The sequence below is a fragment of the Solanum dulcamara genome, chromosome 9 (assembly GCF_947179165.1).
Source record: "Solanum dulcamara chromosome 9, daSolDulc1.2, whole genome shotgun sequence".
NCBI lineage: Eukaryota > Viridiplantae > Streptophyta > Magnoliopsida > Solanales > Solanaceae > Solanum > Solanum dulcamara.
This window is the reverse complement of record NC_077245.1, coordinates 6,403,731-6,475,819: the sequence shown is the minus strand read 5'-3', so window position 1 is coordinate 6,475,819 and position 72,089 is coordinate 6,403,731. Positions and strand designations below refer to the sequence as shown.

General features: G+C 31.6%; 4 protein-coding genes across 5 annotated transcripts; 3 read left to right on the top strand and 1 right to left on the bottom strand.

Moving 5' to 3' along the window:
• Positions 1-1,692: 1,692 nt before the first annotated feature.
• On the bottom strand, positions 1,693-6,067 carry LOC129902488 (uncharacterized; the record flags this gene model as incomplete). The annotated part of the gene is made up of 8 exons (XM_055977749.1): positions 1,693-1,918; positions 2,005-2,579; positions 2,742-2,877; positions 2,960-3,474; positions 3,783-3,893; positions 4,061-4,237; positions 4,361-4,816; positions 5,270-6,067. Coding segments are annotated over 8 exons (2,994 nt in total), but the record flags the coding sequence as incomplete, so codon positions are not given.
• Positions 6,068-15,252: 9,185 nt separating this feature from the next.
• LOC129903459 (protein RESPONSE TO ABA AND SALT 1) lies at positions 15,253-17,309 on the top strand. 2 transcript variants are annotated; one of them, XM_055979018.1, is made up of 2 exons: positions 15,253-15,710; positions 16,875-17,309. In XM_055979018.1, exons 1-2 carry the CDS (start codon positions 15,327-15,329, stop codon positions 17,184-17,186), a joined length of 696 nt encoding a protein of 231 aa, XP_055834993.1. In that variant the 5' UTR covers positions 15,253-15,326; the 3' UTR covers positions 17,187-17,309. The 2 variants fall into 2 exon arrangements, 1 of the variants encoding a protein (XP_055834993.1); XR_008770280.1 differs by lacking the exon at positions 15,253-15,710 and adding an exon at positions 16,697-16,777 and having other exon boundaries at positions 16,875-16,960.
• Positions 17,310-51,344: 34,035 nt separating this feature from the next.
• On the top strand, positions 51,345-55,013 carry LOC129902270 (receptor-like protein kinase 7). The gene is made up of 2 exons (XM_055977422.1): positions 51,345-54,032; positions 54,333-55,013. The coding sequence occupies exons 1-2, from the start codon at positions 51,464-51,466 to the stop codon at positions 54,722-54,724; spliced, it is 2,961 nt and encodes a 986-aa protein (XP_055833397.1). The 5' UTR covers positions 51,345-51,463; the 3' UTR covers positions 54,725-55,013.
• A 6,813-nt stretch (positions 55,014-61,826) lies between these two features.
• LOC129904205 (E3 ubiquitin-protein ligase RSL1-like) lies at positions 61,827-64,860 on the top strand. Its single transcript, XM_055979744.1, has 2 exons — positions 61,827-62,207; positions 63,684-64,860. The coding sequence occupies exons 1-2, from the start codon at positions 61,961-61,963 to the stop codon at positions 64,493-64,495; spliced, it is 1,059 nt and encodes a 352-aa protein (XP_055835719.1). The 5' UTR covers positions 61,827-61,960; the 3' UTR covers positions 64,496-64,860.
• Positions 64,861-72,089: the final 7,229 nt, after the last annotated feature.

Here is a 72,089-nt window from a genome sequence, read left to right as displayed (position 1 = left end):
CATAAGTTCTGATACATATATGTAAAGATTATTTTCCTTCAGTCTGATGATTAATCAGTTATGCATAAATTGTTCTAAATATATACTGATACATCAGTGTAGATACATTATTAGTGTAGATGATACATAAGTACTATTAGATATATGTGAAGTTTATTTATATCAGTTTGTTGCTTCGTCATTCAAGTAAAGCCTGTGCTCATTATACACTGATATATCAATTCGGATACATCAAATGTGTAGTTGATACATAAGTACTGACACATATAAACATAACATGTTTAAAATACATACTGATACATCAGTTCTGATACATTATTTCTGTAATTGATACGTACTTTCTGATACATATATGTGAAATTTATTTCTGGCTGGCTGTTGATTCATCTGATATGTATATCCTGTGATAATTATTACCCTTTAACATCAGTTCCGATACATAGTTGTGTATGTGAGGAAGCAGTACTGATATATAAATTTGAAATATAATTCCTGCAGGTTGTTGCTTCATCAGAGTATCTTTATTCTGTTTACGAATTAGGTATAAGATACACTGTGTGTCTAGAGAGAAAAACATGCACTTGTGGTAGATTTCAACTAGACGAGATACCATGTCCACATGCAATTGCAGTGTTGAAGAGCAAGAACATTACTGACCTGCACCCATATTGTTCTGATTACTATAAACCAGAGGCGTTGGCAAATACTTATGAATTACCAATGGTTCCAATGCCAGATAAGAAAGACTGGACTGCTCCGAAGGAAATTTTGGAAGAAATTGTCTTGCCGCCAATATACAAAAGGATGCCAGGAAGACCAAAGAAAGGGAGAAAAAAGTTCGCTAATGAGAAAATAACAAGTAGCACAAATTCTTGTGGACGTTGTGGCCACGAAGGCCACAACAGAAAGACTTGTAATTTCATTCCTAAATAGATATGATGTTTATGGTATCTCGGTGTACATTCTAATTGAATCATAAAATAACATCTATTATTATATTTTATATTTGAATTTGACACGTGACATAAATATAAAAATCTTATAATGACAATTTTTTTATGTATCAAGATTAGAACATTTTATTGCTACAATTTTTTTTAAAATAAAATACAGGACGTCCATCGGTTCGCCATGACTTGGATTAATGACAAATCTCACATGGTTTATTTTTTGGATCGTTATTTTTCCAAACATAAACATTCTTGTCTTTTCGACAACCATAATTACACAAAAGTTGTTGGTGATACATAAGATCCTATTTGATATAGGTTGTAGATTATCATATGCAGTAAATCTTGATAAATGCGAATCTGATACATAAGCAAGATGTATCATATACTTTAAATCTTGAGACATAGAATTCTTATGCAAAAAATTAATGTATCAAAATCATTAAATATTGAGAAATGAGAATCTGATACATGTGCATGATGTATCATAATAAAAAAAACTTGATTCATGTATCAGAATTCACAAAATGTGACACTTATGAATATTATACTCGATACAAGTTTGATACAGTAGAGTATTAAATATAAACTTTGAATTTATATTCCATTTTGACACCAGAGAAAAACATAATAAATCTGAGGTATAGAAATATTAAAATATACTAAATCTGATACATTACAGTTTATGTATCAGATACATTGGAAGAATCAGAATCTAAAATGTTTACTATCAAAAAAAAAATTATTGGACATCAATCAGTTCTCCTTGGTTTGGAGATATGTCTCTCCTTGGTTTTTTTGGATCGTCGTTATCGCTAACATAACCATCCATGGCCTTCTGACAACCATATCTCCATAAGAGTGCGGCATATCTTGAACGGAAGAATTCAGCGTTTAGTCCGGTACTTGGAATAGAAATTCCATCACTAAGATATTCAGCAAACATGGCCAGGAAAACTCCACAATCCCTGCAAATAAAGGAATACAGGAATTTAAAAAAAGTAAAATTGACATATGAATGATTTAGGTATACATAGCCGATGTTAATACTCACAAGCTGCCACTTCCCTGTTGCACAATTCCTTCAACATACTCAACTGCTAATGGGTGATGTGGTTCAAGCATATTACCGGTTGATTTGTCCTTGTATGAATCAAGAGACGACCAATCAATACGTTCGTTGTTGTCAAAGAAACCACTGTCTTGCAGGTATGTTGGTAGCATTGCTGCTATCTTTTGGATCTCTTGGGAAGGGTTGCTACTTCTTCGTCTAGGCGATGAATCATACACACGTATCAATCTCTCTTTCAACACAACTACCGCAAGAACCCAATGAAAATCCATGTCGCAGTTCACTGGAATGTATACCTCATCTACCAAATGCCAGGGCAAACCGGCTGGTATTGAGAAACCTCTTATTATGTTCTTCACGGATCTCTCTTGATGAGCTGTAACAGTGGCCCTTGCCATATCTTCTTGTGTAGAAATGTTAGGTGGAAGGTGATAGTAGCGTGTGTGTGCATATTCGATGTAATTTTTCAAAATGCAATTTGTCGTTGTGTATCGATACTGATTGCTCAACTGCATCTTCGATTTCTTCCGAAGGTAGTAAAATATTACATCGATGTGCTGCACATTTTAAGAAAGTATTAGTTATATAACAACTAGCATCACATATCAGATTATGTATGTATCAGATACATTTATCTATCTATGTATCAGATACATTAATATGTATGTATCAGGTAGTTAGTATGAGTTGTATCATATTATTTATGATGAAATTTTTACCTCATCGTTCCAGCATCTGTCCGGCTGTGACATTAGGTAGAACCAGTTCTTATCTTTAGGAAATGCCACAACAAAGTCCATTTTTTCAAAGCCGAATGAAGAGCACTTAGATCTGTAATGATCCTCCTTCGAATTCCTGAATGGAAACTTGTAGTTTAATAACATAACAAATATAATACACGACTTGTATGGGTATAAGTTGAATATGTCATACTTACTTGTTGCCATGTGATTTTAGAAGTCCTTTATCTATCCATTGAGAGTAGTCTGTGACAAGCTCGGAAGGGGGTTGATAGCATATACCAAAACCTTCAAAAGGGTGTGTCTGATGCGTAACATCTGACAAATTTTCCTTTCCCTTTTCACTCGACCCAAAGTTTAAAAGATACGGCGACTGTAAGATCTTCGAAGGAATCCTGCTTCTTCGAGATGGTGTCTTCGCATCGTCAAACAATACATTAGCTTTTGATGGAAGAGTGGTTGGTAGTTGGCTATCGCGTAATAGACATTCATCCTGAACTTGCTCATGACTAACAACTGTCAATGGCATGGCTGGTAATGGAAGTCCGTATATTAGAGCATCTATCACATCCAGAGTTTCGGTCGAAAATGGTGCTGAAGTATTGGATTCTGATGTGCTTGGTTTGATTTTTTCTTTTTCAATCTCCTCGACTTGCTCTTCTACTTTGACAGATTTATCATCAGCTACTCTTCCATCTTTCTTTACAGTGTTCTACACGTAATGTATAACGTCATTAAAAAAATTAATAATGTTGATTTTATCTCAGTAAAGAATCTGATACATTACCTGTAATGTATCAGAATCAGCAATAAGCTGATCAGTATCTGCTCTTTATGGTTCCATTTGGTGTGCTGATACATCCTTGACGGATGGTTCATCTTCCTGGAAACATAATAACATTTAATTATGATATATATGTACTAAATGTCTAGATATATATATATATTTAAAGAGGTAGAGCTTATACAAAATATATAAATAGAATCAAATTATTCATCAATTTATTTCTGATACATTACCTTTAATGTATCAGAATAAACTTGTTGATCAAATAATTCAGGAACATCTGCTAAAATGCTTTGTTCCGATATGTTGTCCACCTGATTTATCATGGTGGATGGTTCAGGTCCCTGAAAACATAATAACATTTACAACTGATACATGACAATGAAAATTATCCAGAAGTTTAAAAGCATAAATATCAAATATTACATGATGTATGTACCTTAATATCTTCCTGGACATTAGATTTGTCATTTTTTTGGGGTGGGTCAAATTTATTTGCAAAATTGTGCACCTCCAATCCAGTAGGTGCTTCTTGTTGTTCAACCACATGGAATGATTGATCAAAATCATCTTTTTTAACTTGAGATGATGTGCCAGTCATTCGGTTCGCCATACTGTCGATGGCTTTCAAAAGATCAATGTGATTTGAATCTATTTTGTTCTCCAAACGCTTGAACTTCCGGTCAACCTTGATACAAGTATATGAAAAATCAGAATGTATCACCTAATTAAAAGTATATTGTACGTGATACATCTTAAAGTAATAACTTACGTATCTCTTTAGAGACTTCTTTATGGACTTCTTCAATGCTTTGAATTGCATATGAATAATTCGATCCGAATGACCGGAAGATTCACCTCCTAAAGCTGACTTCGCCCCTGGTACATTGTCAGGAGAAACAGGCTTTTCTGATTCCTTTGGTGACTTTGCCCCCGGTTCATTGTCAGGAGAAACAAGATTTTCTGATTCATTTGGTGGTATGAAATCCTTATGCATGTTGGCTGTTTCTACTTGAATTGGCTTTTTAGCAGGGGAAGTCTTCATTCTCTTGGAAGGAGGTGGAGAAGATGTCTCAGCGACATCCCTGGATCTCTTTAAAAATTCAGTGGGTGGTGTTGTTGAGAAATCCTCAAATCTAGTGACTTCATGAGGTTTTCTGAAATTGACCTTGGCAGCCGATGTTGAATCTTCAGGTTTCTGTTGGCTGTCATGAACGACAATAGATTCCATTTCATGTTGAGATTGGACAATGTTGGAGCATGGATACTGCAAAAAAATTGAATAATTGATACATGTTAATTCTGATACATAAACATGATGTATCAGAAACATTAATCCTTCATACATGCTAAATTGATAGAAAAACAACATTATCTGATACATACATTCAGATGTATCATGAGATGTAATTCTAGATACATTATAATTTGATACATAAGATAGAGTTTTCATGAGTTGTAAATACTGATAAATGAGTTTTCATGAGCTGTAAATACCTTTCTGATACATACCATTATATGTATCAGAAAGGTTATATAAAGTATATGTATAAGATACATTATATCTTGATACATTTATATCCTGATACATAAATATATGAGCTGATACATCTACTTTATGAATCAAATTATACTGTATCAAGGTCATGGATATATAATGTATCTTAGATTTTATGTATAATGAATCAGTGCATAAACGAATAATATTCAAAGCATGTACCTCACTGAAGATGGTAGACATGAATGTCTCAAATTTTGGCTTCACGGCGACAACACGCCAGTTAAGAATTCTGGGAATTTTATTACCCACTCTTACAGCAATTTCAGAGGGAACTTGAGATGCACATTCATATATCCAAACATTCAGAGCGTATGGCATGCCGCCTAGACGATACATTTGTTTGGCATTTGAAAACTCCTGACGCATTCCTTTTATCAATTTTGAATATGCTAATTTCCCCCATGGATATTGCTCATAACTACCATCTTCTACCATCTTGAAATCATCAACTGATATAGGTGCATCACCTAGTTGAGAAAAAACAAAAGTATGGATGAAATAGAGAATGACCATCTGAACGACATCTTCGTTTGTTTTCCATCCTCCAACCAGAAAACGCTCAACGAAACGAGCTTTGTTGACCCCATTTTTGGCACCAGGAAAATATAAAGACAATAATCTACTTGCTTGATCATCAGAATACTTGAAGTCATTCATATTACCGGTGCATCGCAAACCAGTAATGATAGCAAAATCATTTATTGTAAATCGCAGTATATTACCCTGCACATGACGAATGTGCAGTTCTTCTTTGTTTCTTTGGTCTACCTCAAGAAGTAAGAGGCATTTGATGATTTGCCCTTGAAAGTTGCAGTTTGGCATATCTAAGTAGTGACCAAATATAGATTGCCTAAATAACTTTATACCTTCTTCACCTATTGATGATTCAAAATCATCAAGAAAATTAACTCTATATGCCGTTCCGAATCTCAATGGGTGTGACGGGATCTTCTTGATGACGTATTTCATTCCCTGCATTGACATGAAAATGGTTAAATACAACTTGAACTCTATACATGGATACGATGTATCATATGCATTAAGATATCTGAGGCATAAGATGAGATTCTGATACATACAGAAGATGTATCAGAAACAATTATATATTATATTCTGATACATACATGTATATGTATCAGAATCATTAAAATTTGAAACATCAAAAAATGACACTTACACATGGTGTATCAAAAATAGTAAATCCCAAAAAAAATTGCATTTGAAAAATACATTATGAATCTGATACATAAATATATATGTATCAGAATCATTAAAACTTGAAATAACAAATACTGAGGCTTAAAGATGATGAATCAGAATTAGTAATTCTCAAAAAATTTCATATGAAACATACATTATGTATCTGATACATAAATGTAGATGTATCAGATTTATTAAACTTGAAATAACAAAAACTGAGACTTAAACATGATGTATCAGAAATAGTAAATCTCAAATATTTACATTTGAAAAATACATTATGTATCTGATACATAAATATATATGTATCAGAGTCATTAAAAATTAAAACAACAGAAACTAAAACTTAATAATGATGTATCAGAAATATAAAATCTCCAAAAAAAATACATTTGAAAAAGATAATATGTATCTGATACATAAATGTATATGTATCAGAATCATTAAAAATTAAAACAACAGACACTTAAACATGATGTATCGGAAATAAAAAACCTCCAAAAGATTTCCTTTTAAAAAGATATTATGTATCTGATACATAAATGATATGTATTAGAAACATTAAAACCTTCACAAAAAAATCATTCTAAAACAAAAAAACTTAATTGAACACATACCTTTGGGAGATTAGGGTGTGTTGTAACCCCTTCAATCTTTTTGACTATTTCATTGGGTGCATGTTTAACTGTAGCTTTTGACTTCAAATTCTCTCGTAGCTTATTCATCACTGCTGGATCGTTACGATGTTTTGATCTAACTTCGTCGTAACCTTCCCAAGACGAATCAGACCCAGTTGAAACAAGAATTCGTTGATTTTTAGTGGACTGTTTGAGACCATGAACGGAATCCATATGTATAAGCTAAAGTATGAGAAACACAAATAGATAGATTTACAGAAGAAAGCAAATGATAAAAAATTAGAAGATTTATCAAAGATTTTCAGAAGAAATCAAAATATACAAATTTTAGGAGAAATCATATTGAATGAGGATGAATTAAATTTTCATATAAGGAAAGATTGATACATTACCTTATTTGGAACCTGATTAACACTTGAAGGAGCAAATTAGGGCAAGAAAAGAGGGATAGGACGGATGTATCAGTGACTTTTAGAGAGAGAAAGGAAAAGGAGGGAATTTGGAAATTTTTTGGTGTATATGGGAGTAAAAGTAAATATATTAGGGGAAGTTGTGTAAAAAGGTAATTTGCCCTAAGCTTATTGGTCCATTCCTTCGGCCCACAACCCAAATGAACAAATAAAGGAAGAAGCACAAAGTTGGACCTAAAACACCATACAATGATACAAAGTGCTTTAATGATGGAAAAATTACTAGAAAAACACCTTTTAATAAATAATTATTAATTTTAGAGATATTTTTTATTTATTATCATTTATAATAATATATGGCAATATTATGATATAATAGATGTTGAACCTTCTTCGACATTTAAACCTTGTTAATGAAAATGTTGGTTTCGGCACTTCTAACACTTTAGAGAATAACTAAAAGATTTTGAGATAATGAGATGTAAAAATTTGAAATTAAATCGTAAGTCAGGACTTTATATATCGAAGGATATAATTTATTATCGAATTACCTATTGACCTTTTAAAAAAAACTCCAAACCATTATAAAATTAATAACTTGATTAAAAAATCCAAATTATTATCTAAATCAATAACTCATTAGAAATAAATTAATAACATTTTTAAAATTTAATTTATGTCCAAACAAAACTTAAAAGCAAGTCCTAACAAAATACTAAGGCGGCAGCAATAAAGTGAGCAGACTTTAATAAAAGGCTACCTATTAATTCCCACCTGAAATTATGCAATGACCTGAAAATCATTTTTGAAATTTTTGTAAAATGATCATTTTACCCCTTTCTTTAGATGTTTTGAGTTGTTTTTGATTGTTATCGGATGTTGATTTTTAGAAAATTCTACGAAAAGTTAAGTCTTTTGAAATTTTGAGTTTCATAAGCTTTAAGTATTAAAAAGTGGTATTTGAGGTCAATCGGAGCTACAGGTCTTGGAACGGAATTCCGTCTATTCCAGCAGCTCCGAAATGTCGAAGTTGGCTTAGAAAACTTTACGGAATCAGTTTTGGAGTTGTAACGAAGATTTGAGGCCTTGAGTTGAGAATTTGAGAAACTTTAAGCCAAAGTTTGACTTTGGTCAACTTTTAGAGTTTCGATGCTCGGAATGGAATTCCAACGACTCTGTTGGATTCAGGAGATGGTTTTTGGTCTATAAGAAGTGTTGGTTGAATTTTTAGAGGTCCCGAGTCCGTTTTGGTATTTTAAAGGCCTAAGCTGATTTAGTTGCGACTTTTTGAGTTTAGGGTCAACGAGATCTCGAATTTAAATTATGATAGTTCCATCAGTTACAGAATGACCAAATTAGGCTAGTAGCACTGTTGGAATGACTATCGAGGCAATCAATACGAGTTTGGGGCCATTTGGCGCTTTTGACTTTGAAAGTTAGCTTATGGTTGACTTTGATCAACATTCTTAAAAAACGTGCTCGAATGAAAATTTTAACAGCGCGGTTAGTTACAGAATGTCGATTTTGGTCTATAAAGACTCTTCGTTCGCTTTTCGAGGCTTCCGATCTAATCTCGAGGCCCGTTATGGAAGGTGGTTTAAAAGGGCTCTTGGGTGTGGGACTCATTTTTTATTAAAATGGTCTCGTATGGGAATTATGAATGCGCCATTGAGTTCGGAATGTCAAATTTAGTAGGGTAGCATATTTGGTTTATTTTTATCGGAATCCGAATGAATTTCAAGCACCCTATCGGAGATTTTGGATTTCATTTGTCAGCAGCTAGTGCAATCCCTTTTTGAGATATTTTCTCCAACTTTAAAATCTCATAACTTGAGTTATATAGCTCTAAATTGGGTGATTCAAAAGGCAAACTTGTGAGATTTTTCGTGAAAAACACATTGGAGAGGTTGAAAAATGATTTGGAGCATTCGATTCAGGTAAAAATCATGATTTTATTCGCAGCAGTATCCATTTTCGTAATAAATTTTTGAAGAACTTTGACAAGTTATTTCTTGACCTATATAAATCCGATTTGGGTGATTCCAGAGGCTATCTTGCGTGGAATTTTGAGGAGAACATCATGGAGGTTTCAGAATCTGCTTTTGGCACGTCGTTCGAGGTAATAAATTTATTTTTAGCTGCAGATTTAGTATATTTTGGAATAAAATTTTGTTGAATTTGGGAAGAGTGTAACTTGGTCAATATAACTCCGTTTTGAATTAATTTTGAGGCTAGATTGTGGGGTTTTTCGTAAGAAACGTCATTGTATAATTTGTTTTGATTGGGAGATTTTTCATTTTTGAGAAATCGACGCGTAAAAAGGCTGCCTTGTTTGTTTTCTTAGTTGAAAATGTGAGAATTGATTGTTTGATCGTTTTGTGTTATTTTTCCACCCTAAATTGTGTTATAAATATGATTTGTGAGCTTGGAGTGACGTTTAGAACCTATTTTGGGGGTCAAATCCAAAATTTCATATTCGGGTCCACATCTTCCGTTTTAGACTCCGAAATTGGTCTGTCTTCAAAAATTATGAAATTAGTGTCTAAACGACTGTATTGATGTCATGGTTCTGTTTTTGACAGCGTGGTAGCATTCCGAGGTAGTTAGGAAGAGAAAAGCTCAGATACAGTGATTTGGAGCCCGCGTGTTTAGCCTACTGGTAGACTACGATTTTACCTTTCTTTAGATTGAGCTGGAATGTGTGAAAACATGTTGAAATAGTTGGAATTTGGGTTGGGTAGTTTGATTGTATATTTTAGGTGTTAGAAATCATGTTTTAGGCTTGTTATCGGATTTTTCGGATATTTAGAAGCATGTGTATCTTGTCGTTATTTGTTAGTATTATAAGTAGAGTTGAATGAGCATGTTGTTGATACTGTGGGTATGTTGGCCTTAGTATAGGATGTAAACTTGCTTTATATGTTCTGGCGTCGCTCTGGTGAATTTAGATCCTTGTAGAATGGTGTAGTGGGCTAGTGCCTGGTAGTATGCCTTAGTTAGGCGTTACCCTTGCTCTTAAAAATATCCTCATCTATAAATCAATATAATCGTGACTTTCGTGATGCGTTGGCAACACTAGATTTCGTGATCGTTGACTTTGGTTCCAGTTCCAATTTTGGCGGCATATCGATTGACTCATTTGGAAAAAGATTTTTGGTACTGTTGTATTCTAGTTGGGAAGTAGGATGTTTGGCATCATAGGATAAATTATCTGTGAGTATCTAGGTACCAAGTTCCGGCCTCCGTTCTGAATTATCGGAGAGCATCCGGGTACTCAGCCTCGGCCTCTACCGGCTTGCTAGTATGACGAGCATCCGGGTACCTAGTCTCGGCCTCGATCCTACCGATGTATTACGGCGAGCATCCGGATACCCAGTCCCGGCCTCGACCACACTTATGTATTATGGCAAGCTTCCAGGTACCCTGTCCCGGCCTTGGCCACTTTGAACATTCGGGTGAGCATCTAGGTTCCGGTCCCGGCCTCGACCCCTAAGTCACCCTAGATCAATTGACTCTTGGAGATTCTGGGTTTGGAAATGATATAGTACTTCGGTTCCCAACATCACAGATTTTAGATTCCTAGCCTTGGTAGTTATAGCTATTCTGTGTACTCGGCGGACTTATGGGGGTTCGTCCAGATTTTTATTTAATTTGCGCACGAGTGTTCCGACTGGCTTATGGGGGCCCAGTTGGGTATAGTTAGTTGTAGTTCTCATAGGTAGTACTCTTTCCCCCTTTTGATGCTTATGTTGACTCATATTTAGACTATTCTTTTTTTCATATTATTTTTACCTTTTCTGCTCAACCTGCCTATGATGCCTACTGGGTACCTGTTGTCTTGATACTCATACTACACTCTGCATCTACTTTTGTGATGCAGGATCGAGCATCAGCTACCGCCGTAGATAGATCGAGCTTGTTGCAGTCAGCTTCGGAGACTAGGGTGAGTACTTGGTGTTTTTGGATCATTCCTGTCTCCTTCAGTATGGATGACCCGTTTTTTGCCTTTTGAGACTAGCCAGTTGTTATATATATTTTCGGTCCACTTTCGGAATTTGTACTCGTCTTTTATTTTGTAGTAACTCTGTACTTGTGACTTTCAGGTTTTGGGAGGGATCTTTAGTTGTTTATATCATGTTTTGGTTTACTTCCGCTTATTCTTTCTGCTTATCTTTATAATTCGTTACTCTTGTTTAGTTTCTGCCCTCAAACCCATTACTTGAAGTTCTGGGTTGACAGGTTGACTTACCTACTGGTAGGTTATAGTAGATGTAATCATGACCTAAGGAATTGAATCGTGACAAATTATAAATGTGGGGAGAAGATGTGGAATGACGCAAATTCAATATTCGAATTAATTCCTTAATTTTCTTCTTTTACTACAGTACCTTGACTTAACATTTGTTGTAGGAGATTTTTTTTTAACTCCATCCATCTATCGTTACTTATCCATGTTTGATTTGACGTATTTCTTAAGAAATAATTTATAGAGCATAATTTTATTATATTATCCGATTAATTATAAGTTATCTAACTATTGAAAATTAAACAATATTTATTTATTGATTTTATAAACTAGATAAACATTATTGAATATTTCAAAATAGTATAGTAGATAAGTAAAGATTAACGGAGGGAGTATTTTACTTTTGTTTTAATTTGATTAGATATAAATATTTTTTAAAAAAATGAAAAATTATAATTTTGAATTGAAGATATATAATAACAATAACATATTCAATATAATTTTACAAGTAAAGCGAAGTTGAAATGATTTAGGCATGTGAAAATGAGGAATGTATATGTCCCAATGAGGAGGTGTGAACAGTTGATAATAACTTAGAAGAAGTAGAGGCAAACCAAAGAAGTATCGGAGGGAAGTGATTAGATAAGACATAACATATTTTGATTTTATAAAGGACATGCCATTCAATAAGAGAGTTTATGGGCCGCGATCAGGATAAAAGGGTAGTTTGTAGTTGACTGTTCTCTTGCTTCCCTGCGGAATAGACTTGTAGGTCACACTTAGATTTTCCTTCTTACCAGTAGTATTATCACTTTTCTTGTAGTTTTTTAATCTTTTATTTCAACTTTCTTTAATTGGTGTTTTTCATGCTCCAATATTTGCATTATTTTGTTTTTATTACTGTTCTTTTCTTATTATGTTGTTGCCTCTATATATGTATATTCCCCTTTCCAAATTGTTTGGTAGATTTTGTTTGAGTTGAGGTTTTATCGAAAACAACATCTTTATCTCTGCAAAGTAAGAATAAGGTATATACACTCCATCCTCTCTAGATTTCACTTATGCGTTATTGTTGCTTGTATCATTAAAGTACCTAGTTTGCATATATGATTATACTATTCCCTTCCTTTCATTTTACTTGGCCTCTATATTAAAAAATAAATTTATTATTGTTTATCTATTTTAACAAATCAAGAAAGTTTATCATTATTATTATTTTGCTTTTCTTAAATATATTTAACTACATAAATAATAGTCATATTTAGAGTTTCAATGTATCACTAATAATGTTAATTTAGTAAAAAATATAATCATAACAATTTTTTTCTCAAGAATTGTATCAAGTGAACCGAGTCAAGTAATAAAGAAACAAAGAGAGAACAATTTAACAAAGTTATGTACTCTACTAATTAAATACACTAATTAATATGGGTTGTGGTGCAGTGGTGAGACTGCTTCACCCTTCCACAGAGGTCTCGGGTTCGAGCCCTGAGTATGGAAAAAATCCAGTTGGGAGCGCCACCCCTGATTGAGCCCTGCAGTGCGCGATTCGAATTTAATCGGGACTCTACGAACTCCGAACCGAGTGAGATACCAAAAAAAAAATACATTGACATCATGACATGTATATGACCATTGGCGTGAATCCATCCGAATTAAATAAATGATTCATCTATATACAAATTAATACATTCAAATAAGATTTACGAATGATAATATATGTACATGCATGCTGTATAAATTAATTAATTCATCTATGTACAAATTATAATACATTGTTTTTATCGCACCCACAACCCATATATATTTTTTAATAGCAAATCAATTTAGGAATTAAATATATTATGTATATATAGTTAACCCAAAAGATGTGTGTGCAATATTCTCTTCACTGTACTATGTGGCTCTTATCGTCTACCAAGAACTACAAGAGTCCCTATTCCAAATGCAATTTTTAATAGAGTGAATGGTCAACTTTATCAACCCTTAATAAGCAAGTATTAGTGGCAAGTATAATTTATATCTTTTTTTTGCCTTTAATCACGATTTTAATTTTAATTATTTATATTTCAGTTCTTGAGTTTGTTTGTTAATGATTAATGGTCTGAATATATATATAAATGATTAAGATTCATAATAAAGTTTTAATATATATTTATCTAACAAATTCAACAAAAATGACAGTTCACCTGGTTTGAATAGATATGAATGATTAAGATTCGTAATAAAGTTTCAATATTATAAAGATGTTTATCCAACAAATTCTACAAAAATGATAGTTCATCAATTCGTTTCATTCAACACTATCGCTATTACCCACTATTATCGATTAATTTCGCCGTTGTCCACCATTATCAATTACTATCATTTATCACGATCAATCATAATCATCACCCTCAACCACAATTACCATTATTATCAATCACTAAAAATAGCATTTACTATCACTATAATCATCATTTACATTCATCACTGTTGTTGGTGTAATATACCACAATTAGAATAAATTACAGTTGAAAATAAAATGACATAAGTGAATAAAAAAGTATTCAGGTTGAGGCGCGGATATCTCGCTCTCTTTAAGGAGATTGAAGCCCACTGCGGCATAATCTACATCGATCCAGTAGTAATACTCTTGACTTGTCCCCTCCAGGATACAACAACCCAATAAAGTTGTACAACTCAAGCAACTCCGGATTAGTTGAAGAGTCCAAAGCTTCAAAAAAAAGCATCTTCAACATATAATTACTCTCTTTTGTATAGTGAATATAGTTGAAGACTTAGAATAATTTCTTTGTCTCAACTCTCTCTTTAACGACATTAACCTCAATATAAATTTCTCATCTTTTCTTACACTCTTTTCTCTTATTCCTATCTTGTACATAAATCCATCACTATTTATAGGTGATGAATTCTTCCTTGCAATAAATAGGAAGATTATGGGTAGTAAATTGGCTAAATGAATAGCCAAAGGTTACATAAGTTACAAGAATAAAGAGGAAGAATAATGGTGAAATGAAGAGTTGGTAATTACAAAAGTTATTAATAACTAATGACCACATTCTACCAACATTGATGAGAGTAAAGAAACACAAATATAATATCGACCAAATGTATCATAATATATAATGTCACATGTTATATATTTTTATTAATATTAAATATCATACTAATAACCAATTATCGAGTTTGATACCTAAAGAGCATAAATTTCAACTCAACGAACCGAAAGTGCACGCACCAACACTCCAATTTTGGGTGAACTGCAATTTCCCGTTAACGTTAACTCGATGAGTTTGATGAGTCACGAAATGAGTAGATCCGTCGGTGGTTGAAAAATGAAATCCTTGTTTTAAACGTACCCAAAAGGTAGTATTAAGAATTTATTAGCGCCTCCAAGATGTGTTGTGCCCCACAAGGAAACTCCCACGCATACATTAATACTTTCATTTAAATAATTACTTTCATAGAAACTTCAAAAACAATAATAATAATAATAAAAGCAAACCGCCATGAGCAATTAAACATCCTCAAACACATAAAGACTTTGGACATTTTGACAACAAAAATCTTAACAACTAAGACAAAAATAAATAAATAAAAAACTAAACCGATCAAATTAAAAATCGATGCAAAAGAATATATATATATATATAGTATAGAGCCAAACATTTTTTCTTCCACAGTCTAAGGTTGCTATACCACCCTCCAGAAATTCAAACATGGCATCAACTTCCACTTCACAAAGCCCCTCCAAAATTAATCTCTATTATGAGAATTGGGTTATCCAACTCCAAAATTTTCTTGAAAAATTAAATGCAATTTCAGGGTCTGATGAAGAAGAAAATAGTGGTGAATTGGTGATACAAGTCTTGGATCATTACCAAGATTACTATAGAGAATTATTTATGTCAACAAATAGAGATGTATTTCTTCTAGTATCACCACCATGGTACACTTCTTTAGAAAAGACATTTCTATGGATGGCTGGTTTTAAACCTTCTACACTCTTCCCAACTATTAATTACTCAATAGGAACAGAATTGACAAAAGAGCAAGGGGAAAAGTTGAAGAAGCTAAAAGCAGACACAAAAAGAGATGAAAAGGTAAATGTTGATTTTTTAAAAAATATTTTAAATTAAAATGTAGAACTTCTCTGACCAAATTTATTATCAAAAATTTAAAAAAGTTTTAATCTCAAATTTTTATTTTACTACGCCCTCGTGGTTCATATTGAGTGAATTTAAAAGTGTTAATTTCAATATTTTTCTTTTAATATTTAGTTACCAAGTTTTTTAATATGATTTTTTGTAACTTCTTCGAGGGGGGTTGAGCTGCTATACACTATATTTCATTTCCAAGTACTTTGGAATTATTTATTTTATAATTACATGTTTCTGGGAACTTCTTCGATTAGCAAGCCTGTTTTATTTTTTGTTTGAGCTGTTATACACATTAATATTTAATTTCTAATAGGTATTTTTTTTAATTATATGATTCTTGAAACTTCTTCGACTTGCAAGCCTATTTTTTTTTGAGCTGGTACACTAATATTTTTTTTTGTTTTTATGGAGAAATTGGATTAATTAAAATAAATTGATTTAATAAATCAGTAAATCACTATCCTGTCGAGAGATTTGTTTGAATTGAAAATAGATTGAATTAAATAAATTTAATAAATTGATGCCCCTAACAGTTTATTTTTCTTTTAATTATCAAGTAAAATTAAATAATTTTTTTCTTTATTTATAGTTGTGAATGTGGGATTTACACTAATATGATATTTTTCGACACGAATTTCATATTAACATTGCCGCTTCGTTTAAAAAGATTTGTAAAAAATGGAAAAAATCTACATTCATGGTTATGATAATTCTTTATGAAATTTGAATAATTCTTTTCTCTTGAGCCAGAGCTAGGCTTCAAAAACCAATTTTACAGGTGATGTGGGTGTAGTAACGAAGCTAGAATTTTGATTTAGAAGTTCAAAATTTAAAAATATAAATGCATGAATGTATTAAAGTCCGACAATTATTATTTATATATAAAAAATTATTTTTATTTAAATAATATAATTTTTTGCGGAAGTTAGGGGACAATCCTTTTGAACAGTGGCTCCGCCCTTGCGTGGGTTTTAAAAAATGCGGTTAATGAGATATGTTCCTCTTATAAGGTATAGATAATTTATTTATTTATTTGGACTAATTTAGGTTCAAAATCTAACTTTACTATGAAAACATATTTTTAATTATTATATAAATTTGAAACAGGTAATTGAGAAAGGGCTAGCGAAGGTTCAAGAAAGAGTGGCGGCGCCGCCGATATTTGAGCTGATGAAAAGAGGGGGAACGGTGATCGACGGAGTGGCGTCGGATTTGGAAAGTGTAATTGATGAGCTGAAACAGTCGATGATGTTAATGATTGAAACAGCAGAGCATTTAAGAGGATCGACGGTCAGGAAGATTCTAGATATTCTCCGGCATAAACAGGCAGTCAAATTGTTGGCGGCGGTGGCTCAATTTCATCTTCAGGCCAGAAAGTTGGGCTTACAAATGGATATTCAGAGCGCTAAAAGTAAATGAAGATTTTATCCATTAAACAAAATATATGCCTTTTTTTTCTTTCTTTCTTTTTGACTGGGTTTATTACTTAGTTCTAGAATCTTATGGGGAAAATTAGTATTGACTTGACACGTCTTTTAAAATATAATAAATAAAATAATAATTCTATTATATATTTTTTTAAAATATAATAAATTAATATTTTAATAAGTATATTTAGATAAATAAAAATGAAATTTTATTTTTAATATCTTAAACTAGTAAACGTATACAAAATACTTCAAAATATCGTTTGATTTTCCAATTAATATTATACAATTTACTAGGAGTATCATTTAATATGTAGTATTGCAGTTTCTTATCTCTGATTATAAATATAAAAAAGATAATTCAAGAGGATATTTGGCGTAAAACATAAAAGCTAACTTTTGTCACAAGTGACCAATTTGAAAATATAAGGCAATCTTCGGTAGAAAACATCGTTTAATATGTTAAACAATTAAATTGGCAAACGTAGGGGATTTAATGTGAAACCTCTTTGCTTTAGCAAAGTCATTACTTTGGTGTCTAGCGTGGTCGTCATTACATTAGTGATAATAAAAAACCACATATTTTTTTAAAAAAATTATTCGTCCAAGTGTATTAAAACATGTACTTAAAAGATATTATGAAGTTCGAACCGCAATTTTCAACTTCAGTCAATAGGTTTTAATTTGATTATGAAGCAGTTAAATATTAAATACTTTCTAATTTTGACTTTTCATTAAATAGCTGTTGTTATTTGTGCATTACTAGGCCCACCCAACCCAACAAAGAGTTCGTAGCCCAAATGGAGCCCAATCCAGCTATTTCCTTTACGTAATGGGCCAATGGACTATTAGTCCATTACAAGAAAGGCCTCTCGGCCAACTAAGCAATTAAACAATGGGAAAAATACGCGACTAAATAAATATATACTACTTAATTACTTATCATAGCTATTAGGGCTGTACAGGGCAAACCGATAAACCGCACCAAACCGATAAACCGAACCAAACCGGAAAAAAAAACTTATTGTAAAAAATAAAATAAAATAAACATATTGTAAAAAATACATAAAAAAACAGATTTTTAAAAAATAAATTAAAAAGCAGATTTAAAAATAGATAAAAAAACGAAATAGATTTTTTTTTAAAAAAATATTTTTAAAAAATGGTTTTAAAAACAGATTTAAAAAAAATTAAAAAAACATATTTAAAAGGGGAAATAAGTTGACCACTGAGAAACTGACACGTGACATTCTGTTATACTCAAGGGCATATTTGGCCCAAAGTATAACGGTAGGGATATAATTGGCCTAAAGTAGAACGAAGGGCATAAATAAACTATTTTTCAAAGTTTAGGGATAATTTTGGCCCTTTTCCGATTAAACAATGGGAAAAATACGCGACTAAGTAAATATATACTACTTAATTACTTATCATAGCTATCATGTAAACAAATTACCACTCGCCACTACAGTTTAATTCTAGTTGTTAGGGACTCACATTTTGATTAGTATATCAGGCCTAAACTGCCCATCTATTGCCCTTTTCCCCCTTTATTATACAAAATATTCTCTCTCTTATCTTAAACAATTCACTAATTTATCTCCTTAATTCACTCAATCCTAATCAAATTTGAAATTTCAAAGATTTTGTGACTCTCTTGCCATGTTCATAAAGCTATTCTCTCCCACTTTGAAAAGGCAGTAGTCACTAGCAAATATTTTATTTTTTTAATTAAAGAGGGCTCATCAACCCATTTATTAGTCAGTAGCAACTACTATTGATTTGGCAGAAAAAGTGCAAATAGAGAGAAAGCATTAGGCATTGAAGCACAAACGAAAAGCAGAGTACACACGGAATTTCACTTGCTACAAATTGTATTTCCTCAATTTCAATTAACATTCATCTGTTTTCAATTTATTTTTATCTTTTATTTTCATTTGTTTATGTTTATAGTTTTGTTCATTCATTCATAAATTTTCATCCATCATCTTCAATCTTCCAGTAAAATCAAATCTACCATATTTTTTGTGAGTATAACTCAAGATTCGAAAAAAATTGCAAGATTTCTTGCTAAATTTAGAGCTATTGAAGAAATTAGATCTAATAAAGAATATAGATCTATAAATTTGAGGTATTTGTAAATTTTAATTTTGTATATTTTTTTTTGATATGTATTTGTATAAATAAATTCGATATTTTATTGTATATGACTCTTTGAATTTGTTTTGTGAATGTAATTGTATACAGTTTGATTTGTATATTTACATAATTTTTTAACCACATGTGAATTTTTAAGGTTTATATTTATATATTACCAGCAATTCTACACTCTAGAATTATTTGTATAATTTTAGTATTTGTATAGTTTATCTGTTTGTATATTTCAATCCACTGTACACATATACAATTATTTGTATAGCAACTCCTATTGTTGAATAATTGATATAACTATGCATGTTAATGATGTTTTATTTATGGAGTTGAATGTACCGTCAAATGGCTACAATAGACATTGCTGTACACAATTCAATAAGAAGAAAAAAAAACATCAAAAAATGTATAATTGGTCTTCATATATACAAATTCTGAAATACATACACAAATTATGTATTCAATCGATACATATCCACAAATTATGTATCAACCATACATATCATCATAACTCCCAGTAGTCAATTTATACAAATACAAAGCAAACGAGTCTACAATACATATACAAATTATATAATCAATCTATATATATCCATTAACTCCAGTAGTCAATTGATATAATACAAATACAAATCAAAAGAGTTTCTTGATACATATACAAATTATGTAATCAATCAATAAATATTCAGCAATTACAGTAATCAAAAATTCAAATCATCAATCTATGCAAATACAAATCATATATGGTAAGAAATTATAATCAGATACAATAAGCGTGATTTGAGGGATTGTTTTCTGTTTTAATAGCTGAAATTATTGCCTATTTTAATTAATTAAATTGAAGACCAATTTGTATAACTTATTAAATTCGAGCGAGATATACAAACGAAAATTAGTATAACAAATAAAACTATAATTATAAAATGTAATTAATAAACTATATCTAAGAAGGCTCAATTGAATTTCATCAGCAGTGGGCCAAACTACGCAAATTGTGGTCAATATCGTAAGAAAAATACTTTTTCTTCCGACAAAGTTAAATGATTTAAAAAGAAGAGGAAGAAGGAACTTACCTTGACAGTAGAAGAAGGATTTACAGGTGTTCTGCGAAATGAAATTATTTTAAATTAAAAAGGGAACACCAATTAGAAAATGACATGTGGCTTTTTTTAAAGATTTAAATTTAATCTGAATATATCTATTAGTTTGAAGGTTTTGTTTGAGCCCAAAAATGAATCTTAAGGGTATCTTTAAAGGAAAAATTACCTATATACACTATTTTATTTATTTTATCTTCAAATATTTCTTACCATTTCAAAACGTTTCAAAAAACCCTTATTTTACATCCAAAATTCATTTTTTCGGATACATAATTGCTACTCTCTTTTTCTTTTTTAGCTCAACTGATTTGTTAATTAATGTATCCGGATACCACAGAATGTATTCGGATGGACTATTTTTCGAATTAATGTATCCGAATAATTGCTACTCTCTTTTTCTTTTTTTGCTCTACTGATTTGTTAATTAATGTATCCGGATACCACAGGATGTATCTGGATACATAATTCCTTTTTAGCTCAACTAATTTATTAATTAATGTATCCGGATACCACAGGATGTATCTGGATACATAATTCCTTTTTAGCTCAACTAATTTATTAATTAATGTATTCGAATTAATGTATCCTGAATGAACTATTTTTGAAGGGATTTATGTAATATTAAAAAAGGGTAGGCACAAATAGTAATTAGCTCCTTCTATGTGATTCTTAAAATTTTTACATTTTTAAAACCAAAGATCGAAGAAGGGTATTTATAAGTTTTTTCCCCATAGATTAGGTATAGTTATGAGCCTTACTCAAAGATACTCAACTTAACTCATAGGACTTAACTCTAAAAATAGCCCAGCTCAATAAAGCATGCAATATGTGTAAAAGAATGCTTTAAAAGATATGAATAAGTAAATGTAACTCAGTATATAAAAATATAATATTTTACTTCTGGAGAGTTTCTCTAACCGACAACCATCACTTATGAGCTAGTGATGATACAATGAACTGCCGCCGTTGTCACAGCCGCCCGTTACTTTGACAGGGTAAGGGACGCAAACTCAATAGATCCAAAATTTACACAAAGTCCATCGTTTTGGGACTTAGAAGGCGTAGCCTTCATCCTACGCTGGCTACGTAGTTTATGGGCTCACCCTATATTGATGCTCAATACTACTCCCAAAATATTGTATTATGCTCATATACGTCAACTGAGAAAATACTCACAATACATCATTTAGTCCTTTTTTTGGACTTAGCTCAAAACTCAAATCATCTCAACTCATCTCTTCTCTTTAAAATAGGCATAATCTCAACTCAGTGAATGCATTTACAATAAAAATATAATTTAACTTCTCAATTCAATCTCAAAATAGATGTTTTAATATAATAATGTTCAACTTGTTTATATTTAAAAATACCCATACTCAAGATAATAATTAACGAATTTTTTAAATTCATGCTCAAAATAATAATTAAGAGACTTCTCAAACTCAACTCATGCTCAAACTCTTTCTCAATCAAAGATGAAAATAGTTATTCTTGAAACTCAAAATAAAATAATTAATGCAAACCGTTTACAAATCATTCTAAAAAAAAACTCCATTAATGCATAAAATATAAATGAAATCTCAATTAGGGTTCATGTGAATATAAACACGAATCCATACTCTCAACAAGACTCAATTCAAGAAACTCATTAAGAAATATTGTAGTATATACAAGAGCACAATGAAATTTATATGCAAAACTCAATGGGGATTATAATTGATTCAAGAACTCAAAAACTAGGGTTAAAACTCAACTCAATTATTTAACGATAGAATTTAGATAGAGGGCGCGTGGACGAACTCAATCCAACGCTATGATTAGGATTACATATCTGGAAGATTGATATTAGAATCGAAACTCGAAAAATACTAGCTTTTTTGGAGGAAACCTTTGGTCTTGAAATCTTGGTGATTGATCTCGAGAAAATAAACTCTTTTATGGAGTACTTAGAGTGGAAGAACTTGGGAAAACTTTGTATGAAAAATTTCTCTTCGTATCTTGAAATTTTTAACTTGAAAATCTTAGGGTTCTTGATAAAGAAGAGGAACCCTAGGTTAGTTTCGAGAGAGTTTCTTGAGACTATATGATTTAGATTGATGATTATGAGAGAAAAACTGGTTAGTTGGATGATATACTCAGTAAAAATACTCAAAAATGACTTAGAATAGGACTAAAAAGATTGGGAAAGGTCCAAAATAGACCTGGAGGACATGCAGGACTTTTCTAAGGATTTGACTCCCACGACTCGTACAAAACTGTATGGGTCGTAGAGTTGAGTTGTAACTCTTTTGTGTTCTGGCAGTCTCTAGTAAAACGGTCATAACTTTTTACTCCTAACTCGAAATGAGGCAAACTTGGTAGCGTTGGAAATATGATTCAAAGACCTTTGATTTGATAGGTCATGGGACACCTATTTATTTATTTTCTAGAATATATGATCGTTTGAAGTTGACCCAAATAAAATCTTTTACTGAAACACAATTGGTAAAGAGGCTTTCAACTCGACTTTGTGCTAGAGGATCCTTATGACCTTAATTCATTTTCAAATATATTCTCACACTAAAGAATAAACCTTCACACATGCACACAATTATGAATCATTCGGCACAACCCATATACATATGAAGGATGACTCGGTCTTAACTAAAAAAATTCGGAGTGTTACAGTCATTCGCATGAAGACAACGCATAAAATAAAATAAAGAAAATCTGCAATTTTCTCCACATTTATATATTGTCCCACTCTATACAATTATTGACAAAATGAATGAAGCAACTAAAGCAAAGGGGACCCTACAAAATCTCCCAGTCACACCAACTATAAGGAACTAGAAAAGGGAGATGTTTACATTCCTATCCATTACTCTCCACTAAGCTAGAAATATGTTAATGAATGACCACGATAGACGAATCAAATGATATTTCTCATATTTGATGGTCTAAAGTAAGGCTGTTTTTAAATTAAACTGTTGTGTAATATAAAAAGAGAATAATTTGGTGTACGAAATATTCTATGTATTTTAGGTAACAAAAATTGTGATGTAGATTTGTCTATTCAAACATTATGCCACATTCTTTAGATGGTTATGATTATTTTGATTGGAGTAATTTACAAATTGGACAAAGTGAACCAGTCAAACACTCATGTTTCATGGTCCAAGCCATTGGGCTCTCTAGTGCTTGAGTCTTCTGACACTTGAACTTATTTTCAAACAGAATAGTTGTTTGTTCCATTGTGTCCTTCTATCATTTTGCTTATTTTAGTTGCTTAAAAGTTAATTATTCAAGATTTCTTGGTACCCACAATTTTATCCATTTCGTAAGATAATTTATGGCTTTGTGGTCCATTTAAAAAGAGTTAGGTTTTTAATTGTTTAATGAAATTACCATTTTATGTTCGACTTTTAAGCAACATTTATATGGTGGATTATTACCTTTTTGTCAAGTGTAGAGTCTAGAAAGTAATTGGATCATCAGCAGTCAGTTACCCTTTTTAGTGGAATATTAAAAATAAAAACTGATATCTACATCACTACATATGGGAATAATCCACATCCACTCTGGCCATTTCGTAAATTGTGATATGCTACCATGTAATATTACTCGGTAATTAATTCGATTTATTGATTTTCGATTTTTAAATATGTTAAATTAATAAAATATTTTTTATCAGTTTTGATTTATCTTTAATGATTCGATTTTTTGTTTAACCAATAAAAAATACTCATAAAATAAATATATGACTTTTCCAACAATTTAATGTAACTTTACATATTGCTTATAAAATAGAAACAATAGTAACTAACATGATTTTTTTTATACAAGTGCAACACAAATAAAAGAATTATGACAATAATGTGAATATTGAAAGCTAAAGGTCAAAGATAGTAATCAGTAAGGTACTGATATTAATAATAAATATTTATGTAGGATTAAAATAGTAAATTACTACAATCTTAATGAGTTATCAGTTTACCAATAACCTAATATTAAAAACCAAAACCGAAACCGATAAATTGAGAATTTTTTTTATACAACCATTAAAAATTTGTTAAACCAATAACCCAATAACAATAAATTAATAGTATTTTTTTGATTCAATTTATTGATCGATTCGATTTTCGCACGCTCTTACTTATTACATATTGATGTAGCCTGTGCAAATACTAATATTAATTAAAATAAATAGAACAGTTTTATTACTCTTTCTATTATTTTTATTTGTCAATTTTAAATTTTGCACGCCCCTTAAAAATAATAATTCATATATGTAGTTTACTACAATATTCATATTAATTACTGTATATTCTTAAATTAGGAGAAATGATTATGAAAAGTAGAAAAAAATAATTTTTTTTTTTTAATATATTAAAAAAATATCTATTTTTAAAATAATAGACAAAAGCAAAATGAATCGGGGGATGAAGAAGCAGTTAAAGAGGTAAAAAAAACCTATCATTTGTTAGTTGTCTCACATTGGTTGAATAAGAGTTTCAAAAAAAAATTACAACTCCATTGTGTTAGTTTTTGGTATTTTATTCGTCAAAGTCTTATTGAATGATTTTATATAGTATTTTCTTCGTTCCTTTTTAGTTGTTAGGATAAGATTTTGCGTAATTATTAAGAAAAAATTAATCAAAAATGCAGTTTGACTAATATATTTCTTCTCAATTTTGTAATTTTTATTTATTTACATGCCGCTTAATTCTAGAATAATTAATGCTAAGAACAAAATTGAAAAAAATAAATTCTCTTAATTATTTAAATTCACAACTATTTTAAAATAAATATTTTTAATATATATAACAACTAAAAAGAAACAAAGGCTATATTTGTACATGTTTCTCTTCTTCTTCTACTCTGTTATTCTAGATTAGCTTTTCTCGTTTTTTTCTAATTTATTTATGTCTATTTTCTCACTTGTAATCCATATATCTCTATACAAATAAATAAAAATATATTTAATATAATTTTAGTTTTATAAGTGGAGTTTGGAAAAGATGATGAGTACGTTATAGATCTTATTCCTATCTTATGAGGTTAAATAAATTATTTTTGAAAAATTCTCAATAAAACATATCAAAATCAAATTTAAAAGGAAAAGGAAAACTTCATCCAAAAATAATTTATCAAAAATATTTAAAAATTTATAGTCAAACGCTAGCGAATAAGCCATGTTGTTGACTTTGTCAATAAATGAAAGTAGGTGAAATAAAATAAATTTTGGTGCAGATAGCAATATTGTATGGTGGCCCTTTGATGATTTCTTGGCACTAAATGCTACTCTTTTTGACTAAATTCGTTTCATCTATAAAGATATATAGGAAAAATATTTCATATTCCAGAAGCTCAATTAATAATGGCTTGTTGATAAGTGCAAATAATTGCCATGCTATTCAACATTCAACAACACAGGAACTGTCTATATTTTATGAACAGTAAATTTGACTGGAAAAAAAAAGTTAGTATAAAGGGCTCCATATACAAGGGGGGGAAAAAGTAACAAGTTGAAGCCAGTTATAAGACAGAACTATGGTTGAATTATTATTATTTTTTTAAAAAACATTGAGGCCAGGGGAAGAAAAAATGGGAAGGGAATTAAAACATGGTAAATCGAATTATCACCAACAAATAAAAATTCATAACCAACCAACCAATTAAGCTACTAAAAATCTCTTTGATATTTTCAATTTTCTGTTTCACAATTATTTTTTATTTCCTTCCCTGATCGCAAGAAATGTGGGTAGAGTGTGATAATGCTTATCACTTCGACACACATGACACCCCTCCCCCCGCAATTTTGGTTAAACATATTTAACTTAATATTTAATTAATTGCTACAAATTATTAAGTGTAAAGCCATTTAATTATAGAGGTATTGTGTTACATTTTAGACGTTACTCCATATTTAAGAGTAAAAATATAATTGTTAAAGTAGTCTAATATCATGCCTTTCCTATTTAAAGGAACTTAAAGTTTGAGTAAAGGTTAAATATGCTTAGCTAAAAATTATAAGGACCAAAAGTAGAATTCATCAAATAACAGAGGGACCAAATATGCAGAGGATCCCAAAAGGAATCCGAGACAAAGCTGATTAGGAAGGATGGGTTTGGTGTGAAGGAAAATGTTTTTCTCAAAAGTGGGTGGGTTTGTTATTTAATTACTTTTTATGTGTTATGTAAGTAAAAAAAAATTATCATAAAGTATGTGAATATAATTTAAATATATGTGGTGTGGAGATAGGGACGTGGGTGGTGGAGATGAGGGCTAGTGAGGTGGGGCTGGTACGTCGGAGGTTGGGGAGAACACGAGTCACACAAACAATAAGAAATGACACTTGTGATCAGATTTGTTTTTTCTATTTTCACATCAAATCATTTTCCTCATTTTCAGAAAATATTTTCAATTCTTTATAAATCAATTAAACATGAAAAAAGTTTATTTTTTTCTTCATAATTATGTACTTCGTTATTTGAGAGAAAAGCTTGGTTGGGGGCATTGGGGGGACTCGATTATTTTCAATTGTTTTGTTTTTATCAAGTCATAGTAAGAAGCCAATTACTACCCTTTTTCTTTAATTATTCCATTAGATTGTGACAAAATAAATAAAACTAGTTGCCATTAATATTACACTAGAACCTATAATACTAAAAATTGCCTTGATTATTAGTTTATTATTATATTAATGAAATAGACATCTTAGGTTCCATATTTGTCAGACCGACCAAAAATAGGGTAGATGTGATTTCTCTTTCAATAATAATGCAAACTTCAGTTTATGGAATTGAAAGGCAAGAGAAGATTGAATGAAAATAATTGTTTTGTCTGTTTTAATTAGTGATAGAAAGTTTTAAATATTAATTAGTACATGCTGGACATTGCTGTTTTTTTTGTATGACTGTGAAATTATTACTATATATTGTCTCTTTTTCAGTTATTCCATATTTAAATTAATTCCTCTAATTAAATAAGTGGAAGGCAGGAAGTTTGATACACCAACCAAATTTATAACTTGTCTGGTTGGCAAACAGAAAAGTTGATGCGCAACTTCAATATATAAATGATAGTATTTCATTTTATAATATGGATACAACATTAATTAGAAATCTTTTACGACCCTTTTTAAAAAAAATTAAAAGGAAAATTTGCAATATTGTAATTTTTGTTTGAGTATGGAACAAAATATAAGATGTATAGATAATCTTAGTGGTCCGAGGCTTTTGAGAAAAAAATATGCAAGTTCGGACTTACAAAGCAAATAATATCATATTATAAAAGAGTATATTGAGTTGTTTTAGCCCAAAAACAAATATCAGAATATATGATTTTTGACAAAATGAGTATGATGATGGTGCGGGCTCCGACTTTGTGCTTTTTATGTGTCTACAAGCCATTTTTTTTTAGTAGTTTTGAAGATGTATATAAGAAAAAGTCAGTGAACTTGAATCACTTGATGACCATAAATACTCGGTTGAACGGAGTTGGCACACATTTAATCCAAATTAGTACGTAAGAGGTTATGGGTCATGCGGAAACTTAATTTGGGGGAGAGATTATTGAGTGGACAAACAAATTAATTTATATTTATAGCTGGAAAAAGAAAAGGTAAGAAACTTAATATAAGACATAACCATGATACTCTAAATGATGCGAGATGAAACGATCAAAGAAATATTTCTTAAATATTTTTATGTTAAGCGCACAATACATAATATTCTGTGTTTGTGTCATAGTGTGCAAGAAAGAAGACATGCAAAAGCACAATCAGAAACTAATATAAGGGAATTCGAAAAATATATACTAGAACGTTATATATACTCAAGACTTGAATTTGTGATCTTAAGTAAAATTTGAATTCCTTTTATGACTACATTAGTTTTTAGCTTATTTGAACAAAATGAATTAATTTTCACGAATGGGATTATATTCAATTGAATTTCCTTTTCACAAAATTCATGTTTGACACATATTTACTCATTACCTAGTCACCTTGTATGGTGTAAAGTTGAGATTCTCAACTTTAATACAAACATTTTTTTATGCGTATTAAAGGTCTCAATAAATTCATCTCCCCTGGCAATAGAGTCCTTGATTTATGTCTCACCACATTAAATTGAGAATCTAAATCTTCAAAAAAATAAAAATTATGCTTATTATCATTGGTCTTAATAGTTGCAACTCACCTAACAACAAAGTCCCTTTAATTTCTTTGATGTCTTTTTCGTTTGTTTGTTCGTTTTCAAATAAGGTGAATAACGCTCAAGTCTGATCCATGCATTAGTCATTTCGAATAATATTTACATGCACTTGAAAAAGACAAATGAAAAGGCAAAAATCCTGACCCCATGCATTGTCTGCAATCATTTTTACCTTATCACACTTTAAGATTTATTTAAAAGTTAACGGTCAAAAATATATGTGAACTATTATTTTTTGGTGAATTTTATATTTTAATTATCAATTGTTTTCTTATCCTATTTGAAATCACTATTTATGTATATATGCCTTAACTATCTATTATTACTTTTTTTTTACATGAATTATCACCACCATTCAAATAGAAAGATGAAATACATGATAGTTGAGATGAGTTTTATTAAATTGTAATAGATCAGGTAGAAAAAAATAATTGATAGTTAAGAGGTGAAGCCCACGAAAAAATAATTATTTAGATGTATTTTCGACAATTATCTCTTAATTTAATTGCATGCAAATTGAATATGATAGTTTTAATGTGTGTTTTCGTACGAACACAAATGTTTTTCATGAAAAGTATTTTTTCTAGAACATATTTTTTGAAAAATAAATAGGATGTTTTTTTAACCTTATTTTTTAGTATTTGATAAATAAGCCAATTTTTTTTATTTCAATTAAGACTTTTTATGTATAATCTAGAAAATTACAATGTAAATGGATGGGTGGAGTTTGGGGGTAGGATGGTCAAAGGGTCAGGGGTGTTGTGGGTGAGGACAAAAGAGGAGACAATGAATTTGCAAATGTTATTTATAAAATTTATTTTTTTACTTTCAGTAGAAAAGTCATATTCTTTATTTTTAATAGTTATTTTATAAAAAAATTATTTTATCAACTAAACCTGTATTTTTTATTTTTTTTAGAAATATAACAGCAAATTTAAGTGTAACAAATGGAGGAGCCCACCCCGGCCCAAAGGGAACAAAATATTCCCCCAAGGATATGCAATGAGAAACTTCATTATAAATTTGTTTGTTGTTATATTGGCATGTCGATATACATACATACATAAACAAATATATATGCTTAAAAAATTATGCAGATAAATAAATATATATTAGTTAATTAGTTTCATATATAGCTACAGTTTAATTAAATTACCATTCGCCACTAACTTGCAATTATAATTACGTGGTCAACGTCCATAATTTGTATAATTCGGTTTCTAATTATATAAATCCAGAATTTTCCTAATTGTATAAATCAAAAAATTATATATGCTTACCCTAACTTGTATATAGTTATCATGTTGATACATTTGATTTGTATAAGTTTTGAAAAATTCCTAAATGTATAAATGTAGAAATTGTTATACTTACACTATTTGTATATTGCCAGCGAATTATACAAAAGAAAATACTCAAAGCAAATGAAACTATAACTATGAAGCGTAATTAGATAAATGTAGATAAGGAGCATAATTAAGATCCTTATAGTAGCTATTTGTGAAATTTCCTCATATAATAATTCATGAAGTCAAACCGTCCTAATCCATATGAGCTACGACATTGATACTTGATATATTACTCTATTATTCTTCGCACTATTATTATTATTTTTGCGTCCTAAAGAAATAATATATTTTTTATTTATACCAAATCAAATTGTATCGAACAAATTAGAAGAAGGGAGTATACATATAGTTTTCTTTTATTTCAATGATCACTTGCTTTATGAATAAGGAAATGAAACATTTTTTCCAATCTTATTGCCTCGTTGAATTTGTGAGCACCTCACACTTAACACCATAGAGATAGTGCCACTAAATTTTTCACATGCAAAGAGGTACAAACAAAGATGAAATACATGTTTATTGCGATGCTGTGGTTAATATCACACTTGGGATTATTTTAAGACTCTAGTTACTTCATTGAATTAAAACCCTATTTTTTAGTTGAAAGTTTATTAGAAACATTTTTATTTATTTCACACAAAATAAAAGTTTGTTATAGTACATTCTACTATTTTTGAACTCTATAATTTACATCGAATATATTATTTTTGAACCTTATAATCACATTAAATATATTGTAGTAACAACCAAAATTACTCATTCAATTAATTAAATATTAAATATGCTAGGCACAATATCACAAACAGTAAAATAATTTTTTTAAAAAATATAATTGAGGAACTAAAAAAGTGCTATATTATTATCTCCCAAAAACTGTGAAAAAAATTGAAGCATAGATGGCGGACGGATAATGAAGTCGACGTTTTTAGTACAAGCCTACAAAAAGTCAACGTCTGCGGCTTCATTTATTTGTATTCTCTCTCCTTTTCGAATTATATATTACAAATGTATTTTGTTAAATTAATTTTATTAGTGATATTGTGTAATCTTAAATTTGACTATTCATATCAAACTTAGTATAAAAAATTAAACACTTCTAATTTATTTTCAGAAAATCACAAAGCAAAAAACGAAAAGCATGGGAGTAAGACAATTCGCTTTAAACTTTACAATATTACATTTGAAAATTCAAGTCGATTGAGGATAATACTTACAAAATCATTTATTTATGAATTATATATGTAGATGTTACGTTTTGGCTGGAATAATATTTGTCCTGTGTTTTTATGATGGGTAGATGGAAGTTGTTTGATGTGTAGTTCCCTCTCTTTTATGTTTTCTGGCCTTTTTCTCTATATATCTATATTTAGCAAAATTTTGTTCATTTAATTTCATCTGGTTCAAGTTATTTTTGTGAGCTCATATGACTTTGATCTATATGAGTAATGGGACAACAAATTATTTTGTTGGCTCTTCTGTTATAACGATCCGAACTGTCGTTACTAAGGGAGATGGATAACCATAAAATTTTGCCATTTGGATTCGCATCATTCCGCAAGAGCGGACATATTTTGCTATGGCGCCGCCACTCTAGCGGGATGTGAGCCGCCAAAGAGGGATGGTCGGGGTAGAACTAAATGTCGCGAATTCTTATTTTCTCCTCTTGTCCCTAAGTGCCAAAAAGAGGGGAGGGTTACCCCAGAAACCCTTCGAAGGTTGTTCTAGGCTTGGGAAAGGAGGGAGAAGGAGATTTCAGCACAGGTATCACGACCCAAGCCTAGGGCTTAAACGTGACACGGCGAATGAGAAATCCGAAAGTGCCTCAAACAAGTCTCTTAGCATTCTTTTAGCCTTTCATAGGTAGTGACAATAAATAAACAAGCGAAAATCATAATAGTAAATTTTCAACTCACATATGTCCAACAATACCTCTAGCTTTTAGATTTAATGGGGTTAAGACAAGTCCCTAACTCACCCTCAATCATAATAGAAATAAATGCCATAGTAAGTGTCTAAAGGTCTCTACATATCATAAGCTAGAAAGATAAAAGAGTATTGTTCTCGGATAATGGAAACTCACCAAAAGTAGTCTTCAAACGAAATCTCAACTAGCCACGTGGAAGAGAATGAGGAGGAACACCGGTACCTACATGGTGATATCATGTAGGCAAAAGAGTATGCGTTAGTACTTTGAATGTACTAAGTATGTAGGCATGCATTTCAAAGTAAAACATTTAGAACATTTATAAGGTAAAGTACATAAATGAGTGTATGCATAAGAAATCAAGTAGATAACATTTAAATCATACATATATGGATATATACATGCATGATTAATCATGTAAATAGCATTTGAAACGTTCGTTTGTGGGGAGTTGACTATAACCGACATTAAGACCATGTGAGCTATTACATGGATCCAACATAACCCCCTACGTTGGCCGAAGAGTCTACTTGCCTAGGATAGAACTCCGTCAACTTTATATTCATTCTTTAACTTTAACTTTAAGGGCTTTCATGAATCCATTAGCCTAAGCCTACAAGGGCTCCTATGTTGGCACATAGTTAATGAGACAAGGGGTTGCTACTAGAATTTCCTTATCGAATCCCACCTCAATGCCCCATTCGGTTCTAAGTCAATCACACAATAATTTAATACTTCAAAATAGTCATTGCATATAACTTGAGAATTCAAAACATCGCATTCGGTGGAATAGCTCATTAAAACCTTTAGTGATTCAAATATGCAAGAATTGTCCTTATATAAAGAATCCATCATTCATAGCATTTCATCATTCTTTTATTTTATAAGACTCCCTTTTTATCATAGACATTGCTTTCATAAATATTTATTTGGAGTCAAAACTTTTAAGTCAAACTTCATTGAAAATATAGTAAAACTAGGTGGGTTTAAATCACTTCAACTTTCAAACATGTTTGTAGATGAAATTATGCATAAATACTTTGAAATCCATTAATTAAAAATCATGCTTTAAATAATCCACCATGAATTTCAAGAACCTTTAAAGAGATAAATAGAGAAATTACTTGCAACCATCAATTCATACATATGAAATCATTTTGCATCAAAATAGACCAATAATTATTAGTTTAACCATAATTCATGCTATTAAGTAGAAATAAGAATTACCAATAAGAAAATCTTACTTGAAATCAAGAGATTTAGTTGAAAGAGTTTGAACTACATGGGTGAAAAAAAATCTATGGATAAACACCCACATATCTTAGAGTAAAGTTTGAAAAGAATTGGGTAAATAAATATAATTTATCATATAATCAAAATACGTTAGGCATGAGAGTGGAAGGAATACTCTCATGAAGCCTTACATACTTGGAATCTGAAACTTTACTCAGAATCAAAGGACTTAATGAACACTCTTTAATCCTATCATTTTTTCCTCGTCGGAGTATTTTGTGTACTATCCTAAGTATATGAATCAGCAGAACAGTATTTCTACACTACTAAGAACTAAAACTATATTTTTGAGAATGAGTAAAGAAGTGCATAGAGAGAAGAGTTGCTTGAGAAAGCTTGATGAATAAAATAATGAAATAAGGTGGGTATTTATAGGTGTGAAGGGGGGACCTAACAATAATTAAAATAATTATAAAGAAAAATCTAAAAATTTAATGGAGAATTGTGATGGCATGGGTGATGTCAAATGGAGGACTATTGATGCCATGAGTGATTTCAGATGAATCTAGATCTTCTATTGTTGGTGAGATGATTTTTTTGTTGCGGAAAACTCTTTTTCGAAGCTACGTTTGAACAAGATAACTTCCTAATTAGGATTTAGTGTCTCATATAAATTGTAGATATAAAAGTCTCGTTTCATGTCGTTCAAGAATCAACTGAATGAGATCATCCTACAGTGAGATATAATTTTTCTTCTACAAACACTCTATTTCATCATAACACCAAATCTAGGAAAGATTAATTTATTTGACCTACTTAGCCTCCAAATCTTAAGCTATGGTATTAGTGCAAGATAAATCATAAAAAAATGATTGAATCTTCGGCACAAAAGTTGTAAGTAATGATGTTGGAGTTATTCAGAAATTTGAATCACCTAATTTAGACCATCCTATAAAAAGTTATGCCCAAAATACAGAAGCCGTATCATTTTCGTCGAGAATTGAAATACCATATACAATATTTTTAGGGGGTGTTACATTATGAAAGGTTTCAATCGGCGAATTTCATGCCCACTTTCACCATATCATTGTCTGGAAGCTAGAATTAAAGACACAATGCCTCTCTACAGTTGCTTGGCGCCCAAGTAGGCTAGGTTTCTCTAATAGATTAGTTGTAGATTTATTCCCATGCATTCTATATTGTAGTTGATAGGAGATTTTATGTCTAGGCCTTCGGGCATGGAGTTTGGATGGCTTAATGTATTGTATTTGTTGTTTAGGGTAGGAATGTACCATGTGGGTATGATTATCCTGTGACTTATGATGATAGTCCAGTTCTTTCTTGATAACTGCAATACTACCTGTTGATATGATTGATGGTCTTTGTAAAGATTAAGGTGAAAAAAATTATCGAGTTCGAGTGAGATCCTAAGACTTGTGATAATCGAGTGGGGGAGGGGTCCATATCAATATAGGAGACATATACATCATATGTAAGTTCATATTGATAGTTCTATGTGAAATATCTGAGTAATGTGAATCATGAAATAAAGGACGAATGAAAATAACTTATTTGATAGTCTCTTGCCATAAATCTATTTGATTACATGTGGCTATAGGTTATGATTTAGTCTATGTTATAAAGAGACTCCTAATAGTATTCGAGTAATGTTGTGATGTTTACCATGGTTTTAATGATTGTGGTTAAGTGATTGATATGTGGTTGTGATCAGTCTACAAGTTCAATATCGTGAAATCTATAATCTTGAACTTGCTCTACTAAAAATGATGCCTTGAATAAAGAAGACTTGATGAAGTATTGTAGATGAAGGGAAAGATAGAACGAAACCAATGAAATAACTAATTATGAACAACTGCATGCAATGAACTTATTACTTGATTGTACAAGTATGTAAATTATTCATTATGGACTGTGATTGTGGTTGGGATTATGATATTGAATCGGGTGTCATGTTCCGACACATATATTGGATCGAGTGTCAGGTTCTGACACGTATATTGAATTTGGTGTCACGTTCTGATACATATATATGATCGGGTGTCACATTCTGACACATATATTAAATCAGACATCATGTTTCAACGCATATATAGCTTGGGTACGGGTTGATATGTGGTTGTGATCAGTCTACAAGTTCAATATCGTGAAATCTATAATCTTGAACTTGCTCTACTAAAAATGATGCCTTTAATAAAGAAGACTTGATGAAGTATTGTAGATGAAGGGAAAGATAGAACGAAACCAATGAAATAACTAATTATGAACAACTGCATGCAATGAACCTATTACTTGATTGTACAAGTAAGTAAATTATTCATTATGGACTATGATTGTGGTTGGGATTATGATATTGAATCGGGTGTCATGTTCCGACACATATATTGGATCGAGTGTCAGGTTTTGACACGTATATTGAATTTGGTGTCACGTTCTGATACATATATATGATCGGGTGTCACGTTCTGACACATATATTAAATCAGACATCATGTTTCAACGCATATATAGCTTGGGTATGGGTTGCATGAGAGAACCATTGTGTGACTATCATTTGTGATTTGATCTGGACTATGTGGGTGATGATAGAGAAACTGTCCCAGTTATAATCGAGCAAGTCTATCTTGTTTAATAATTGATATGAAAGGACCGAAGGTCCAAGTGTTGCCATGTTGACTGTTGTAACTGAGATTTACCTTGTGAAACTGTTTATTGCTCTTGAAATGGTAAAATGATAATGTGTTCATGTATGTGCCTGTTCGGATTATGTTATGGGTGCTAGATGCATCCGCATAGCAGGTATGATGTTGTGGGTAAATAAATGGGAAACAGTCAATGCCTCTGTTAAGGGAGATTAATGACTTAAAGTCAGGTATTGTAGATGTTTTGTGGATACATGAGTTAAAAGGGGGATTGGGAGATTATTCGGAGTTTTTGTCTCTAGGTAGGCCATCCGGGCGGGAGGAATCCCGCTGTGGCGAGGCCGCCAGAGCAGGATAGGTCCCGCTATGGCGGGCCATTATGGTTATGGGAAGGGCTTTTGTTCACCAAATGTTTTCCTCTTCCAAGTGAGATGTTAATTATCCTAAGTGCTTGCAATGGTGTGAAACTAAATACAGTAGACGGGTTAGACGGAGTTAGTACTGGCCCGTAATTGAAAACTTCTCCATGTGATAGAAGGGCTAGGCCTTGATATGTGTTAGAGTTGGCAGCGGACCAACTAGAAGATATGAGAGTTAGGCTTGAACGAATTTAATGAGGTTATCGTGAATGGTAAGAGTTGTGAATAAAGGTTTGGCGGTGTATTTCCTTAAGAGCATGCTTTCTTCTTGTTGATTTCTTTATATTATGTGGTGGGTATGGGGTTGACCGATGATGTCTACCAGTACGTGTTGCTTGTACTGATACTATTCTTACTATGCCACTTGGCATAGTCTGGTTGCAGGGTCAGTAATGTTTCATAGGTGAAGACGAAGATGAATCTCCAACAACTTCTACTCTTCATTCCTTATGGTGGGAGCTGTGTCATATTTTTGTTTATACTCTGTATCTTTAGAAGCTCTTGTACCTGTTTAGACTAGTATTCTTGGGGTGTTAAAGTGTTTTTCTTGTAATCAAACTTGGAGTCAAAATTTTATTTACGGTATTTTCACTACTCTTTTTGGCTTTTTGTCAAACTTCCGAATGTATTTTTGTAAGGATTCTCCTCTCTAGATGTTAGAATAGGCGTCCGCACGGCCCAGCGGATTGGATCGTGACAATTACACCTTTCATCTACTAATACATAAAGACAATAATATTTCTGTTCTTTTTGAAAAATGAATATGAAAGTTGTTTACAGCTTGCTGGCTCAAAATTTTCTTAACAAGGACAAATTATAGGGTTCCAGAAGCATTTGAATTTTCTCAATTTATAAATAACAAAAAAAACGATTGGCTTCCAGAAGAATTAATTTATTAATGAGCCGTTGGTTTAAGTTTAACAACTTACTAACTTAGCTACCATGCATGTTGATTAATAAGTCATTTGGTATTTAAATAAATTCTCCAATTATATTAATTTATTCGCAAAATGTTACCAAATTGATATACTTTCATATATAACTTTAGTACACACTCTTTATTCTCTTTATCTTGATTGTGACTTTGATTGTTTGTTGTTATATTTGGATGTAGAACATGACAATGAATAGAGCCAAACCGTCCATGAGTCATAATGTTGAGGCTTTTCTTTTTTATAATTAGGGAATTATTATTAATTAATTAGTGGAATGTGTAATATTTCTTTCTTTTTTACAATCACTAGATTGATTAATCACGAAATAAATAAAATATAATATATAAATATGTCTTTTAATTTGATTTTAGCTTATATTTATATCTTTTAATTTTGAATGTACACAAGTAGTTAGACACTTAAACTTGTATAAAATTAAATAAGTAGACACATGCATTTTACTTGACAATTCATGTGAAATACGTACACTTAGTAAGAACATAAATATCAATTAATGTCAAGTTAACTGGCACGTTTATGTATTATGTCAATAAATAATTTTCCTAGAGAATTTGTCTGTCTTAGTCGACCGTCAATGTTTACTTCGGCCTTTATCACTTGATTTGCTTTGGCAGTTTGCACTGTGTCATAATAAAGGCAAACATACATAGGCTGTCCAACACACACATCATTTCATACTACTTGTTGGAATATTTATACTTTATAGTTCTCTTATATTTTACTTGCTTCACCATTTTTCTTTCACATGAAAAATTTGAATATTTCACTGGCAAAGGTATATTATCAAATGTAAAACTCGCAGTTTTAAAATATTGTATATTATCAAATGCAATTTAACTGGTTAAATTATAATAAGTGCTCACTTTATTCAGCAAATTACCATATTGGATTTGATATAAAAGGTTATGTATCATTTCAAGATGGTACAAAATTTTTGTCGTTATTAATATATAAAACTTAAATTCTACAACGATCATGTAGCAAGAATCAAACTTATAGGCTTTACAGCTCTAATTTGTGATGAGCTAAATATTTCATCGTTAATCTATCGCTAATTAAAATAACTTGTACTATTTATCTAGATAATATGTGAATCACTAATTTTTTTAATAGGTGGTACGTCCACAACTTCAAATTATTAGCACCTGTTTGGATAATAACAAATTAAACAAAAATAAAATAATTTGAAATACAATATTGAGATTATAGTTAGTTGTAGTTAGTTATTTTATCAGTGTCAAGTTGTATGTCAGCTGTATATATGCAGTACACATGAGTTGGTTAGGATATTTTTCCTTCCAATTGTATAAATAGGTAGCTTGTAATTATTTTCTTAATCATCAAGTCATAATATGAAAATCTGAGGTATTCTTCCTCTTCTCCTAGTTTCTATTTCAGTTCTTCTTGCACTGAGCACCATTAATGGTGATTGGAGAGCTCTAATTCGAGTTCAAATTGTTGAGTTTAACATGGTATCAGAGCCTTAAAGGCTTTCTTTCATCTCAATTTCATTTGCTTCAGTCTTTTTTCTTCTTCTTCATTGCATTTTTCTTGGTGATTCTCTGATTCGTCTAAATTCAATTCTCTGATTACATTCAATTCTTGCATCTGTTGAACTATCACCGTGGTAGAAATTGTAGCCCAAACTGTTGGTGCATCTAATTCAACTCCCACAACTTATGATGTGGGAAATCCATTATACATCCATCCTTCTGATAGCGTAGGTGTAGTGTTGGTTCCTATACCATTCGATGGAGTTGGATTTCGTTCATGGAAGAAAGGTGTACTACAATCACTCTCAGTGAAGAACAAATTGGGCTTTATCAATGGAGTATGTACTCCCTTTAACATCTCCTGATTGCAGACAATGGAAAAGTTGTGATGATATGGTAACCTTTTGGATATTGAATTCTCTGAGCAAAGATATTGCAAACAGTGTAGAATATGTGTTCGATTCATTGGAATTGTGGAGTGAGATACAGGATCGTTATGATCAAATAAATGGAGCTAAATTGTATGTCTCGGTCAAGGAACTCTAGATATTACATCTTTCTATACACAAATAAAGAAACTCTAGGAGAAACTTACTACTTTGAGTGTGGAAAGTCATTGTAGTTGTGTTTGTACATGTGATGCTAAGGACACCATGCATAAAACAGAACAAGACAAAAGGCTTATTCAATTTTTTATGGGGCTAAATGAAGTCTACACCATTATTCGAGAAAGCATACTCTTGATGAATCCACTGCCCTCTATGAGTCTGGCTTTTGCTCTCCTTGTTCAGAAAAAAAAACAAAAATAATTCAAGCCTACTAATCAATACTTTGTAGAGCCTTCTTCTCTCAATGTTAGTTCATCAGGTGGATACTCAAGGGGCTCTAGAGGTCCTTCAAGAGGACAAGATTTTTAAACCAACAATACACAGAACAGTGGGGTGAGAGGAAGACCTTTCTGTGATTACTGTAAGAAGTTGGGACACACTAAAGATAAGTGCTTCAAGCTACATGGCTATCCCAACAAGCCATATGTTAATAGCCAATCTAACAACAATCAACCTCAGAAAAACCAATCAAACCATAACTTTAATCCAAACTACAAAGGATACAAAGGCAAGGGTGTTGCAGCAAATGTTCATGAAGACTTGCAAAGTGAAAGGTGTGAAACTGGTACTTAGAGTGGACCAACAAATCTCTTGTCTAAGGAACAATATAGTTATCTGATAAGTATGTTGCAACAATTCCAAGTTGAAAACATGGAAAGTAGTTCTACTAAACCATTATCTACTTTTGGAGCTGTCAATTTTGCAGGTGTAATTGCTTGTAACTCTTCTATTGATTTCGATAAACTCTCATGCGGATACTTCAAAGCTAAAACTGACCTATGGATCCTAGACTCGGGAGATACACACCAAATCACCTTTGAAAAGAATCATCTAACTAAACTCATAACTATACTTGTTAGACTACCAAATGGCTATAGAGTTAAGATAACACAAATAGGAGAAGTGACATTGGCTCCTCATATTACATTGTCTAATGTCCTCTTCATTCCTACCTTCAAATATAATCTTATTTCTAAAAGTTCTTTGGCAAAACATCTCAAATTTATTGCCTCTTTTACTGAATCTTTTTGTCTACTATAGGCCCCTTCGCTGAAGAGGCCTCTGAAAATTAGTAGTGTACATGATGGTTTATACTTTCTCTACTCGCAATGTCTGCAAAAGACCAATTTCATGTCTCATAAGAGGAATAGTTTTTCATGTCTTTCTTCTCATGTACTCAATGTAAATAAAGTAAACTGTCATTGTCATTCCCATTTTCGTTCTCCTCAGTCTGATGTACAAAGTCCAATTCCAGTTGTTGCTAATAAAGACAGTGTTTTTATTCATGCACCTGTTATATCTCCTATGAATAATACAGATTTATTGTGGCATTATAAAATTAGTCATGTTCCCTTTGTGAAGATGTGAGGCTTAACTTCCATACCAGAAAAATTTTTCAACAGACAACCATATTTTTATCCAATTTGTCCTATGATCAAATAATCTAGACTACCTTTTTCGACCAACACAACCTTTTCTACTGCATGCTTTGAACTATTACACACAAACCTATGGGGTCCTTATCACATCAAAACATATAACAACTTTAGATACTTCATTACACTAGTTGATGATCACAGTAGAGCCATCTGGACATATTTACTGAGTGCTAAAAGTAATGCTCTACATGTAATCCAAACTTTTATATCCATGGTTGAAAACCAATTCCACACCATAATAAAGGTCATCAGATCAGACAATGGGTTAAAGTTCTCCAGTAGTGAAGCTAAATCTCTTTTCCAGTCTAAAGGTATCATCCATCAGAAAACTTATCCACACATACCACAACAAAATGGTGTGGTGGAAAAAAAATACAAATACCTTTTTGAAACAGATAGAGAAATTCTTTCATAAATAGACTGCAACCTATTTCATAAATAGACTCCTCCCACACATCCTGAACAACAAGTGTCCAATTGAGGTTCTCTACCAACACAAATCATTTTACTCTCACATGAGAATCTTTGGTTGTTTATGTTATCCCACCATACCTAAAGTACATAGAACAAATTTGATCCCAAGACTAGTCCTCATATATTCATAGGATATCCTCCTAAAACAAAGAGGTACAAGGTATTAAGTCTTGCTACTAGAAAGATTCATATTTCCAGGGATGTTATCTTTCATGAAACAATATTCCTTTTTTCCTTAACTCAGGATGCTGCTACTTTTCCTGTATTTTCTTTCTATTACTCTGATATTGGTCCTTTCTCTTCTCTGCATCTTGATACTACAACTCATGTGTCTACTTCTGCTGATACTACAACTCCTACCTCTATCTCTGAAAACTTATTTGAAAGACAATGTAATCAAAGGGATAATTGTGTAACCTCCTCATCCATGCCAGTTAATTATGCTAGGATAATGAATCATTTACCTATAAGTCCTGCACACCAGACAATTTCAACACCGTATCTTTCTCTAATACCACCTTCCTTCTTTTACACCTTCTTGCAAAGTCATTATCATCTACACAATCCACAAATCCAACACTTAAAGAATCCACTAGGATACATAAGACACCCTCTTACCTCAAGGACTATATTCATAATGTACCAAAACCTGCCTCACTTTCCCTCAGTATTTTTGTCCAGCACAACAACCAAATTGATCCTGAGGATTTGATGCATTCTAGTCAGTCTTTAGTACTGAATATTTCTCATGATTGTGAACCATCATCTTATGAAGAGGCAACTATGCATTCTTTTTGGCAGACAACTATGACTCAGGAGTTCAAAGCTTTGCATGACAATCACACATGGGATCTAGTTACTTTACCACCTAATAAGAAATCCATTGGGTGCAAATAGGTGTACAAAATCAAACATAAGGCAGATGGTGGTATAGAAAGGCTGAAGGCTACATTAGTTGTCAAGGGATCTCCGGTTGTCAAAATGACAACTGTTAGAGCTTTGCTTGCTACAAAAGTTAAGAAACACTGGGATATCTTCCAATTGGACATTAACAATGCATTTCTTCATGAGGAATTGCATGAAGAAGTTTACATGAGTGTACCATAAGGATTGGATTCTAGATCTTCTGGCCTTTTATGCAAGCTAAACAAATCATTAGATGGACTCAAACAGGCCAGTAGACAATGATATGCAAGGTTGACTGATGCACTCAATTCCAGAGGTTATACGCACTCCCTTAATGACTACTCTTTATTTTATAGAAAGTTAGTCCTTTTATTGTATTTGTGGTTGTTTATGTGGATGATGTATTGCTCACTAAGATTGCTTCAATTGAGATTCACAATCTGAAAAGCTTTCCACATGAGACCTTCAAAATAAAGGACCTTGGGAAGTTGCATTACTTTCGTAGCTTAGAGGTACTGTATAAGAAAGATGGCATCTTCATTTCCCAGAGAAATTTTGCTCTTGACTTATTGAAGGAGTACAATTGTAATAGGTACACTTTATTATCTTCACCTCTTGATCCTTTGGTCAAACTTAGAGCTGAGGAAGGTCAACTTCTCTCAGACCCTCGGTACTACAGAAAACTTGTTGGTAAGCTTAATTTTCTTACAAACACTAGGCTTGACTTTACTTATGGTGTTTAACACTCAAGTCAATTCATACATGCACCTAGAGAGCCTCATCTACAAGCAACTTTTCACATGCTGAGGTACCTCATACATTATCCTTCTATGGGCATTTTCATGTCCAACACCGATGACTACACAGTAAGATTCTATTGTGACTCAGACTAGGCTTCTTGCCCTGATTCTAGAAAATCTGTAACTGGTTATATTGTTCTACTTGGTGACAGTCCTATTAGTTGAAAATCTAAGAAGCAAGAAACCATTTTCTTAGCCTCAGCTGAGGCAGAGTACATGTCCCTCCAGAAATTAATTGGTGAGTTGGTGTGGTTGCAGAGGTTGTTCGATGAATTAACAGTCCCCACAACTGGTCCATTTCATGTATTTTGTGATAGCTAGAAAGCATTACACATTGCTCGAAATTCTGTCTTTCATAAATGCACTAAACACATCAAAATTGATTGCCATTTTGTTCGAACCAAGTTCCAAGAAGGTCTTATCACACTCCATCATGTCAGTACTAATCATCAGCTAGCTGATATTCTTACTAAGGCCCTTACTGGCATTAAACACTCCACTGTTTTATCCAAGTTGGCAGTCATTGCATCACCTCCAACTTGAGGGGGGAGGTGTATTGAGATTATAGTTAGTTGTAGTTAGTTATTTTATCAGTGCCAAGTTGTATGTCAGTTGTATATATGCAGTACACATGAGTTGGTTATGAATGTGAGTTGATTAGGATATTTTCCCTTCCAATTGTATAAATAGGTAGCTTGTAATCATTTTCTTAATCATCAAGTCATAATATGAAAATTTGAGATATTCTTCCTCTTCTCCTAATTTCTATTTCAATTCTTCTTGCAATGACCACCATTAATGGTGATTGCAGAGCTCTCATTTGAGTTCAAATTGTTGAGTTTAACATACAGTTTAAATACTGTTCATGTTGTCTTATTTTCAGTTATATATATTTCTAATGAATCTAGAAGTAAATTATTTGGAATATTAAAAAGTGATTAAAATATTCATCTGAAGTTCAAATTTCTTCGTCCAAACCGGATAAGCATTATTGGTGCAAGTTAATTATTTCATAACTTTATGACCATGCTTGGTGCAGATTATCAATAATTACGCATTACTTATAATCAATTAGTATTAAATATTGGCGCACTCAATAAATGTGAACATTTTTTAAAATAGTAAGTAAAGAATTAGTGGTGAAATAGAAGGACAAATTGACTCTTAAATTTTAAATTAATTGTTGGATCATCAATATAGTTCCCTAAATGTATAAATTATTCTGTAGGTCCCAAATTGATGTTATAAATTATCATTTAGTCATCAATTTTTTTTAATTTTTTTTAAAAATTTATGCAAGTAATTGCTTAAGCATTTCATCCAGTAGCCCTTTCGTTTTAAACTTACATGATTATAAATCAAAGTAGGCCACGTAATTGAAGTTAAGAGATGGTTTATCTTTTAGTTCTTTTAATTCAAACCTAAATTTATCGAATAAATTAACATGTAGTATTCTTTTAATCGAATAAACTAACATGTAAATAAATTAAGTGAAAAGACAGTGAATCTTAATCATAGAATATATGTTGATTGAGTTCTATGAAATCACTGAAAATTTCGCAACAACTCCCCAAAAAGAACTAATCATTTCACACGCTCGATCTTGCAATTGATGATTTGCTAATATTTAATATGTATATAATTTGCTAATCTTTTTTCAAATTGAAAAAACAAAAAAAATATTCTATTACAAATTATGATGAAATAGTTATTATTTGTTTACTTTTAATTAAGTATCTTGAATTTGCATTGCGAATCAAAAACATTATGTTAAAATATCACTCCAAAAATGAATTTTATAAAAAATTAAATTTAATCAAATTTTAATATAATAATATATATGTGACAAACTAGTTACTATTTTTTCTCTTAAAAAAAAACATTAGAAGAAGAGGGGATGAAAGTCCACGTGGTGGCTATGGTCAATATAGGCGGCTTGGAAGTTTCCATGAAACAGTCGATTTGTCTATATACAGACACTTTCAGAAATAAAAATATAAACAAAAAAGAATTAAAACAAAAAGTGAAAGTGAAAGCAAGTGGAAATATGAAGTGCACTACTTTTGCTGTTTTATAATTTCAATCCAGACAAAAATCATATGCAGTCTTCTATCTCTTGCCTCCTCTCTATTTCCCTCTATAATAATAATAATACTACTCTATCCATTTCATATTAATTTATCATTATATTAAAAATAATTATTACATATTAATTATCTATTTTACTAAATCAAGAAATTATTAATTAATTTTTTTCAGGGGCAGCCTGACAGTGTTAAAAAAAAAATGTGTCTAAGACCTCCAAATTTGAGGGGCCCATTTTTGAACGATAATAGGTTATAAATTATTTTTTTAATGGATATTGAATACTATTTGTATAAAAGTTAATCTTTTCACATAAAATGAAAGAACTATTAGAAGAAACTTGAAATATTTGGAGTAATATGTCTAATAGAAGATAATTTCTAATAAGAATGGTTATATTATCAGTTGAAGAAAAATATTAGAAGAAATCAATTATATAAATGTTATTAATAATTTAAATTTAAGGCTTCCGTTTGATTTTGGTTTAAAATCACTAATTTACTTGAGCCGCTCCTAAATTTTTTCTATATACCTTTGCAATTAATTCTTTTTGAAAATATTTATATTTATTTATAAAATTTCCAAAAAATATTTAAAAAATTTATGTTTGAATTCATGGTCAGAATTTAAATTTTGACTTTCGAAATTCTAAATTGGAGTAAAGTGAGTAATAACACAAAAAATATAAATCACGTTTTAATCGATAAAGCATAACTAATAAGTGTGTAATTATAAATAATTAATAAAAAGTATAATGAATTATTTACTCTTGTAACTTAATTACGTGTTTGTATAACATACAAATAGTAAACTCTATCGTGTTAAGCATATTATTCCATTGCTGTATGGAGTGTTATCAAGGATAAACTGAGAATGATAAAATTTGAAATTTAACGCTAAAAATATGAAAGACATTTTATTTGGGGGAACTTACATAAATCTCTTCAGTTTATGAGCTAATTGCTTAGATATACTGTAATTAGCAATATTACGTATCTTACCATATTTTGTGCGTCCAGATACATTCAGATACATGTATTTCCAGATATTTGAGGTTAAAATTAGGTTTAATTTGTTTTAGATACATTGTATCCAAGTGGATTCTCATATATTTGGGATACAAAACAAATCTCGTTCGCCTCTCTCCCATCTCGCTCGTCACTCTCGCATGTATCTGGTATCTCAAATACATGCGAATCTCGCTCGCCTCTCTTCCTATTTTAGTGTATCTGATAGCCAAAATACATATATTTAAGTGTATCTTTCTCAATATATGATAGAAAACTCTTAATTAATGGTAAGATATGTAATATTTTGAATGTATAAATAGTAATAATAAATATGGTCATAAAGTATGTGTAATTATGTAGTTTTTTCTTTATTTTAACCATACTAAAAATGGAAGTAAGTTGCTGTATTTTGTTGCGGATTACAACTAAAACAGAATTCATTTTAGAAAAATAAATTTCTAAAACAAAATTAGATAATAGTTAAAATACCTAACCCTTTGTTAGAATATAAATAAACATGTAAAATTTTAATAAGGAATTATTTTATTCAATAAGTAGAAAAAGTAATAATTGCGTGCGCATAAAAAAAATGTTACTAAGCTTCAAATACTAAAATGATATTAGGCAATAAAAAAAAATTATATATACTAGGGAAAAGACTTAAATATGTCATCGAACTTTGAAGAAGAAGAAGCAAAAAAACATACATTTGATTCAAAACTTCAATATAAAAGTGTTAAAAGTTGTTTAGGTAATTTTACAAAATCGAAATTAAAAAATAATGACATAAATAAGTCTTTTCTCAAACGGCAATGACATAAATGAACCTAGCTTTTAACAAATAATATAAATAAACTTTTTATTAAAATTCAATGATATATTTGAGTTTTTTTCCTATATAATAAGGTGATAGCTATGGAAACAATAAAGTGACAATACTTACGTATGTGACACTGCCACAACTAAGCTAAGGTAGATTAGTTATTTGTCTCATGATTAATTTGTACATATGCTTTTATATTGTGAGATTTGTTGTTTCTAGAAAAAAAAGAGTTGGAGATTTAATATATATATATATATATATATATATATATATATATATATATATATATATATATATGAATATGCCTAATTGAGTATGTTAAATATTGTATCGTATCAAATTGTTACATGCCAAACGACAAAAAGAGCTAACATTATTGTTAATCCTAAAATCAATAGGAAGATTCTTTACATCTTGTTTGGATGAGTTGTTAAACATTATTGTTAATCCTAAAATCAATATATATATTTACATCTTGTTTGGATGAGTTGTTAAACATTATTGTTAATCCTAAAATCAATATATTTATATATATATATATATATATATATTCATTTTGATATTTATTATTAAAATAAATTTGTATATCAAATATAAATTTATTATTAGATAATAAATAAAAAATATTAGTTTAAAAATATAACGATTAATTTAATATGCTCGTGTCATTATTTTATTTTTTTCTTCATCTTTTTTCTATTATTTATATTTTTCATTTTACTTTTTTTTATAATAAAATTACTTCATATTTATATATTTTTAATAATATTGTAAACTTATTTTTCAGAGTACTAGTACGTGACAATATTAAATGACGAGAAAAATAATAATTACCAACATGTTTCAATTTATCATGATAATACAATTTTATGAAATGATAAACAACTTCACATATATCCTTGTTTTATCATTTTGTTTTTTAATATGACATAAAAGCTAGCGGAATTGAAACTTTCAACTATAAACTGTCATGACTCCGATCCGTCGTAACTGACACCCACAATACTTATTTTAATAGGAGAACCATTTCTACAGACAAACTTATCAACTTAAGAAATAAATATTAAAAATCTTGCAGAAGCAAGAATATAATCAGAAAATAATACCGAGTTCCCATAAACTCAGCCAACAATTTTAAAAACTACAAAAATGCGGAAGTCAACATATCCTAAGAACTGAAAGTCGTCCGTACCAAAACTCTAACCAGTGTCAATGTAAGAAAAGGGGAAACACTCCCCAAACAGAAGTCAAAATACTAAAACAGTGTCTAAACATTTGAGTCCCGAAAGAAGGACTAAGATTAATGGAAAAGTCCACGGCAGCATGACAGAATAGCTCACCCTTAGACTTTGAACAAACTTTTAATCTTTCAACCGAGGTCTCTCTGCAACTGGCTGAATATGCTATATACTCAACAAAAGGCAGAGCAAGATTAGTATCAGTACACAAAGACAACAGTGTACTGGTAGGATCACGCGGTTAGCCAGTAAACGGATCATAGAAAAGTAAATTCAACACAATAGGCATATACATATACAGAATAAGTCAACCAATCTCAAGTTTAACTATTATTCAGCAATATCACAACTCAATAACTTCCACATGCTATAACTTCACACCAGGGTCCTCTCAAGGGACCTACAAACACTCAACTTTGAGTCAGAACGTGACACCCGATCAAATTATGTGTTGGAACGTGACATCCGATCCAAATATGTATCAAAATGTGACATCCAATCCAAATTATGTGTCGAAACGTGACACCCGATCCAAAGGTACCACAATCACAAATACATTCAGTATTTACAACATTTATATCACTAAGAACAAGCTCACCGTACAAACAGGACAGCAAATGATCATTTCACACATAATCTAACATGTTTCCCTATTCATATATATATATGCATATCATGAAGAAATTTAATAAGTATATAAAACACATACGGGAAACTAGATCATCACCTACCTCAAATTCAAGCTTTAACAACCTTACAATGCAAGAGCCTTCCCTTTTCGGGTTCGTTCTTCTCGTTTTTGGTGTAGAAAACAGTAAATACATATAAATGATTAACACAATGGCCCAACCATCAGGAAATATAACATAATTTCGCACCCTAGGCCAACCCTTGATCCTAAAATTACCCTAGGCCTAATTCTCACCATAGATTTTCAGTTCAAACCCTCCCTCAATAATTATCACCCATATTTTCTAGTTTCTAGGAATCAAAGTATGAATCTAAGTAGTAAAAATCTTACCTTAAGCGTGGAAATACGTGGAAAATTGGTAGAATTCTCCCTATGTCGCCTCTTAAAGTTTTAGAAATTGATTTTGCAGAAAAAGATCGTTTCTGGACTTTTTCACGACTTAAGTCGCGACTGTCCAGCTCTGACAGGATATGCGAAAACTGTGAGCTCGGAGTTTGTTCTCCAAGCACCCATTTCACGACAAACCCCTTCCAAAGATGTATTAAAATTATACCCTTCACGCCAAATTTGATTCCGAGAATTTTACTCACCCAAATGCTATTCCGCGAAGCCGTACATGCTTCGTATCATCTTGGCTATCAGCCTGTCCAATCAAATTATAGATTCGACATTCCATCATTCACATGATCGCCCTAGACTTCACTTGACTCAGAATTCATCCGAGTCTGGCGTAAGTTCAAATTTTTTGAAGTTACTATCCGAAATTTTCTGGCATGAAATCATTTCCCATTGACCTATTCCTAACGATGGGGATATGTCGTTACATAAAACCCTACATTACGTATTATATTGCTGCATTGTGACTAAGTAAGAGTCAAAAAAATTACTCATTTGAAGATTTCGTAAGTTCTTGTCGACTCTTCATCTTAAAAACTTCTAAACAAAATGCTTTGCCGACAAATTTTTGCTATTTGTACCAAAAAAGGAAAATCAATTTCTTTATTTTCCGACACAACAAAATCATTTTCTTACCAGTGGTTACATTATAATTTTTTTTCCTAATTTCCTACTTTAACTATCGACTATTTCATTTTCTTATCGAAATTATCACTAATTATCTTTTAAACACTTCAAAACTTATTATTAGCCAACAATCAATCGTTCCTTTCTTCTATCTAAGTTTTTTTTTTTTGGTTTCCCACCATATGTCCGGAGTTCGCATTAGAACTCAGATTAAATTCAAATCGCATATTGCAAGGTCCATTCGATGGTGGCACTCCCAAAAAGACTTTCTCCATACTCAGGGCTCAAATATGAAATTTTTAATTATGGTTAAAACAGTCTTACAACTACATTACAACCCATGTTGGTTCTTCTATCTAAATTATCATCATCTATTTAACTAGGTGTGTTTTTGTATAAAAATAAGTTTTCTTCTAATTCAACTTCAAAAGATAGCTAACAGAGGAAGAATAATGTAAGTTCATATAAATAGATCAATCACCCATATAATATTCGATACAAGACTCTTAAAATTTTTAATATATTGATGATATTAATTTTAAGGAATACACGATAATTGATTAGAGCTGTCAAAATGGGCTTGACCCGTAAGGTCGGTCCAACCCAACCCTTGAATTAAGTGGGGTTGGGCTAAAAATTTTCAACCCATTTAGGAATGAGGCTTTTTAGCCCAGCCTTATGGGTTCAACTCTCGAGCCTCAGAGGCCAGCTCATGGGTCATAAATTTTAAAAATATTTATTATATATATTTTAAGTATTATTTTATTTTGTCAAATCTTCAATAACTAGGCAATTAAAATTATTTTAATTATTAATCTTTGACCTCTTTTACTTTGTGTTTATGCCTAATTTCTCATTTCTCCTTTTTTGTCTAGTTTATGAAAATATGATCATATAATGTATGCTGTTATGATGAATCTTATAATTATAGACTGTTGTATCATGCATGTTCTATTGTTTTGTAAGTATTCCACTAAAGTGTGTGAAACTCAGGGACATGTGAATTTTTAACGTATTGGTATTGTATTGATCAATGTTCGTTAGTCTTTCTAAGAGGCCTATATTATCCATCTTTTGATTGAAGGGTCAACCCGTTTCAACTTGTCCTAACTCATTTAACTCGCTAGCCCTTTAGGGTTGGGTTGGGCCAACGTATTTTGAGAGCTCTATAATTGATGAAAAAATTACTTAAATACACAACTTATTTTACCGTATTTTCTAAAATTTTATACCATTTGAAAAAATTACAAAAATTCCTACTCTCTCATATTCTCGAATACATCACTTTACACAATGTATTTGTCAGATACATCACTTTACATGATGTATCAGGATGTCGAATACATCATTTTACGCTATGTATCAGTCGGATACATCAATATTTTGGGATGTATCCAAATTCCACCAAATTTAAAGTTTTTTTGTAATTTAAAAAAAAGTGAAATAAAATATAATTAGCTCCTAACACTATAAAATTTACTTAATCCTCCCATAATTGATATATGAAACCGTGAAATAATTGAAATATGTTTTCAATATCTCTTGAATAAAGAAATAATTTAAACAGTAAGAGATATAATGTGAACGTCTATAATTTGTTAGAATTGGCGCTCTTCATAGTCGTCTCCTTCACACGTTTTTCTCAAGGCGGAAGAAAAAAACTTCTCTTCGTCAACTTCTTCGTCAGCTATGGCGGCGCTATTCAATTTCCGGCCGGAACTAATCTTCTTCTTCTCTATTTTCTCTTTCTCCTTCTTCTTCCTCTTCCCCGTCGCTTTTTCCGACGAGCTTCAAACACTTCTATCCATTAAATCCTCTTTATCAAACCCCACCACCAATGTTTTCAAAAATTGGGAACCCAATACTCCTCTCTGTAAGTTCTATGGCATCACATGTAATTTCGATGGGTCAGTCAAAGAAATCAAGCTTTCGAGTCAAGGAATTTCTGGGTTTGTTCCTTTTGATAAAATATGTTCTCTTAATTCATTGGAAAAACTCTCTCTGGGTTACAATTCATTTTCTGGGAAAATCACTGAAGATTTGAACAAATGTGTCAGCTTAAATTACTTGGACGTTGGCAATAATGAATTTACTGGGTCTTTTCCTGATGTATCTTCACTCAGTGAGTTAACCCATTTTTATGCAAATAATAGTGGGTTTACTGGAAAATTTCCATGGAATTCTGTTGCGAATATGAGTAATTTGATCGTGCTTAGCCTTGGTGATAATCAATTTGATCGAACGCCGTTTCCTGAAGTGATTTTGAAGCTTAATAAATTGAATTCTCTGTACTTATCGTATTGTGGTCTTGAAGGAGAAATTCCTGAAGGAATTGGAAATCTTACGGAGTTGATTAATTTGGAGCTGTCTATGAATCACCTTAGTGGTGAAATTCCTTCTGGAATTACAAAGCTGAAGAAATTATGGCAGCTTGAGTTATATGAAAACGAACTGACAGGGAAGCTGCCTGTTGGATTTGGAAATTTGACAAGTCTTGAATATTTTGATGCTTCGACTAATCATCTGTATGGTGATTTGTCGGAAATTCGAAAGTTGAATCAATTGGTAAGTTTGCAGTTATTGCAAAACCAATTTACAGGGGAAATACCAGCAGAATTGGGAGAGTTCAAAAAGCTGGTGAACGTGTCTTTGTACACTAACAAATTCACTGGTCAGCTTCCGCAGAAGTTAGGTTCTTGGGCAAAATTTGATTTCATTGATGTATCGGAGAATAATTTTACTGGTCCAATTCCACCGGACATGTGTAAAATGGGGACGATGAGAGGATTATTGATACTCCAAAACAATTTCACTGGCGAAATACCTGAAAGTTATGCAAATTGTACAACAATGGAGCGGATTCGAGTAAGCAAAAACTCACTTTCCGGTGTGATTCCTGCAGGAATTTGGGGGCTACCGAAACTCGAAATCCTTGATGTTGCAATGAATGGGTTCGAAGGTACAATTACTTCTGATATTGGAAGAGCAAAATCTTTAGGTGAAATTTATGTTGCTAATAACAGATTCTCTGGTGAATTGCCTTTTGATATTTCGAATGCTTCTTCCTTGGTGAGAATTGATTGCAGCAACAATCAGTTTTCTGGTGAAATCCCGGTGACAATTGGGGAGCTTAAGAAAATTGGTAATCTTTATTTACAGAACAACAAGTTTTCTGGTTCAATATCAGATTCTTTAGGCTCTTGTGTTTCACTAAGCGATATTAACATGGCTAAGAATTTGCTTAGTGGCTCCATTCCTGTTTCTCTGGGATCGTTACCAACTTTAACTTCATTAAACTTGTCGGGGAATCAGCTTTCAGGGCAAATTCCGACAAGTTTATCAAATCTGAAGTTAAATCTTCTTGATTTTTCCAACAATCAGTTGACTGGAGCAATACCAGACTCTCTATCAATTGATGCTTATAAGGGTAGCTTTGCTGGGAATAATGGTCTTTGTAGCCAAAACATTAAGAACTTCCGTCGATGTTATGGTGAATCGGGAAAGCCTAGAGAATGGTACACCCTTTTGATCTGTTTATTGGTGACTGTGATTGTGGTGCTCATTTCGTTTGCGGGTTATTTGTATTTGAAGAAGAAGAGTCATAAGGAACATGAGAGGTCTTGGAAGCAAAATTCTTGGAATACTAAATCATTCCATATATTGACCTTCTCAGAGGATGAGATTCTTGATGGGATCAAACACGACAATTTGATTGGAAAAGGTGGTTCTGGTAGTGTATATAGAGTGCAGCTTTCAGATGGAACAGATTTCGCGGTGAAACATATTTGGACTTCTGATTCAGGAAGTAGGAAAATATCAGGAACAACATCACCAATGTTGGGAAAACCTGGGAAGAAATCAAAAGAATTTGAGGCTGAGGTTGAAACACTGAGCTCAATTCGACACGTGAATGTGGTGAAATTGTACTGTAGCATAACGAGTGATGACTCAAGCCTGTTGGTGTATGAATATATGCCAAATGGAAGCTTGTGGGATCGATTGCATACCTGCAAAAAGGTGTCGCTTGATTGGGAGATGAGGTACGAGATAGCTCTTGGTGCAGCCAAAGGACTGGAGTATTTACACCATGGTCTTGATAAACCAGTGATTCACAGGGATGTCAAGTCTAGTAACATCCTACTGGATGAGTTTTGCAAGCCGAGAATCGCGGACTTTGGCCTTGCTAAGGTTGCTCAAGCTGATTCAACCAAAGATTCAACTCATGTCATTGCTGGAACACATGGATATATTGCTCCTGGTAAGACAGTTCATTGTAGTTGATATGATATCTTGAAAAATATAGTGAGAACTTGCTTTAAACAGCTAGATTGCTATCTTACTCGGATTCTTCAAAAATGTCGCTGCACCTGTGTCGTATCCCTCAAAAATAGCGCATTTTTGGAGGATCTGACATGAGTGTGACAACATTTTTGAAGGATCCGAGCAATAGTTGAATTTCACTAATGGTGGTGTAGATTATATATTCATTTGGTCATAACGGCTTTCTCTCATTTCCTGCATCCTTTTTAAACTAACTTGAATGGAATTGATGTTGCAGAATATGGATACACGCAAAAAGTGAATGAAAAAAGTGATGTATATAGTTTCGGAGTGGTATTGATGGAGCTTATATCTGGGAAAAGGCCAATAGAATCAGAATATGGAGAGAATGGCAACATAGTTACATGGATGAGCAGCAAATTGAAGAGCAAGGAAAGTGTATTAAGCATCATGGATTCAAGCATTCCTGAAGCTTTCAAGGAAGATGCAATCAAAGTCTTGAGGATCGCCATTGTATGCACAGCTAGGCTTCCCACATTAAGGCCAACAATGAGAAATGTAGTCAAAATGCTGGAAGATGCAGAGCCTTGCAGATTAGTTGGGATAATTGTAAGCAAAGATGATGGTAGTAAGAAAACAGAACAATTGAAGGATCACACAAAGATGTAATTGGATCCCTGCATTCGTTGAGTTTTAGCTGAGGGATAACTTCATACCACTTTGTCCCTTTCACTCTTCAACCTGATCTCTGTCCTCCGTGGAATGTCTAATCTTGTAGCAGTATGTAAAGTTTTGAAGATGGCCTCTTGGCCTTTGTAACATATAGTAGAAGCTAGATTCATACTAGTATATTGAATTAAATTGAATTTAGAGATGCATGGCATAAGTGCCATAAGATGTACTACTTGTATGTGCTATAAAAAATGGTTTAGTAATTCAAATACTTTCTCAACCCTAAAATATTTTCTGTGTTTTCATACTTTGACACACCAAGTTGTGAATGTCATCTACTTGTCTAAATCACTAATTACTAAACAAGTTGCAACATAACAAGAAACATTTAAGTTATACCTATCAATGCCTATTATGATAGATTTTTTACCATTTTATCATATTGGCAATATTAATGCTTATAATAGAGACGACTAGCAATTACATTATAATTAACCTGTGTAAATATTTTTATAATGCAATGCCTAGAATCTCTCAACTCTTCCAAAAATTGGATTTCCAATTATTTCGCCTATGCTTCATATTCATAGGAAAGCACTAACAACTTACCCGCGTCCGGTGTTTATACCAAATCAATAAATACACGAAACATGTCTAATGTCTTCATATATACTTTTATCACTAAACTATAGTTAATTAATACACATTTTCACCTTAATTTATAATTTAACCATGATAAATTAGCATAATTTAGTATAATTATCGGATGTGGATAATATTTGTACCCCAAAAAAAAGGTTTGGTCCCCTTCAACTCGTGAGTTTTAACGGTACCAGGAATTAAGATAGCAGTTGGAAAACTTTCCTCGATTGATTAGGATAATTAAAGAAAATGAGTCACAAAATAGTTACGTCTTTCTTGTCATGTCTATATACTCCAATAGAGAAAACTTGAGAATACTAACACGTAAAAGTCATTTCTTTTATTGAGTATATTTTTTTTTTTGGTGCTTCTTACTACAAATTTTCTTTTCTTTTCATACAATAATAGATTAAGTTTTGATGAATCAATATAACATTCTAGTGAGTCAAGTGTAGAAAAGTCTTACAATTCTTTGAATATTTTTTTAGTAACCAAGAGCTAAACTACAATTCTCTAAAGACAATTTGGCATTTAATAAACTAAATTAAACCAAGAACAACAACAACCCAATGTAATCCCACATGCACAACACTAAACCAAATAAAAAAAACCGAGAACCACCATATTCCTCGAACCACGGAATGTGGTGGGATGGTTGGAATTTCTTTATCCTTAATCAAAGGTTTTGGATTCAAACCCCAGGAACTGGAAAAAGAAAACTTACAGAAATACCACTAGTTTAGAAGCTAATTACTTAAATATACTCTAATTTGCAATATTATGAATCTTATCAGATTTTGGTGTGTCTAGATACATGTATCTCGAGATACATGTGATCAAAATTAGGAGTAATTTGTTCTAGATACACTGTATCCAAGTGAATTCAAATATATCTGAGATACATAGACAAATCTCGCTTGCCTCCCTTACCTCTCTCCCATCGCGCTCGCCACTATTCTTCGTATATGGTATCCCAAATACATGTGAATCACACCAGATACATGTATCTAGTGTGTATCTATTGTGATTCGCATGCATCTAGGATACATGACTATATATCTCGCTTGCCTCCCCCTATCTTACTCGCCTTTCTTACCTCTCTCCAATCTCGCTCGCTACTCTTCTACGTATATGGTATCCCAGATAAATGTGAATAACACCAGATACATGTATCTGGTGTGTATCTAGTGTGATTCGCATGCATCTAGGATACATGACTATATATCTCGCTTGCCTCACCCCCCAGACCGAATCGAAGGCGGTAAGCATTCTGTAATCATTCCAAGTTTTCCAGGCTGCCCATTCTCGCTCGCCACTCTTCTACGTATATGGTATCCCAGCTGGTGTGATTCACATGCATCTAGGATACATGCCTATATATCTCGCTTGCCTCCCCCCATCTCGCACGCCTCTCTCCCTATTTTTAGTATATCTGATAGCAAAAGTATATGTATCTAGGTGTATCTTTCTCAATAAACGATATGAAATTCTTTATTAGTGATAAGATACGTAATTAATTAAAAGTATAGTATATGGTATGAATGTATGTCTAATAATGTAGTTTCTCAAATGGAAAAAGTCGCATTTGGAGGGTCACCCTCGAAAATGGACATTGCATTGGATGAATTCAAATTTAATCGGAATTCAATATAGATATCGGATATCAGGAAAAGATAAAAACTTAGAGCAATTGCAGTGACCAAAACAAACAAAACATCAACTATCAAGTGAATGTGGACTCTATTTATTTATTAAATTGAATTATTGTTTCTTATTTTTACCAGAACTGATATTATTAATAGACACTATTGATATCTTTTGTCCATTGAAATTTTGATTACTTGTACTTTGGTTGATTCGCTTAATTGGCCTTTTTGTCGTTGGAAAAGATTTTACAGGCAATTGATTTTTCCTATATCATTAAGCCAAGCTTATGTAGTGCCAGATCTTTCTTTTTCCACCAATGTGGATTGTAGTGGGATGATTGAAATTCCTTCGATGTTAATTAAATGTCTCGGGTTTGAGTATTAAGGAATGAAAAAAAATCTTCTTGGGAGTGTTGTCCTCAGAAATGGGCCCTGCAATGTGCGGAGCCGAATTTAGTCAAATCACAATATGAATACCGAACACCTAATGAAAAAGCTAAAAAAAATAATCCTTCTTTTTCCTATTTCCTATATTTTCCATCTATACAACCTATCCCTATTTTTGTGTGGGTACTGAACATCGAATGATTTTCTGGTTTCATTTTCCTTTACATTCCCTAGTGTTTACGCGAAGAACAAAGGAAGTCCACTCCTTAGCCCAGTAAGTCGATAGGCCCAGTAATACGATGAGTCTCATCAATTGTGTATTTGGGCCTTTGGGAATTGCTGTTGCCAGTTCTCATTCAATTGTACTGGAACATAAATAATAGGGAAAATCAAGCGAATAAGCAAATATATATTAGATAATTAGTTAACATAACTATAGTTTAACTAATTTATAACTTGCCATAAATATTTAGCGTTAATTACGATTTGAGATTGTATAATTCGCTCATTTGTATAATTTGAAATTTGTATAACTTTTATATAATATAATTTGTATAACTGTTTAAAATTAAGATATTTCTGTTTGTATAATTTCAATATTTTGAGTTTATACAAAACATAGTTCAATTATCCGCGAATTATACAAATCCGCGAATTATACAAAAGAACAACTTAAATTATAGCTACAGCTCGTAAATATGCAAACTATTACTAAGAAACTCAATTAAATTTATTATAATGATTATTTGCGAAATTTTCCCTAAACAATATGTGAACTGCATTAAGTTCTCATTTAATTGTACTGGAACGTCAACAATATATTCACTGCATTTTATAAGCCTCATTTAATTAAAAATATTTTATAAACCACATGTCATGAAGATAAGAAATAATAACTCGGTCCTCAAAGAATTCCGTATTATCAGGGTCGAAGTAATAATCGGTGTTGATAATATCCCGCGTTAACAAGGTCGAATTAATAATTCGGTGCTGCTAATATTCCGCGTTAGCAAGGTCTATAAAAGGATTGCATTAAAAAGGTATGATATGGACAGTTTATGCTAATACAAATATTTTTTTAGAGTGGCAGTAAAAATAATTTAGCTGTCAATTTTTCCACTATAATCCCCAAAAATCAAGCTCTGTATTCAATAGCTAGAGTACAATTAACCTTTGGATTTGAAATAACGACTTATATATCCGGTATTAGCCATAATTCACAAGAACATTCTGTAGTTTTAGTAAGAAGGAAAAAGGTTAAGAATTTACCCAATGTGAGATATCATATTGTTCGAGAAACCCCCGATATTGTCAGAGTAAAGGATCTTCAACAAAGGCGTTTCTAGTGCCTTGTTGATTCTTATCCAATAGGGGTAGAGCCACCTAACAGTCAGGAGGTTCATTTGAACTCCTTTCAATGAAAAATTATACTATTTATATATGGTTGAAATAATTTTTTATATATATATATACAGTAGATGTCGAACCCCTTTGATTAGTTTATGTGTTTACTTTTTCAGATTTTGAACGCCCTTAGAAGTGTATGCTCAAAATCCATAACGAAAGTTTCATAAGGAGTTGGAGCTGACTACCACGAGATAGAAGATCTTCTTTCTAAAGAGATCGATTCAAAACTTTAATTTGTCCAAGATTCAATATTGAAATAGTTTCAGAGGTTTTCCTTGACTTTGTTCGTATCAACAAACAATTTGAAATATCTTAATTTTTTTAGAACATATCTGAGTCAAATAACAATGATTCGAAGCACTTCTTTTTACACTATTTTAAAAATTCAAGGATTCAATTTTATGGATATGTAAAATACAGAATTTTCAATCCTAGCTAGCAGGAAAGGGAGGGAAACACTCAATTTAAAGTGAGTTAACATAATTCCATACTCGATCTCATATATAAATACATATAGAAATCTGCAAGAAGCCATATTCGCTAAGAGTTATTTATATGGCTGGGAGAGAGATTTTTTATATATTTCGAGATCTACCCATAAAAAGTAATAATAATAAAAAAGTCTGAAGCCATAGTAAAAGTTTTACGGAAAGTAAGAAGGAGGTGGAGTATTGCAAGCTATTTTCTGAAGTTTGTTAATACCGATTACAAGTTAAATAAATTTATAACAATAATATATCCAGTATAATTTCAGAGGTGAAATTTGAGTTGGGCAAAGTTTATACAAATTTTACTCGCGAAAGTAGAAGAGAAGGCCAAAGAATCGTGTAAAAGAAAATACCAAAGTGAAGAAAAGTCATAACATGACACCAAGTGAAACAGTTTTTTTTAAAAATAATTAAATATAACTTTGATAACGGGGAAAAAGCGGCTACAAAGTGCAATTCCTACTTTGTAAGTTGGGAACCTTTTCAAAAACTGGCTACAAAAGTAAATTTTTGGAATAAATTTAAAATAAAGATATTTTAAGTGAATTATGCGGATAACTTTAAGATTGATGACTTAAGACAAAATAATTTAAAATCTCAAATTCTGCTTTTTATATAATTTAAAATCATAATATCAAATCGCATATCTAAATCATCAAACAACTAAATTGAGACCATGAGTAACTTTTTTAGGACCATTAATAGTATAGTTCAACTTGGTTTAAATTTAGTTTTGTATCTTTGCACATGACATCTGAGTGATCCCAAAAGGGCATTGGGAATGAGGCCGTTTGAATTGACTTATAAGCAGCTTGTAAGTTGTTTTCAGCTTTTTTTAAGTCTTTAACTAGCCAACTTAAAGTTATTTTGTACTTAAAATAAGCTCCAATAAATAGTTGGATTTATTTGGATAAACTTATTTTAAGCAGTTTATAAGTTGAAAATAGCTTATAAGTCAAAAAAAAAAGTTGATCTGCACCTACTTTTTTTTTAACTTATATGCAATTTTCAATTTATAAGCTGCTTAAAAATAAGTCAATTCAAACAGGTAATAGTATCTTAAATTAGTTGTTGAGTATTGGTTACAATTTGTTGTACCTATGAAAATGAATTTTGATCAATCACACAAATTTAGGTTTGTTGTTCCTTTCCCACAAATTCAAATTTATATTTTGTTATCATGGTTTCTCCTTAGTTTTGAATTAATTATTACTATGAACATGAAACAAGCAAAAGTTGTTCAACACTTGAAGAATCTTCTAATGCAACGAAAACATTTCAAAACAAAGGCAGATATATAAAGTTAGTGTTATCGTTCAGTAAAATTTAATAATTTTAATTTTATATTTATAACTGTATTATAAGGACTCATCGTGAATTGACAAATTTTACATTGATTATTAACATACCACAATCTTCCTCTTTTACCCGAGATTGGATCAATAATATTAATTTTTTTGGAAAAATCAAATAATATATATGCATATAGTAAATTATTAATTTATTGACCAAACACAGTGCTTCTCATCAAAAATAAGAAATATTTTTTAAAATTAAATTAATTTTTAAAATTTGACCAAATTAATTATTAATTTGTGAAGAAAAAGAAAGAAGTATCTGCTCCTTATTGATCTCTTGTCTGACTTTTGGATTTGAAAGCAACTGTATATTTTTTTTTACCCATAATTAAAGCGAGTGTATTTTTTGATTCAATTTGCAAGCAACAGCATTCTGTTTTTAAATATGAAAGCAACTGTATTAAATAAAGTACCAAAATAGCTAATATAGTTTCGATCATTAAATAACATTTCATTATACCACTATCGTCTTCTTTCGATTTTTTATATTATATTTTAATTTTTTATAATAATAATTTATCTAAAGCAATAATGACCTTAATTATAGTGATATACTCTTTACAAAATTACCCTTTATAACATTCACACTACTTAAGTATTATGTAATAATATTTTATAAAATATAAAAAGTATATTATATAAAATAAAATTATTAAAATACTTATAATAATCATCATTAATGATTTAAATACACATTATAATTTTCAAATACGAATATTTAAAAAAACATTTTTATTTAAATGGTGTCCATCAGTTATGATAATAACTTGAGAAGAAAAGAATACTAGTGTTTATATTTTCTAATTTATACTATTTCTATTTTTGATTAAATTGATTAACAAATACATTCTTTCTTGTTGATAACACATAATCATTCAACTAATATTTCACATACTTTTGTTTATAACACCTAAATTAAATTTAAATATTAAATAACAATATACATATATAACAACCTTGAATTTTTCACACAAACACTATCAATCAACTATAACAAGATTTGATTATATTTAACTTTAAAATACTCGTGACATATTTTCACATCATAATTTTTTTTTTAAAAAAACTAAATTAAATTTATACTCAATTAAACATCACATAATTGGTCCTTTTCAAAAACTAATATTTTTTAATTTATGAAAACTAATTTATTAAAAGGAAGTCAAATTTTCAGTTGCCCTACTCTACCCTGCTCTTGTACTATGAGAATAAAATTGTACACCACATTTCCACCATAATCGCCATTGATAATTCTTCTCAACAAATCATATTTCCATTATAACTCTTTATTTATTTTCCCCTTTCATGGATTTCCCGGAAAATCGATTCCCCGGCCTAATTCCGGCGACTTTAAATGCCGTTGTTAACTCCTCATGTCCTCTTTTAGGCTTCATCGGACGACTTTCTCCGGCCGCCGCGATTATAATCGTAACCGTCGCAGTCCCGGGGTTCCTTTACTTAAAGAAAAACAAAAATAAACTTCCTTGTGAACGGCACAATGTCCGCGGAGAGTCGACGGATGCCGCTCCGACGTTTGATCCTCTTCTGAATGGTATATCAATATATGTTTTCATCAAATTTTTTTCCTTTAATTTTGGTCGCGATGTTCTGGATTTTCCCGAAAAGTTGCCTTTCTCTTATTTTTTGATCAACATGTGCACAAAGTGTACACAGGAGAAAAAGGCAGCTCCGTGCACTAAGATGCCGCGTTCACACAGGGTTCGGAGAACCATTGATCCATGGCACACGATTATGTAGAATTTCATTTATTTTTACAGATGATAGAGAAATAAAGGATCACGATTTTCTCATTCTTTATTGATCCTATTGTTTGATGTTACAACAAATATTAGTTTGTGTTTTCTTTTCCACAAATTTGTTCGCTTGAAGTTGAATAGTTCGCTGTTTTGCCGATTTGTTTAAATCTTAACTTCAGCTTTTTAGTTGTTGTATCTATCTATTGAAACTATTAGTTGAAGTTCTGCACTTTTGGCTCGAAATACTTATTAGGCCCTGTTTGGTCATAGATTTTGTAGTTGAAACTTGAAAATTTGAGTTTTTGAAGTTGCAATTTTTGGAACTTGATCTTGTTTTTGGACATGCATTTTATTGGTTTTTTTTTTTTGGAAGTTTTGTGAGTGGAATTCCCAGAAACCCCAAAACTGGAACTTGAAATTTTTTTGATCCAAAATCTATGGTCAAACCCTAGCTTAGTAGGGGCTCCTACTTCTCATGCAGTGAAAATGAGGTACCTCAAGGAGTAAGGGTAGTGTTTCTTGGGATAGGACCAAATTCTGTGGGACTCTCATTGCATTCTATCCGAGTGAATTTCACATCTCAACTGTTTCGGGTAATAATTATGAGGAGGAGGGAGGGTAATGTGTCGTTTCTTCTTGTTGATGTAAGGTTATTTACTATGAATTGCAGATTGACTTAGAGAAGAAACCTGATCAAGTTTCCAACATAAGCTGTTATAAGTCACTCTTAGAACTTTTGTACCCGTTTTATGAGCTTGAACTATTTTCTTTTCTCATTAGGTGATTGTTTATGTTGATTCTAGGTCTTGATCTTCTACATAGGTAGGTGATCATTCTACACCAATGCTAAGTTGCCGAGATGATCTTTATCTTGTATGCATTGTTTTCTGCTCTGAGTTAATCTCATATGGTGTGATTAAAACAATGATTTGGAAGAGGGAAAATCAAGAAAATGATGGGATATATTGTCATTGCTTCAAGGCGAAGCACCAGACCATTTAAAGAAGTTGAAGTTAGATTATCATATATAAAATATTACAGTCTGGATTTGAAGTCTTTCTTTGACTCATGTCACACAAGGCTCGATAAAATTCAACATAGTTCCTCGCCAGGTCATTCTTGAAATTTAACTTAAGTAAGTAATGTTCAAATATATTTATTATACCCTCGACGTCCTTAACCTATTTGCAATTTGAAATGAAATTTGGTTTTGTTCACATACCAAGTATTTCTTCTGTAATCCACATTTTGTGCTTATAATCATGTTGCAGAATTTGTTGGAGGGCGTATAAGTGAGATAGATGTTCATCTTGATGCTGAATATGCAGAAGAGTTACAGCTTCATGAAGCTTTAGTAGCCTCACTTTACACTGGTCAAAGCAGTAACTATGCATCTCTATCTGCTCAAGGACTTTTGTCTGATACAGAGATGTTGAATCTTGAAAAACACGGTGAAGATCATCTTCACAACTTCTGTGAGATTTGCTTGGATAACAAAGAAAGCTGGGAGATGTTCAAAAATGACGGTTGTTCTCATTCCTTCTGTTATGAGTGCACTAGCAAGCATATTATGGCAAGGATTTCACAGAAAGCAAAAGTGATTGGTTGTCCTGGGGTAAGTTGCAGTGCTGCTTTTGATGTTAATGCTTGTAGGTTCATGATTCCCGAAGAGGCACGAATCAAGTGGGATGAATTGGTATGTCAGTCAATGATTCTCGACTCTCAAAAGCTGTACTGCCCTTTCCGTGATTGCTCAGCCCTGTTGGTAAATGATTCTGGGGCGAGTATAGAAAGGATAAACTGCCCTATGTGCAAGAGATCATTATGTGCAGCATGTCGAGTTCCATGGCATTCAGAATTTACATGCAAAGAATTCCAGAAACTGAATGCCAAAAAGGGGGGCAAAGGGGAAGAAATGGTGAAGACACTTGCCAAGAAGAAAAGCTGGCAGAAATGTCCTAATTGTAAAGTATTTGTTGAGAAGACAGAAGGATGCATTCACATGACTTGCAGGTGTGAATATGAGTTCTGCTACAGATGTGGTGCAAAATGGGCTGCTTCTCATGCTTGCCGTAAAAAATGATCTTCTGCTTTAAGCTCCATAATATTTCTCCGGGAAGTGACAATCGATGAAACTTCCTTTAGGATCCGTTTAGCTTGTAGTAAATGTAGGTCTTAATTACTTGAATCTTTTGGAAGGAAGCAGAAATGTTTATGATGTACGTAACAATCTGGATATTTAGCTTTTGTCCATGGTAAGTACTAACTTGCAGTGTTGGGTAACATAATAGCTTTTGCTTCATTTACAATGTTCTGAAGGAAAAAGATGCATGTAGGACTCTTTCTTGTCTTACCATGGATAACAGAGGACATAGTAAGTTTTCTTTTCTTGAAACTGGAATGACAAGTAGTAGTACCAGTGTTATCAGATTTGCTCTTTCTATTAAATTGTTTGATTCTTTTGTTATTCTATAGGGGTTTAACAAGTTTCAAAAATTTAAATGCAAAGTAAAGGTTCATAAAGCAAAAGGCTTTAGCTCCTAACCGTACCAATCAGACCATGTATGTACTTTTTGAAGGGCTATTAGTAGAGGTGCAGGCTAAAAAAATGGTCCCAAGTGTTTGCATTGACCCCAAGTGAATACCTTCTACTTAGGAACAGTTCACTAAGAATGCTCCTCTTTGACATTGTAGATGTAGCATTTATCAGGCATTGTGATTTACAGATTTTGCAAAACCTAATCATGAATTCTGTCTTTCACTCATGAATGAGTGAATGTACTGTTTATTGGGAAAACAGGACAGTTGGATTTGTAATGAGGTCATCTATCTTGATTTAACTCGTTAGGTTCAATGTTTATCAATTAAATATGTTTATAAATATAAATCAAAACAAGGAGACAAGGCTAATAAAGTGAGTAAAGAAAGTCGTATGGAACAATGGGTCCCTGATGGTGTTTGTTTTACATAGTATTTAGACGTCATTATAATCGTGTTAAAACTACCATTTATAGATTACAAACGTAATACATCAATCAATAGAAAAGCTTCACTCAAGCTCTAAAGTATTATGATTAATGGATATTGTCCACGTGCAAATATCGTTAATGATGCTAGCTAATATTTTTTTATTGTGATCAGGATATTGTACGAGCATATATTGCATATCCTTTCTTTTTGTTCTTTTCACCACATCATTGGGACATGAGTCCTTTCTTATCTTCGGACCACTAATTTCTGCTTTTTTCTCGATAACGAATATTTTTGCGGCTTCAAAAACTAATTGAGACCGGTCTTTCTCTAATCATCTCCAAAGCCAATTCACTTCATCGAACTAATTTCCTTGAGCATTTTAACCTGCCATGTGTGTAAGCTGCTTCTTACCCAATACAATACCTAAGCTACTTTACTTAGGAGTATCTACCGTGATAAATAATTATCTTTACTTAAAAAAGGGTAGTGATATCATGCTCTTCTATGCTGGTAGGTTGATTCATCAATGCATCCCAATGAAAATTTGACTTTTGCTCATAAAATTTCGAAATTTAACTTCCAATTAAAATTCTAGATTTTCAAGAATTTGAAAAATAATAAAAAAATATTTTCACTCAAAATTACTCATTAAAAGTCAAACACAATTCCAAATTGCATTCATGACCAAATAAAAAAAATTCAAATATTATTTTTCACTTTGAAAACAAAAACTTTTTTTTAAAAAATATAATAAAAATATCACAATGAAAAACCTGATCAAACACCCACGAAGACTTTTGTTGTTACAATAGGCGGAGCACAAAGCTTAATAAATGAAATTGTTGTAAGATTAAGATTTTCCTTACAGCCTCACGCAGATAATCTATCCAAAAGATTTGGTATTTAATGGAGAACGGGAAATCTTTGAGCGGACTGTTATCCTTAATTGGATGAAACAGTGGTTGTAGTGGAAAGTTATTTAAGTTAAGAGTTATGAAATTACAAATATGGTTTCTTTTTCATTGAGCCCAATCTATTTATACGGATGACAAATCGCAAAACCTTGGGTGTCTAGCTCCTACACAACAAAGTGACTCATACCACCGTTTGGACATAAAAATTAAATTAGATTGATTTGAAATTAAAATTTTATTTAGACATACAATTCAAATTTTTTAACTCATATATTTTTCTCATAAATATGAAAACTTAACAATTTATAAAAATTATTAAAACTTTCCTATCTCTTATACAATCTTAGATTTTCAATACCTTATATATAAACTATGATTTGATAAGATTTATACGAATTGATATAGTTTTCCCAAATCATGCTACGACCCTTTTGTTTCAATTGTTGAATCTCATTAATTTAATAGGAAAAAAACTTTTTTTTGGAGAAGATAAAACTTGGAGAAAGTGGTTTTCGTTTCGGATCAACAATTTCACAAAGTGGGTCGTCTCTCTTTTCGCAAGTGTGGTTCATTTGTTTATATTGAGTTATATATTCTAGGGACACTACATAATTCATGATAAACAAACAAAAATGTTATAATTAAACAACAATAATATATTCAATATAATTATATCAGTGGAGTCTAAAAAAGATGGTGTATACGCAACTTTAACCTTCCCTTGTGAAGTAGATGAGAGAGGTTGTTTCTTCAGCTCAAGTAAAGCATATCAATATCAGTAAGAAAAGAACAGTAGAAAATACAAATAGAACAATGAACAAACAAAGAGAACAATAATTAAAAATAAAATCGAAGAATACGCAAGTAGGAGAATTGCTAATAATAATACTGCTAGGGACTAAACAATGCTTGACTACCTTTTAACTTTTTTACCCAAACCTTCGACCTCTATATCCTCCTATCTAGGGCTATATCCTAGATTAATTATAGGTGTGTCGTGTCTTATCTAGTCACCTCGCCAATACGATTTTTGGCCTACCTCTACCTCTCCTTAAACCCACCATAACCAATCTCTCGTACCTACTCACAGGGGCATTTGTGCATCACTTCTTCACATGCATCGACCATCTTAGTCTCACCTTCTTCATTTGGTCCACCACTGGTGCCATTTCCACCTTGTCGCATATATCTTCGTTCCTAATCCCAGTTCTCCTAGTATACCTTCGCATTAATCTCAACATTTTCATCTTCGCTACTTACCTGTTCAATTAAAACAATAGAAATGCATTAGGGATGACTTAGACGTTCTAAATGATTGAGATAACGAACCCCTAATCCTAGTAAGGTTTCTGGTAAATCAGCTCAACTTGAAATTGGGAAAGTAAAATGTTCTCAGCATCATAATCAAAAGGACTAGACAAACCATGTGTCAAGTTGCCAGACAAGATGTAACAATTCAAACTATAGTGTTACACATTTTAATTCAAACGGTTTACGTACTTATACGCTAATCCCATTACTTTTCGTTTCTTTATTCGAAAATTAGTGTTTGATCATAAAAATTTCAAATTTAATGACAAAGTTGTATTTTAAATTCAAAAAATAATTTATAACCTATCTTTCAATTCATTTTTCACTTTTAAAATAACATTATCTTCAATTCCAACTTCATAAATTTCAAATAAAGCGAAAAATATTTTTAAAATTTATGATCAAATTGAAAAGCTAGTATTGAGTAAAAGACAAATATGGATAAGAATTTGTCTAATGTGGCACCCTATTTGGCTATTTGACAAGGGGTCGATAAATTCGAATTCTTGATCGCTTTATTAATCGATATAAAGTTGCAGAAAAGTGCTTAGGTATTATAAAGGTGAGCTTTATTTCTTTGTCTCGTTTGTTACTTTCTTAAAGCAAAGAAGATAAGTTTTCTAAGGACTTTGACCTCAATAAGTATAGAATTCCATGAATAACTTGGGGAAAAAATGTCATTTTGTTAGGAATATTTCAGAATTTAAACTTAATTAATTTAATATTTAATGTTTTATTATCGAATTTTATAGTTATATATGATTCAAATTTTAATAATAAATAAAAATATATAATCTATATGAAAAATTTGGGTTCGGATGAATTTGTGCAACATGCTATGTCCGTCTCAAATTATTTAGTCCAAATTATATTGTCACGATCCAATCCATCGGACAGTGCGGGCACCCACTTTATGACCTGTGCAGGAGAACCCATAACACTAAATAAGAACTGTTGCGGAATTTAAAACAAACTTGAATAATTAAACCATAAATTTCTAAAGAAAACTATATTAAAAACCAGCATATACAATTATACAAAATCCTCAAGGATACTAGTCTAAACAGGTACAAAAGCTACTAAGAGTAGAAATAAAATAAAAGACCAATGACCCAATTTCCATCAAGATAAGGAAAAAATAGAAGCTGCTAAGAGGATCACCTTCGTTTTCACCTAAGAGACATAACTGATCTTGTAATCAGACTATGCCAAGTGGCATAGCAAGAGTAGTATCAGTACAAACAACACGTACTGGTAGGCATCATAGTTCAATCTGATACCCATCGCATAATATATGAACAGAGAAATAAGAGATATCATAATACTTAAACTTTCTCAATTTAGTCACCCCACCCCAATAAGTGCACTCCTTATTCTCATCTTTAGGGTATTCACCACCCTAAACAACACGGTTTCACTACCACCCTAGTTACAACTTAAAACCTATGGGTTAGGGACCCACCTTACTATTATTCCATCACCCCAATAGTCCCCATCTCAACCTTAATTGTTCAATGATTTCGCCCAATCCTCACTAGTTGATCTAATTGTGTCACAACATAAAGCATATCCGTCTCACAATCATACTCTCCAACTCACTTGAGTTCTAGATAGCCACTATCCCTACTTCAGTTATTCATGAAAATCACAATGGTGATACTCTCTGGCAACTAGAAACCTCAACTTCTAAGGGTATAAATATAGAATACGATTATACCATATAGATCACATCCAAGCGTAATAAGGCCCATCCACTTACCCACCAATAAGTGTATTGATGATCATAATTCTTTATATCTAGCAACCTCAACGCAAGAGTTCATTTATAGTTCTTAGTCCATGACTCATCTATCACTAACCTTATTATTACATGAAAATATATATATCATTAGGTCCTCTCATGGAACCATCCACACACACATACTTGGCCCTATCAAGGGACCCAATTCAGTCATATTTGTGTCGGAATGTGATACCCGATCCAAATATGTGACGGAACGTGACACCCGATCCAAACATACCACATTCACAATTGCATTCACTATTTATAATATTTATATCACCAAGAACAGGTTCATCACAAAAATAGGCCAGCAAATGCTCATTTATATGAGGACTAACATGTTACCCTTGTCTGTACACGTTTAGACATATCATAAGTAACTCAATTACACATTTAAGACTATTTCGAAAATAGTCAACATCCACACTACCAAACCTTACAGGCCTGACCTCAAAATCTACTAGTTTTACTTTTCTGTACGAGATTTTATGCCCGATATAGATTAACCAGTTGCACACAAAAACATCACAATCAATAACTTCTCAATTCACTGCATCACCTTTCTACTTAGGTCACATTCGAATTTGACCCTATCACAATCGGATCTCTACCCGTAACTCATGACCCACAACTTAGTATATAAATTCTCATTAATTTTTCTTCTATATTACAAAGTAGGTATAGGTTTACTACTCATAAAAGAGAAGCATAGCCTACCTGGGCGTCAAGCATTCGCGGAGAGATAACACTGCTGAAATTATTGATTCCAGATGTTCCACGGACAAGACCAGATTGAATACCACGGGTTGAAGCCTTCCAAAAGCTGAGATTCTCTCCCCTCCTCTTCTTCATTCTGGAGCAGCCTTTTGGGAGGATTTTGTAGAAGCCCTCACCTCTAAGCTTCACTTGGAAGAAGTGGAGAAAATAAGAAAATTCGCGACTTAAGTTTTGTCCCACGACTTTCCGCTCTGGTGGCCTTATTCCCGCTCTGACGGGGTGATGGGACCCGATCAAGCCAAATTCTTACGAATTCCTTTTTAATCATGATTAATGACGGCTTCGGTCATTACATATATCTACTTATGTCATAGTCTAAATTACCAGCTCTAGTCCAAAATAATTAATATTTTAGGTTTGAAGGATTAAGAAATTCACTTACTCCTAAAAATTAAGAAGAGTTTTGACTACAATACCTCTAATTATGATTTTCTTTTCTTTTTAGATTTGATATAATTCTCATTAAATTTGTACATTGAATTAGGAAAGTGTAATGGGTAAATTTGGAACAAAAATTAAATATATTTTTTCTAATTTTGTGAAATATCAATTATTTTGGACCTATTTTTAAAGATTAAAACAATACTCCCTTCGTCCATTGTCCACCTTACTATAAATAGTTGTCCCAATTAGTACTTGTCAATTTATAAATCAAGATTGAATTAATTAAAAAAACTATTTTACCGTTATAATTCATTTTTTTTGAAAGTGTAACAAATTTGTGAAGTTATTTTAAAAAAAACAATTAATGGATATATTATAAAACTTAACCTTCTTATTTATAATTTTTTTAAAAAGAGAAATTGTACAACTAATAAAGGGATAGAAGAAATAGTTATTTTAAGCATGATCTCTCTATCTCAATTTATGTGACACTTTTTATTTCTTTCCTAGAGTCAAACTTCAAGGTAAGAATTGTCTATTTCGAAAGCTAAGAATTGTCTTATGAAAGCGTTGAGTGTGTTACCAATAGGAAACCACGATGACCTCAATTTGCACTTTTGCTTTTCATCCACTTTTATTATTCAGTGCCCTCTTAGATTGGAGTTCATGATAATTTAAAAACCAATTAAATAATCTAAGTTTGTGCAATAATAAAGCATTAATAGAGAATGAATTGCCAACTCCAATATGGAATAATAATAGTAAATGTTTTAATAGGAAGGGGAATTATATTCCCAAAATTATCATTACAAATTGACTTTGTTAAAGCTAATCCTATTCATTTCTTTACACAAAGAAAGGAAAAGCATTATATTAAAGTAAGAAAGATAAAAGGAAATAGAGATGTGCTCTGGGATGCGGCCTACCGCAACATTAACTTAATTGACATTTAAAGTTAAAAAGAATTATTTGCCTATCTTTTAGGGCCTGAATCACAACTTGGATTTTTTTGTCATATTAATTCAAGTAGAAATAGACAATTCTTAGTTTGTTGTCGAGTTTTGGGAGGATTTTGACAACTGAAATATTAATAAAATAAGATGAAAGTTAAACATCAAATGAAACAATGATTTAGGATGATCCTAATCCTAATAACATAATAAACGTGAGAACTGGTTAAAACTATATAAAAATGCAATACACAAGCAATCGGTTCAATCGAATCTTACATTTTTAACGTGAAGTATATATATATATATATATCATATATGTATACATTCACGCGTGTATATATGACGACCTCATAGTTGCTATATCAACCCAAATCTTTTTTTTTCCTTTTTCTTTTTGGTAATAATATCAACCAAAAACCATTCTTTTCAGAAAGGGTGGATATATCTTTAATCACGTCCACTATTGAGTATCTTATCCATTAGATATTTCCATTTACGTGTGATCTTTTATAATATATGGTGCCCGACTCATTTAATATTCCTTGTGTTATCGAATTACGACGATGGAACGCTCGTAAAAAA

Bases quoted from the DNA above. Each gene is read 5' to 3' on its own strand.
- LOC129902270 (XM_055977422.1), top strand. From the start codon at position 51,464: ATGGCGGCGCTATTCAATTTCCGGCCGGAACTAATCTTCTTCTTCTCT. The intron at 54,033-54,332 runs GTAAGACAGTTC...TTGATGTTGCAG, and splicing joins ACATGGATATATTGCTCCTG to AATATGGATACACGCAAAAA.
- LOC129904205 (XM_055979744.1), top strand. From the start codon at position 61,961: ATGGATTTCCCGGAAAATCGATTCCCCGGCCTAATTCCGGCGACTTTA. The intron at 62,208-63,683 runs GTATATCAATAT...ATCATGTTGCAG, and splicing joins GTTTGATCCTCTTCTGAATG to AATTTGTTGGAGGGCGTATA.
- LOC129903459 (XM_055979018.1), top strand. From the start codon at position 15,327: ATGGCATCAACTTCCACTTCACAAAGCCCCTCCAAAATTAATCTCTAT. The intron at 15,711-16,874 runs GTAAATGTTGAT...AATTTGAAACAG, and splicing joins ACACAAAAAGAGATGAAAAG to GTAATTGAGAAAGGGCTAGC.